Genomic DNA, 72,089 nt, shown 5'->3' with positions numbered 1-72,089 from the left:
TAAAATTTTATTTTAAATAATTTTAATCTTATGTTAGAGTTTAATTAAATATTAGTTAAATTAAATCATATAAAATCAATCATTGTCTCAATTGATCCCAAATTTTCTATGATTGCTCCTTTGGGTTACCCTTGACTCATATTGTCAATCATCTGATCAATTGAGGTCATTTGATCAATCAATTGTATAATATGAAATTCCTTTTATATAAGGGAAATAAAATAATTCACTTAAACTTCCAAATTTCAAAATTTAGAAAGATCATGGGTCATTAGATCATCTTGAGGGAAATCAGACTGTCAGATTGACTGTCCGACATGTTAAAGTGGTGGGTGATAGTGTGTTATGTGTCCCGACATGTGTCAGAAAATAGCGATGATGGCAATGATTGCGCCACTACCAAATTTAAACACAATGAATTAGTAATTTATTTTAATGATCAAAATCTTCAAATATTCACAGAAAATTCAAATTATTTCCAAATTGAGTTATCTTGGCCTCATTGGAAAGGGCTTGAGCTATTCTTTACTTTAAAAATATTTTCAAGGATTTTTTACTAATATTTTTTGAGAAATTAAAGATGAAACTTTTCCTATTTTTATGTTCTCAAGATCCAATGGTACAATTGAGCTCAATTTTTCTGGGTTAATTTTTGAGCATTTTATACCTCCTGTAGTTTTTTCTAAGTCTTAGTATGCTCTAGATTGTTATGAATTGTATTTTCAAAGTGATAGGTCCATTTTGGACCCATAACTTCCATTTTGGCATAATATTCGTACTACAATCAATGAACCAGTAAAATTTTAATTATGCAGGATCCAATCAATCCATTAATCAGCAATCAATATATCAATCATCTGCTTGAACTATCTTATAATCATCATCTCGAGCTTACAATCAGCCTACATAAATCCAATTTATAAATCAATTAATAATCATCATTGGTCAATTCTCACTTCTACAATATACATCCACTAAACTTCAATCACCTATACAACCAATCATTCAACCAAACTATATAAGTGATGTATCAACTCATGACACTTTACAACTCGATCTATATGCATAATCTATAAAATTTAAATTTACATCTCTTTTCATATACATCATCACCTAAGAACATTCTACTTAGCATAAATATAAATAATATAAAGTAAAATGCACATATAAAAGTGCATTGTGAGTAGTCATATATACAGAAAAGTAAATGAAAGTAAATTGCATGATCATGAATTCATTCATTCTGCTCTCTAGTGCACCTACAAAATAAGTAAACGTGACATCAAGATTTGTAGAAAATAAACAGACACATATAGGTTCACTCTAGGCAAATGCATCTACAATCAAACCAAACCAAACCAAACCATCGGTCTAGCCTAGGCTAAAGTTGGTCGTCCAAACAAACCATCTAAGTGTGTGGAAGAGGTTATGTGGCTTTGATATGTCCTATAAGAGTTTAATATTTATATTGCATGTATTTTTAATGTTTATTTATTAAAGGTCAAAAAGGAATTTAATTCAAATTTAAGTGATGTATATTTGTGTCTTGTTATTTGAGCTTTAAATGTTGAAGTTGTTTATTTAATTTTAAAGAATTTATATATTAATAATCCCAAAGTGCAAGGGTTATTAATTTATAAATCCTAAGGTTCAAATAAAAGACACATCCTCTATGTCGGACATATAATCATATGAGAGCCTTTAAATATTTATTAGAAATAGAGAATGGACCTTATAAATTAAATGTACACGTCCTCTAGATGAAAGCAATCATAGTGTATAAGGTTGGTGTATTATTAATTATTTGAAGATCCCCTAATCCAATGCATTAGTGCCTTCTTGAAAGGAGTCATGCACAACACATGAGATCTCTTTTTGTTATTTAAAGTGTATTAAAGCCCTTAAAAATGAGTGACAAAATGTCATCCAAAAGGAATAAAGCAATAAACATAAAGGCCTAAATTCATTTATTCCAAATTAATTATCAAATTTAATTGATAAAAAAATTTTTAAATATATTTTAATGAATTTATTTAATTAATTTTTAATTAATATTAATTAAATTGTTAATTAAATTTAAATAGAATTTAATTCTAGATTTTAATTTTAATGATTGTATGATTGATTTAGAGTTACTTAAAGTTGATTTTATATTTTATAATTTTTATTTTATTTATTTGAATTTATTGAAGTTAACTTTTAATGACGTGTTAATTATGATTAATCGTTGTTACAAGATCAATTAATGTCAAAATGGGGTGAACTCAAGTTGTAGGATATATGACACTAAGTTTTCTATGTTTGATATTTCATCCAAAAATGGATGTGTATGCATAAACATAGAATTACCTAAGTTAGTTAATATACGCCCTAATTATTATCCTTAAGTATCACTAGGTTGTAAAGGTTTGAAATCAATGTTTCTAACCCTTACATATACAAATAAATAATCACATAAAATCAAACAAGTGTACTAAAACCAGAAGAAATAAGAATTATTGAATTTCCAAATATTAAAGTTAATAAATAACCTAAAAATTTAGAAACTTAATCAATGAACAATTATGATGCAATTGCTCATTAAATGTTTGTCACTCTCCATTGAATTCATTTAATGATGATGAAGCATAGCTAAAAAAAAATTTAAATGCATGCAATTGATTAATGAATTATTTGTTATAAAATTTCAAAAGAAAATAAGTAAAAATATACTTTGTTTATTTAAGATTTAAGTGTTATTGAAATTATGCTTAAATAATTTAGGAAAACTACTAGAACTAGTGTGTAACATGAAATTAATGATGGTAAAGTTTAAAATCAAATTAAACAAATATTTAAAGAATTATTTAAATAATTAGGAAATCCATGTATATTATTGAAACAATTCTTTAAATATTTTGAATTTTGATTTAGTTTTATTTTTAAATGAAATATATTTTTATTTTGAAGAAAATGAGGTATTACTTGCAAAATTTGGATAAATACTTAATTTTAGATTATTTTTTGAAGCTTTATACATTTAAAAATATATTTTAAAATAAGTTTTATTAAATTAAACTAGCGATGGTGGCGGCAGGCCATGCAACATCTGCTCATTTGCTAGATTAAAACACGCTGCTGCGGGTAATCATTGGCAAGATTGCATGGTAGCACAATCATGGCCAATGATTGAATGGAGCACGAGATCAAAAATTGAAGCTACTTAACCACATTATCAACTAATCTTAGCCATTGATCCACGTGTGATCGTGACGGATGACCTTGATCTAGTCAAAAAGGAATTATAAATGCAAGATCTGATCCACAGTTTGAACATCAAATAGAGCATCGAGATTTGAACCATTGATATGAAGATCAAGGGCTCATATAACACACAATGCATGCATTAGGGCTCTTCTATTATAGGTGATGAAGAATGATTCAAACTCCAAAATGACTAAACCAAATCAAATAAAATTTTAAATAGATATTGTATGAACTTCATGGAATAATGGGGAGGTGATTTCATAATTTAAAAAGCTCTATTCAAAAAGCTATTTAACCATAAGTAGATTTAACTAGGGTTAGAGATATACCTCATGTTAATGGGTCTCAAAGTTTGTTTGATAGCTTGATTTATTTTTTGAGAGTCCTAGATCAATCCCTCAAAATAACTTGATGTCTAAAAAGGTCTGGTTCACAAGCAATAGACCTTGGATGAAACATATAGCTTGGGTGGCCGGAGACTCGCTGTCGATGGGTTTTGGCTGGTGGATTTGAACTAAAGAAATATAGAGGGATGTCTTGAGAGTTGAAACAATAACTCAAATGGTTTTGGGAGACTGAATGTAGTGAGAGAATGCAATAGCTTTGTATGATTGTTTTTGTTCCATTAAGCTCAATTCAAACCCTTTGGTGGTCATGGATGGTTAGGATTTATTTGGAAGCTTGCTAGGATGCTTGACAGCTATTTAGGGTAGTTAAGAAGTGCAAGGGATAGGACAAAGAAAGGACAGTGATGTGTAAAGTTTGTTTTATCTTTATTTGTACATGGAGTCAATTGAAATGAGCTTAGGAATGATTAGACCTTAAGCTAAGTTTAGAGATTTTTAGGGATGTTCTAGAAGAATCCTAAATAGTTGGAATTAATTTGGATGGAAAGGAATGAGGGATTTGTTGTGATTTGACCATTTGACCCTTTGTTAATTGAGTTGACTACTCAAACAATCAAGTTGACTACTAATGTGGCTTGGAGAAGTGTGATTTGCTATTTAGGAGGATGACCAAGGGTTTGAAGTAATGTGATTGGGTGTTTGAGTAAATGGTGAGTATATGGCTAAGCTTAGCGGGTTGACTTGGTCAAACCCATTGGGATCTGACTCACCCATGGCTGGCTAATTTTCAAGCCATAAAATGAAGTGAGGTTGAAGGTTTGATAAGGTTTATGTAGGTTGATTTGATTGCTTGTAGTGAACTAACCCTAAGTTGACTTGGTTTGACCAAGCATGAGCCAACTTGACCAAATCAACTTTTGATTGGGCCAGGGTGACCAATCATGTCCATTTCACTAGGAGAGATTCAAATGAGTTTGATGAAGATCAAATATCATTTTATAGCTTGATTGGGGGTAGATGGGGTTGATGATCAATTGAGCTAGCTCAACTAGGTCAGATTGGGTCAATCATTGGCTAAGGAGCTAATGATGATTTCTTTGATGTATATAGCTCCTAGTAAAGTGATGTAGACTATGACTGAGGTCATATATGCCAGCACTAAGCTGGGCAGTGTACTAAGTCATCTGGCTGTAGTGTAAGGCTAGAGCTTTAGGTGGCTGAAACTTTGATTATTGTAAGCTAAATTAAGATATTGATTGATGGTAATTTATTAAAAATTTGATAGGCAAGATGATTGATTGCTGGAAATATAGGCTAATTTATGAGGTGTAGATTAAATGCTCGATTGAATGATTGATTATAGACCATTGATTGATGATTGAAGTTTTAATTAAATATATGTAAGATGATTGATTAAAGTTTTAATTGAATTATTTGTAGGATGTATGGTTGGATAATTGTTGATTTGACTAGTTGTGGTTCATGATTGACTGTGATTAAAGTGTATGATTGATAGAGTGCTGAATGAGATTGTGGGTTTGATGTATGATTAACTAGAGACTGGATAATTGATTGAATAAATAATTAATAAAGTGATGGATGATTGATAGTTGGGTGACTGTCAACCATTAGATGGATGATCAAGAGTTTAGATACATCAATAAGTAATAGACCTTTCAACCATAAATCGACTCATCTAACCCAATTTAGCTAGCTCAATTGATTAAATACACTGATTACCTCTAATCAAGCTCCAAACAGACATTGGAATTTACCAGACTGCCCTGAACATTACTCTTAGTGAATTCAGTTTGACTGGTCACTTTAACATAATCAAGAGTTGACTTGGTCAACCTGACCTCTGATTAATCAAACTAGTCAAATTAGACATATTTGGGCCAATTCCTTTCATACTCCCAAATCAAGAATTTCAATCCTTCAAAATCAGTCTATTATATGCCTTAAATGTGCCCAAGTCTATCATGAGTCAACCATTGAATGGTTTGACATGGTCAACCATTTAGTATTGGTCAAATCATAGCCACACACTCATCGCTACTTAAACTCCAAATACATAGCTCCAACCCCTTTGCCATTCACCCAAACAACAAATCATACTTCCCCAAGCCACCACAGCAGTTAACTTGATTGGTGACTGGTCAACTTAGTCAACAAAGTCTAGGAAGGTAAAATGGAGTAATCACTCAATCAAACCTATTTCACTCCATGCTAAACCATTCCAACTATTCAAATCTCTTCTAGAAGCTGCTTATCTCTTAAACATGTCTTAAGCATTGCTTTAACCCTAATCTTGCTAGATGATCCCCTTTTCATATAAAGACAAAATAGCCTTTCACATCATCATCCTTGGCCTGTTTAACTCTCAGTCTTCTAACCACATGTAGGACAGGTGGCAGCCTTCCAAGTAAGCTTCACTCTCTAAACATTTCCATAAAAGTAATCCCTACCCATAAAAGTAACCTAAGGCATTTGAATTGTGCTAAGGTTCCAAAAACCTTCTTTAAACACATTTACACTCTCTCATTTAATGTAAACTTCACAGACCCCATTCTCATTTCATTCAACCCTCTAGACATTTCCTCACACCTCCCAAGCAAGACCCCATCGATTGCAAGTTGCTGATGGTGAGTCTTGACCACCTTCACTCAAAGTTCCATCCAAGGCTAATACTTGGTGATCCAGACCTTCCAAGGCTTTGAGTCCTTCAGGTGAATCCATCTAGATGTTTTCAATCCACAAAATGAACCCTAGAACAGCCTTTTAGACCCTTCCAATTAAGATAAAATTGAAACCCTAGTCCAAAAACTTTAAATTTAATTAGCTCTCCAAATAGAGTGTTTTAAATTATAAATGAAATCACCATTATTTATTTACTATTAGTAAAGCTTTATTTAAATCTCATTGAATTTGGTTTAATAATTTTTGAAAATAATTTGCTCGTCATCATATAGGGTTTAAATAGCTATACACATGAAATGTACTAATTATGGACCATTGATCTCACGATCAACAGTTTAGATCTTATAATATTATTTATTATACGAACTTTGTCGATTAGCTGACTATCTCGATTCCCATATGACCCTGATCATATCAGTTGATCTCGAACTGCACGGGATCAACAACCTTGATTTGCCCTTGTGTGGTTTAATGAAGCCGCGTGAGGTGGTTATCAAGCTAATGAGTGGTTGACCACCGCCATAATGAATGTACGATGTCGTACAATCATACCAATGATTTCCCACTGCCATGCATTTTGATTCAATCTCTTGCCGCTGTGTGTAAAGTAGCTGCTGTTGTTTTAAAGCTTAATTAATATTGGTTAATTAAATGAATTTAACTAACAAAAACTTTGAAAACTCATAAAAAAATATAATACTTGGCCAAATTTTATGTGCAACGACTCATTTTCTTCAGAATTTCATCACCTTTCATTTACAAATGAAATCAACCTAAAATTTTGAATATTTAAATAATTATTTATTTTATATAGAAAATATAACTACTTTAATTATTTCTTAAATATTTATCAGATTATATTCAAACTTTTCTACCATTATTTACGATATTCTACTTCAAGTAATTTTTATAGATTTTCTTGAGCTTAATTTTAATGTTAATTAAATTTCTAAGCTGATAAATCATGAATTGATTTATTTCTTTAAAAAATTATAACAAATCTTACTATAATCTATTACATGCATTCAAATCCTCCATAGAAATTTTAAACAAAGCTTGATTTAATTAAAAAGAAAAAAAACAATTCAATGGGACATGTTAAGTATTTAGTGAATGATTTTATCATATTTGATTCCGAAAATTCCTTCAGTTGCTCACTATATATGTACTTAACTATTAATGTTCATCATTAGCTAGGTTAAATGATATCATCCCATTGATATAACCTAGCAATTGTAGAACTAAATGGAGATATAATTGCTAATTGATTGGATTCCCAAATAATTTGGTTACACTGTAACCTTGATATTTTTAAATTAATCAATTTTCATTTCTCTTATATTTAGAACATTATGTATGATATGCTATGATTGTTTTCATGTATCAAAGGGTTAGAGACATTGATTGCAAACCTATTTAAACATTACTGTAACCAAAGGACAATAATTAAGATCATATCTAATTAACTTAGGCAAATTTAGGAATCATACATACATCCATTATGTATGAGAACTCTATACATAGCAAATTTATTGACATTACACATTAGGATTGAGTCCACAATGATTTGTCATTAGTTGATCCTCAAAACAAAAATTAATCATAATTAACCCTTCATTAAGGGTAAAACTCCAACAATTTTTAATAAATAAAATAAAATTCATAAAAATATAAATCATCTTCAATCTACTTCAAATCAAACCTACAACCTTGAGAAATTAATTAAAAATTCAAATTTTATTTTAATTTAATTAATAAATAATTTCCTTCAATTAAATATAAATTAAATAAATTCATTAAAAATAAAAATTAAATTAAAAATATAACATAAATTAAAAAAATAAAAACTAAATCAAAGAATTATAGTTTCAATTTAAATAATTTTTTCAATTAAAATTTAATTTTAATTCATTAAATCATTAATTTTGTAATATAATTTATTAAATATAATTCAAAAATACATAAAAATTTAAATAAAATTAAATAAAAGTTAGAGATTAATTATTTAAATTTGAATAAAAATTTGAATAAATTTTAATTACAACCTAATCATAGTTCTCCTATTGTTAGGGTTGTTATGCTGCCAAAATTTCTTCAAAATTTTGGTGGTTAACAAAATTAGTTAGGTTAATTAAATAAGATAAAAGTTCCTGTCCTTAATGAGTCTCCTCGATAGCATCACTTCCACGTAAAGTGAATATTCATCTTGAGTCACTAGGAGTTTGATTTACTCTTTTGAAATCTTAGGATAGAGCTCCCTTTATCATGCATTTCATTTAGATGATTGCATGTGAATTAGGTTGTTAAATGACTGCTCATTCCAAGCAGGCATTAGTCCAGAGGTTTTTTCATAACTCCTGTCCTAATAAATAATAAATACTTATCTATTTTAAATATAAATGTATTTTTTAACCAAATTTGATGAAATTTTGGAAGAGATGATTGGTATTTTTTAAACAACTAAGGCATCTTGCTTATATGTATGATTACATTATAAGTTTAGATCTTAATCTTCACTTTAAATAAAAGTTTTCTCTTCTGATATATAGTTGACTATAAAGGCTTGCCTCTATATGAATCCAAGCTCCCAGCTTAAAATAAACTATCTCTTAAGTTTGCTAGGAGAGAGGAAAAATCTTTAGTCATAGATCAAGCTAATTCTGGGTTAATTTTGTATTTAAAATGATAGGTGAATGCAATTATTATCTTTAGGGATAATTCTTACATTACCTACAATGAGTTTAGATGCAAAAATAAAATTTTCTTTGCTCAAATCAAAAAAATAAATTTAGTTGGCTCTTCAGGGTAATTAACACTAATTATTCAGATTTTCCTAATAAAATATTAAATAACAAATCTAGTGGCAACATTCCATTCAACATTTAATTTGTCGATAAGATTTTTCTAGCGATTCCACTGGGGAATGATTTACTTTCCATCTTTAGTGGAACCTATCTAAACTTATAATACAAATATTCATATAAGCAAGTTTCTTATTTTCATGCATTGTATTTAAGATCTCATTTCAATCAATTCTCATTTCGATAAGCAAATTCAACTTCAATCTTCAATCAATCAATTTTCCAAATCTGCACTTCATGATCATATCCTTTATGTGGATTGAGTCCTTAGCTAGGTTCCTTACTTTCCTATTGTCGATCATTTAGAATTCCCCTTAAGGATCAAGCAGATTCAGTTCAGTGTGATTTTCTGATACAACATTCAATTTGGGGTTCAGTAAATTCAGTTATTGATTTGGATTTCTTATTAAATCATAGAAAATGTCTGGAAAACTCATCTTCAACATCAACGTTACTCCTACCTATTCTGTTGAAGGTGCTCATATTAAATTTGGATCTAGTTTTGAGAACATTCAGTTTACATTCATTGCACCATAAGTTGATGTGGTTACAACCACTGAATTTGTTAAATCAGCTCCCCTTTAGGTCAACATCGAGGGTGGGTATGTAGTTGCCCTAACAACTACAAAACCTTAAGCTTTTTCTCTTCTAACTGTCCCCAGTGAGTTGTTATGATGAAGGGGAATTCTGTTATCGTCACGGTAACCTCTATGTTTAGAAACTTTGAAATGGGGTCATCTTCTAAAGTAAAGGAGATGACTAAGTCTAAACGCCACAACATGGACCACTACATGAGGTGAAGAGCTAATAAAGTTGGGCTTATGGGAGAGAATAACTTGATTGCCACTAGAACTCAAGTAGCATGGAAAGAAGATTCTAAAACACCTGAGGCGTACATTAATTCTCCTCCGTTAACATGTAGCTCTATCATATGCTATTGGAGAAGAGAATGTATTAAATATTGTGAATTCTCCTCCTACTCTATTCCATGAAAATATTATCATACTTTCTCTGTCTAAAAGGAAGAGAAAGTTTAAATCCCTTCTAAATGGACTGATTCAGGACTATGATATTGGCTATGAGCAATCAAAGATTAAATTTTTTAGAAGTGTTAAGGATGTCATCTCTATTGAAGTACAATCACACTCAAGTGATAGGCAAGGAGTATCCCCTCCCACTAAGAGAATAGTTCAGTTCTAGGAATAGGGTCCAAGTCGACCAGCTGGTGTGTCAGATTATTGTAGGGAACCAAAGAAGTTCTCATGCCATAATCAGCGTGTAACATCAACCAACAATCAGAATAAAAAACTACTATTAGATCTATGGGGTATGAAGCATTAGCTCGTCAAGGGTATAATTCCATATCTCCCCCTTCTTCTCATCAATCTAGGAATCTTCTAATGAGAACTTCTACTCATCTTTTAGGTCAGCATCCATCCAGGGTTGATCAGTACCATTCACTAGGTAGTGAATCATCTTCTTATTTTAATAGGAGGAGACTAAACTTTACAAATTAGTTAGCCTCTGTATCTAATATGGAGAGGGTGGGGCAGCCTAAGATGGTTCCCACTCTAATCGCATTAATGACTCATAGGAATAATGCATTGGATGAAAGATCAAGAAAAGGAAATTTTGTTATAAAATTATCTCCTGCTTGAGAATATGCATTGGTAGATTTGCACAATGTGGAAGGGAAATAAATCGAAGAGATGGTGTTTTATATGAATGAAAGTATCTACCAAATTAATGAGAAAGAAGCTGTAGAAGATGAGGAGATGAATAAAGATATGTCTAACAGTGTCAACGTTCATCTCTACAAAGCATGAAATAAAAGGATAAATACTAAGCAGGAGCTGTTAATAATGATGATGATGAGGATGATACATATGATTCAACTCACAATCTATTAGAATAACTACATGAGAAAGATAAGAAAAAACTGAGAATATAATAGAAGTTAGAAGAACCAAAGAAACCAGTGAATAATACTTTGAAAGATGAACCACCATAAGTGTAGTTATTAGATATCAAGTAGGTGGTAGAATAATAAGTCAAAGAAGCATTAGCTAAATCTCAGGGTACTTTATCTATTCTAAAGGGTAAACCATATCTGGAAGAATATAACTTGATCATTTATCCTAAATGGTTCATACCATCTTCGCTCAATAATTTGATGGTACAGTAAATCCTAAGCAACGCCTTGCACATTTAAGAGCTAGTTACTACAATGTTGGAGTTAGTGGTGCAATGTTATTCAGGCGTTTATTAGTATTTTATCTGGTATTACATTTAAATGATATGCTGAATTGTCAAATGGGTTGGTTCATACCTTCAATGACTTGGAAACAATATTTATAAAGGGATTTGCTGGTGCCAAGCATCACATCATCATTGGTGATCTTGTAGTAGAAAAGCAGAAGCCATGTGTGTGTGTTTAAAAGGTATTTTAAAAAGTTAATTTTCTTTTAGAAATTTTAATTTATGGAATTTTAGTCTCAAAGTTGAATACATCATTATGAATGATATAATGCCCTGGGAGGTGAAGATATTATTCCTTAATAAGTTCAAATAACAAAACTTTTGAGTTCATCCTGATTATCGTAGTCATATTTAAGGAAGAACCATATATGACCCAGGTATGTTCGATCTAGTATTTGTCTATTATAATCTAGATAAATGATCATTAATTTCATAATTAAAGTTATGATAATAAAATAATATATCTTCCCAAAGAAAGAATATATCATTCACTATTAATCATTTTGAATATAATAATAATGATCATCATTAATTTTGATTGTTCATAAGAAATGTAATTAAATTTTTGAAATTGATATGGGTTTTTTAAATCTTGTATGAGTGCAAGCCCTTGTAGTTAATTACATTATAGGAAACCTGAGTTTCCTTCAAAGACTCTCAATTAAAATAACAGTAGGAATTTTATCTGGAATTTTTAAGGATTGATATTAAAGAAGTGAAGTTTAAATTTTCAATTAGGACTAGATCAAATTTTGAACACTTATTCTAGAGGTCAAAGGATGAATGATAGGAGATGTTTTGGGATTTTGAAATACTTCAGAAACACCCCAGCCTATCCTATATATTGAGCTTTAAGTTTTGGTTTAAAGAGAAATTTTAGTTTAAGTTGATCAATTTATTAGAATGTTGGGATTATATTTCCAGAAATTGGGGACTTAAGATTTTAAATCTATACTAGATCCTAAATCTAAATTTGGGCACTAAATAATAGTAACTTGAACTAGCTAATGTAGTGCGAATCTAGACATACCCCGGCTTGGGCTGGGGAGCCAGCAAACCACCTAGGCACTTTAAAAACTATATACTGGATATTTTATGAAAGATTGGTAGGGACATAATTTAATTAATTTTGAGGAATCAGGGCTGGCATCTAGAGCATATCCTAATCGGCCCCTTAACATGTGTTGGTTGATTTGATGCTTGAAACTAAAATTTAATTAAAACTTTTTCTCTTTTAAATTTATTTCTAATATAATGCATTCTAATTGGCCTGATGAATGCATAAAATTGAATATGAAGTAGTTTTAAAATCATGCTTAAAAAAATTTTATCCTAGAGATTACATAATATCCCCTTGCCAAAATAGCACCATGATAAGTCAGCTGTTCTGCTAGAACACACAGACTAGAAGGTGCCTAAAATGGAAGAGAAGTGTTCAAAATGAATGCATGAAAAACTCTTGGTGATCTCAAGCTTACTTCTTAAAATATTAGAGTTTCTAAGTGAGCTTAACAATTTTAATTTATTTTAGTAAGAGAATTTTTTAACGTATGCCATTTCTACTGGAAAAGTATTAAAGCTAGATCAAAATTGGCATACAATTAAAAAAAACTAGAAAATTATGACATTTCCACTATGCACTCTAAGTAAATAATCAATAAAATTAATTAATTAAATTTAATATCTATATGGTAAGTGGTACTTAATATTACAACCCACGGTCTACAAAAATTAAAAGTGGATGGGTACCACTAACAATAATCCAAATTCTACTCCTAAGAGTGAAAAGGGACTTTTAGAATAAGACTCTTCTTGATCTTTACTTCTTTATCATTCTGTAAACTTCTTTGATTCTTCGGGTCCAAATATTCAAATGAAAAGAAACTCCTCCCTGAAGGGGTGTTTTCTTTTCTCTTTGGATATTTGAAATGATCCTAACTTAGATCTCTAAATGGAAGGAAACTCTAACCTAAGGGATGTTCCCTCCTCTTTGAACTCTAAGTTGGATGTGCCTCCCATCTCAAAGATCAACTTTCACATAGTAACTCAGATTTAAATACATCAAATCTCAAAAAGTTAAAAGGCTCTAGAACACTTACATAGTTATCTTAAGTAATTAAAATTAACATCTCAAATAATTATATATCTTAAATTATTTAAATTTTAATCATAGTCACGCTTGACCATGCTCTTTTAATTTTAAGGGGGATTAGCATGCTTAGCACATGTAGAAATTTATTAATTTAAAGCTTTTAAAATTTCCCCCCTTTGATTTAGCCCTGCATGAGCATGGCTACCTACAGAAGATTATGTGAGCATCTAGATCATTCCTAATATAGGAGTAATCCAACATCCATCAAATTAATTCATATTTTACATTAAAATTTAAATAAACAATCACATCACTTGATTCTAGCAACCGACAAGAAGTGAAAACCATAAAAAATTGGCACACCACAATAAGAAAGTAAACACTGGTCAAGCCTAACTTTTGAGTCAGTTATCATAGCAAATCATCTAAAGTGTATGCTAAGCTGTGTGGCTTGGATATTTTCTATATAGAATAATTGATTGAAGTTGTGTAGTATTTTTATTTGTTGAAAGACTTAAAAGATTTAAGTTTGAGTTTAAGTATTAATGGTTTCACGTTAATTTTAAAGTGTACTTTAATTGTTGGTTAATTACTACCTTTATTTACACATGTGCCGTTGAGTTTATTTCAACTTCCTTTAGGCTAAGTTAATAGCCTCGTAGGCTCAGGTTATCTAATAGAAATCAATATAAATTAATTGATTTGATTGGTTAAAGCTTAAGGGTTGATGATTTTGTTTTAAGTTTAATTGATTACTGGTTTTGAAGGTTAGATTTAATATATTATGGAATTTTAAGTAATTTATTAAATTTTAGGATTTTAAATTATTTTAATGTCTTAATTAATTGATCAAAATTTAAGTTTTTAAATTAAAGTGAATTGTGGGGTTTTTGTATTTTACATAAATACTAGACTTTAAGATTAGTAATTAGACACTAAGTTTGCTTGGATTGGATTTTTTTAGATTAAATTATGAATTTTTTATGTTTGGACTTAAATTTAAACTAATGCTGATTGAAAAGTTGACTTTTTAATTGATGTCTTATGGTTTAACATTTTAAATAAATATTGTACCTTTAATGGAGTCTAATGCCTTTGAGTTTGCTCATTTTGGAATTAATTATGGTTTTTTAAAGTTTAACCGTTTAATTGAATTCTTAAATTATTTAATAAAGTAGGTTATATGAGTTTCGATCCAAATTGATTCCAAACTTTTTGAAATCACTATTAAAGGTCGGTAATGACCTAATGGAGTGTTCTCAAGTGTTTAAGAAATTTTTGGATTTTTTTAAATTATTTTAATTAACTTATTTAATTAAATATTAATTTTCATTTGAAATTAAATAAGCTTAACATTGAAGTCTAGTCAAGGGGCTTTTAATTTTAGGGTTAAATTCTAGTCAATTTGATGTATTATTTGTATTTTTTGGATTTAAATTAAATTTTTTTGTATTTTTTTTTGAATTTTTTGGGTTCATTAAAGTGCAAAATTTTGACTTAGATAATTTTCTTACCTATCAGGTTCCAAATCCAATGAACTTTGAACCTAGTGTGTAAAATGTTACTAAGTTTATTGTTGTCAAGTTTTATCCCTATTGGGTGGATGTAGAATTTTTTAGGAATTTTTTAAGTTATCTCGATCTTGACCTTAGTTGTTTTCATCGGTGTCACTAATATTTAAATGTGCTTCAATATCTGGTTGTTCAAATGGGCTTGAATCTCTGGCTATTCAAATAGGCTTGAATCTCTGGTCACCTAACCCTTGCATATATGCAAGCATACCATTGAAATTTGATAGCCTAATTCTACAAATTTGGAAAGTTATGAATTTTTAAAGTTTTGGGTCTAAAATGGACCCATTACTTTGTAAATTCACATCATATCAATCATTTGAGCATTTGGGCCTAAGAAAAATACAGGGGATGCCTAAGATGCTCAAAAACTTTTCACCAAAATTTGTATTCAGTTTGACCACTAGATTATGAGAAAATTGATAAAAATGTCTTAAAAAAACTATAATATCTTACAATTCACTAATCAAAATAACTTAAATTTAATTTTTATAATTACTAGGTATAATTATTTTTTGAATGACACTAAAAATACTTAATTTGGTGAAAAACTATATTTTTTTGTGAATTTTTAAAGTTTTTTTTCTTTTTAAATTGACTTTTAAATAAAATTTTAATTAATTTGGCCAGCTATGCAATCATTGCCAATGATTGTGCCATGCGGCGCACCACCACCGTTGTCGTAAAACATGTTAGCAAAGATATCGTCTGTCATATTCAAACCACATGAGACATGTAGCTGTGATGCGATTACTTGGCCTAGGTTGATTGAATTGGCTAGCATTCAATTCCTAAGGCCATCACGCAGTTTTGTACATGTGATGTGGCATTTTATGGGCCGTCCAATCATGCAAAAGAAATGATCAAAATATCGATATTGATCCAAATTTTTTTAGTTTAAAATAAATTGAAAATTTCAAATAGAAATAACTTGAAAAATACTCATCCAAATTTGACGAAATAAGCTCATGGAAATGTAATCTTGCAATGTCTGGAGTTTAGTGGCTATGCATTGCAGATTTTGAGAATTTTCAAATTGAAGTCTAAACTAAAAGTGGGAATATATTACCATTCAGTTAGTGGATTTTGGAGTTCTTAGGCTTCTTTTTCTCCTGGTGAAGTCATCTACACTTTGTTGAAGATTCTAGAAGCTAATAATGGCTGGATTTCAAGTTCATTTGAAAACTCTCCTTTCTCTTTCTTTTCCAAAATAAGGTTTGAGGCTAAGTTTTGTTGTGAAAAGCTTGGGAAAGCCTTGGGAAGGGCTGGAGGAGCTTGAAGTGTTTCAATTAATCCAATTAATCTGAATAAACTTCAATTAATCCAATTAATATGAGAATTGTTTTCTAAAGTCTACGCCAATATAATTTAAAAATAAATCATTTGAAGTGTGCTTTCGACATAACTTAAGAAAAAATTTTAGGTTTTGTGGTTTGACACTGTGTAATCAAAATTAATCTGAATAAAATTAAAGCAATGATGGAAACGCATCCACCTAAATGCCTTGCACAGTTGAGATCTTTTTAAGTTTGATTAGCATATGTTAGAAGATTTATATCAAACCTTTCAAACATATGTCAACCATTTGCTGCATTATCCAAGAAGGCTACTCCATTTTGCTGGGATGAGAATTTCCATAAAGCATTTGATAGTATAAAGTAGTATTTAACAAACCCTCATGTATTGGCAGCCCTTACCCTAGGGAAACCATTGATCTTATATATGATAGCCTTAAGTGAATCTTTTGGGACCTTTTTAGCTTAGGCTAATAAGGAATGAAATGATAAAGCTCTTTATTATCTAAGAAGATGTTTATTTCCCATTGAAGTAAATTATCCTCTGATCATGAAGCACTGTTTAACCTTGAAATTCACCGCTTAGAAGTTGAGGCATTACATGTTTTCTCACTAAAAAAACTTGATATCCAGGATAAACTCGTTATAATATTTGATGACTTGACCAATACTATCAAGAAGGTTAGCTTATTGGTCGATGATTCTATCATAGTTTAAAATTACATTCATTTCTATGCAAGCAATGAAAAGATAAGCTGTAGTAGATTTCCTAGCAGCTCACCCAGTGCTGGATGATTGCTAATAAATGATAAATTACCATACTAATAGATTATGGAACTAGATTCAAATGAAAAGTTTACTTGGGAGTTTATTTTGATGGTGCTGCTTCCATTCAACAAGGAGCATAAGATGATATTTCTAGTGTAAGCCGGAATTCGTATAATATTCATTACATCAGATAAAGGCATGATGTATCACTCTTACCATATGTCAGAACCCTGTACGAATAGTGAAGTTGAGTATGAGGCATTGATAATTAGCTAAGAATTGATAATTCTAAATGGGACCGAAGAAATCAAAATCTTTGGAGATTCCTAGCTTGTCATTAATAAAGTGGTTGTAATTTATAAAGTATCGAAAGAAACTTTGATTCCTTACCACCAGCATACGATGCATCTATTGGAACAAATTCCAAGTGTAATATCATATAGGATCCCTCACAAAAATAATTCCATAGTAGATGCTATTGATAAGCTAGCAAATGACTTAGCATGTTCTTAGGAAGATTCAATTTTGATAGAAGTACAAGGCCAACAAGTTTTGTCTCCTATATACTTTAAATATATAAATAGAAAATCCCAAGTTGTGGTGAAAATTGTTTAGCTGTAGACAATGAAGAGGTGGATTGTAGAAAACCCTTCATCGAATACTTGTAAGAAAATAAGCTCCCTCATAATAAATCAATGGCAGATTAGATTAAAAGATGATTGTTATCCTATGCTTTTCTTAACGACACCTTATACATAAGATCTTTCGATCAAATTTGGTTACAATGTTTATATAAATGAAAAGCATGGAAGGTAATAGAAGAAGTGTATGCTGAATTGTGGGGTGCACACCAATCTAGGCCAAAGATGAAAATGAAAATTAGTAGAATGGGATATTACTTGCCATAGATGATAAATGATTGCATGAATGTTGCATTACACTATCTCTAATGTCAGGTGCATGGTGTAGTTCTACATCAATCACCAAATATCTTACATCCAACCATTGCCTCATAGCCTTTGAAAGTTGGGGTACAAATATCATTAGTTTGATAGATCCTCTATTTTCTAGAGGTCATAGATTAATATTAGCAACTACAAATTACTTCTCAAAGTGGAAAGAAGTAGTTCCTTTTAGAGAAGTCAAAGATCACCACATTCTAATTTTTTAAAGAGAATCTCGTGTACCGTTTGGTGTTCCTTTCCAAATTATATCTGATAACGGTCCTTCATTTAGATGTAGTTTTGCTAGGCATCATAATATCACTTGGAGATACTCTACTATCAATTATCCTCATATATTAGATGGCAATAAGCGTCAATGGAGACTCACACCTATCCCTAAATGAAAAACTAAAATGTCTGGTATATATTTCAAAAATATATTTATTTTGATTTTGATACATAACTAGAAAATGATTTCATAAACTAAATCTTAACTTAGACCTCGGGTTGCACCATAAAGGTTTTATGACCTATGCCCTAACTAGTGTTACCCAAAACTTGAACTATAGATAGACATACCAAACGGACATCCTAAACTATTGGATGAAGATATTTTGAAATTGAAGGATAAAGAGTTTCGATCTAGAGATGTTGATTTCCCCTCTCTATCATAAATGACATTAACAACTTCCATATGCTCCATTACAAGTCATATGTCATTTGTATATGCCATTTTGTAGGTAAGAAGGGAAAGATTGAAGAGATCTTAAATACTAATCAATTTGAAAAATTTAGATTGAATGTTTTCTTTTCTCTTTCAATCACAAATGACATCAATAACTTACTAATGCTCCACTAGGGATCAAAAAGCTTTTATGCATGTCAATTCCTAGGAAACGAAAAAGAATCGAAAAGCTTTTGAATCTTAATTTTGATTTTTTTTTTAAATTTTTTAATGATTTGAATTTTTTTTGTAGATTTTGACTCTTCTTCACTTCCCTACAAGCAATGATGGCCATGAACAACTTACAAAATATTTTGTTGGGGTTTTTTTTTTTTTTGTAGGTCATCACTTTTTAAGGGAAGGATAAAGAGAAATAGTAGTTTTTTTTTGTTAAAACCATCAAAGGGGCCTACGCGTTAATAATAAAAAATGATTACAAAGTCCTTAAGGGAGACTAATCGCTCACTATGCTCCAATGAGCTACAAAAAAGAAAAAAGATAAAAAACCTATGAGCAATAAGTCTCCACTAAGCAAAAGTACAAAAGAACTTCTGAATAATCTGCATATTAAAGGGAAGCATCCAAAAAAGAAAGCTCTAGATGGAGAAATTATGCTCGAGATTTCTACAAAAATGTGTGATAATAGCTTTAAACCAAATCACATGCAAAACCAAAATGCTGCAAAGGAGAGGATTATAACAACAAATAATATAGGAAATATAATTGCAAGAGGTAAAGTTAGAGAGGGAAAAAAGCTGAGCTAAGACACTTAAACAGAAATGATCAAAGCACCACTAAAAATCAGACCAAGGATATAGATTATAAGAGCTCAAGATTAAAATAATATAATTAACTTCAACAAGAATGTCCACATGCCATTCGATCCAACCCTCAGGAGCATAAACCATCCAGCTCTCTAAATGACCCGAGCATAAGTAGAAAGCATAATTAACAAAAATCCAAGACAGGTAAAAGGATCCAACCATCCCAAAAAGCACAATAGCACCTTACCAGACCACCTAAGGTCAAACAACACAACTTCAAGCTATGAAGAGCAAAGGCCAAACCATCCACAGAATTACCACAAGGAAAACCAAATGCATTCTAGCAACTAACATGAGGAAATAACTCCTCCAACTTCCCAGAAAAGAGAAAGTTGAATGAAACCAGAACCCCAGCCAATTGGATAGAAACACTCCCAGGGAACCAAAAGAGCAACCTGAGGGAGGGAGAGCACCAAAGGGAAATGCTCTCAGCAAAAATAGCATTGCAATCATTGCTCATATCCATAATCAAACAGACAACAGAAGCAATGAACAAATTCGACTGAGTCATCCAAACATAATCGAAGAAAACCCCATGAAAAGCAGTTAAGAAGGTGAGATCCAAAAGCTGGGCGCAACAACACTCAAAAAAACTAAAAGCACAGAAAGGACTATCACCGAGAGTCCCAGACCAGAAAAACCCGCACGGATCACCCAGGAACAGAAAGAGAAATTGAGACAGAGATAGAAAAAATAACATTCCAGTTAATGACCCCCTCAGCAAGGGGAAAAACAACGGACCCACTAGAATAAAAACCTTCTTTCTGTTTTGAGCATATCGTCCTGGCCGATACACGTATCATCCAGGCCGATATATTAATGACGGCTACCTTAATTAAGAATCCTTATTTAGACTTTTTATTTTAAGCCTGATCGTCTAGGACGATGTAAAATATCGTCCTGGCCGATATGAGCAAAAATAGAAATTCTAAATCTCTCAAGTGTGTGTATAGGGTTACTTAGCATCAGTCTCTTAGACCATTACAAGTAGACTCAAAAAGTGAAAAACAAAAGTACAGACTGACTCAACCCTAAACCTACGCAATCCTGAATTGGCTTCGTCTTGTTCGTCCGATCTTCGATTCCTGAAACGTTAGAAGCAACAAGCAGTCCAAGAGAAGTAGTGTTTGTCAATCATCAAAACATAAGCCATGAAAATAGATTTGCAACAAATGGTAGGGCTAGTGTCCCAAATAAAATTAGCAAAATAAGTCCGACTACAACCCCACATTGCCAACCAAGAGGCACAAGCATTACCATCCTTATTGATATAGTTAAAAGAATAGTTAAGGGACAACATAAGTTTTTTAATTTCTCTAACCATATAGAAGAGTTTCAGGGAACAACACATCTCATCTTCAGCTTGAAAGAGGTGAAAATCTAAGTCAGAATTTACCTCAGTATGCAAATTAGAGACGTGAGATGCACAATTGAATAACATTCAAAATGGCCTTAAAAACAGCAGTATAATAGTTACCCTGAATAGGACTTGCAAAAGCATCAATGAGGCCACCATTACTATCTATAATCACACCACCACAACCACCAATTAAATCAGTACTAGTGCCATCCACATTAAGCTTAAAGAAATTAATGGGAGGTTTATGCTAGTAGATAACATTAGAAATGGCAGGAACACCCTCCAACTTCAAACCTAAAGAATTACCAACAAAGTAACAATTTTAAAGTTCTTAACAGAAATCAAATTAACAGCCAGTAGAGCTAACACCATATCCTTCACTTTCTGAATAACATTCTGATGGTTCATTTCACATTATTGAAAAGGGAATGATTTCTTTCTAGCCACAGAAACCACAAAATGAGAGAAGGAATAAGGTTACATATATGACCTTTGGAGTTAATAAACCATAACTTAAGCATGGATTTAAGAGGCAAATGACAGTTAAAACAATTTAGTTGAAACAAATCATTGAAATAGACCCAAGTTCTAATAGCAATAGGCCCAGATAAAAAAACATGATGCATACTCTCCTTATGAAAACAACATTGGCATTTAGAGGCCAAGATACAACCTTTCTTAATAAGATTATCATCTGTAGGAATAAATCTATGCAGAACTCTCCAAACAAAAATAAAAATAGTAGAAGGAATGCTTTTATGCCAGATATTATAGAAGATGCTATATTTATTTCTTTTATCTCTCAAGGTATGCCAAGCACTTTTTAAATGAAAACCACCATCTTTGGAAAGATCACACAACAAAATATCTCTAGAAGTAATATTGATAGGTAAGTTTAAAATACTATGGAGGATATATTAAGAGACCTCATTAGTAAGCTTATTATAGTCCCATGAATTATTATTAAAAAAGGTATTGACCTTAATAGAAGAAGTAGAAAAAGAGTTCAGTATAGAGTCAATAGAATTTTTACCTAACCAATGATCCTACTAAAAGAAAATATTACCATCACCAAGGCCCCAAGAGATGAAGGGCTCAACCTCCCATTTAATCCTGCAAAGCCTTTTCCAAACTCTAGAATCACCTTGTTTAGAAAAATAATTAGTAGGATGCTTAACACTAAAATACTTAGAAACCATAAAATTAGCCCAAAGACTAATATTAGCTCGTAAATTGTACCAAAGTTTAAAGGAAAAAGCATTAGCAAGGTCCTTAAAGTTCTTACACCTAAGACCACCTTCAGCCAAAACACCACAGCATTTCTCCCAACCAGCCAAATGAATTTTAGCACTAGCACAAGTGCTTCTCCAAAAAAAATTATTAATAATCATGTGAAGTCTATTAGAGACAGTTTGAGTAGGAAAGATAGAATGAAAACTATAAACTGGAAAAGCACAAAGAACACTTTTAATATGAATAACCCTACCACCAAAGCTAAGGAAATTAGATTCCCAAGATAATAGTCTGTTTTGAATAGAAGCAATGAGGTCATCAAACAAAAAAGATTTCCCTCAACCAGTGAAAAGAGGCACTCCAAGATATTTAATAAGCATTTGAGCATGAGAAAAGCCAGTAAGATTACTTATAGATAAAATACGATTATTTGAAATTCTCTTTGATGCAATGAAACAACATTGGTTATTTTTAAAGGGTAAACCACTAACCTTCTCAAAATAATCAAAAAAATCCATAAGCTTTCAAAATTTGTTAATAGTCCCATTAGCAAACACAATAAAATCATCCGCAAAACATAAATGCGATAGAGGGATGCCTCCCAAAGTTTTAAAGTAAAAATGAGGATTGGCATTGAATAAATTAGTAAGACCTCTAGAAAGAAACTCAACAGCAATAATAAATAGAGCAGGGGAAATGGGGTCACATTGCCTTAAACCATGAGAAGCTTTGAAAAAACCATAGTTTGAACCATTAACAATAATAGAAAAATGTACATTTTCAATACAGTTCTTGATAAGCTTGACAAAAATAGAGTTAAAACAAAAAAATTCTAAAATAAGGTAAATGAAATTCCAATCAATATTATCATATGCCTTGACAATATCCAGCTTTATAATTAAATTACCACCTCTAACCTTAACATCCAAGTCTTGATAAAATTCCTGGGCCAATAGGATATTATCAGTAATGAACCTACCTTTCACAAACCCCATCTGATTTGGAGAAATAATTCTGGGTAAAATAGTAGTCAGACGATTCACAATAATTTTAGAAATCAACTTATTGAAGAAAGTGTAGAGACTGATAGGCCTAAAATCATTCCAATTAGTAATAGCATTATTTTTAGGAATAAGCACAATAGAAGTATAAAGAAAAAACTTAGGGATAGGAGTACCAGCAAAAAATCTAAAATAGCATGAAAAATATCATTACTAATAATATGCCAGCATTTTTAAAAAAGAGTGGTAAAACCATCAAGCCCAGCCACAGACTCCTTATTTATATTCAGTAAGGTCTCTTTAACCTTCTCAACAGAAGGAGGTCTAGAAAGTAAAATATTCTCCTCAATAGAAATAAAGGATGGAATGAAAGATTGATCAATAATTTGATCCAAAGTAAAAACTTTGTTAAACTTGTATTGGAAATGATTCACAACTAAATTAGCAATCTCCTCAAAATTTTCAGTAAAAGACCCATCTTCCCTTTGGATTTTATTGATATTATTTTTGGCTCTTTTTCTCTTGACCAAAGCGTGGAAATACTTAGTGTTGTTATCACCTTCAAGCAAATGCTTAGTAGCAGATTTTTTCCTCCAATAAACCTCTTTCTGAGCTTATAAATTAAATAGATTATCTTTAGAATTCTTTAAGAGAGAAAGATTAGTATAAGTAGGATCATTTTTACAAGCTAATTCAACAGAGTTAACTAGTTCCTCAGCTTGCAGAATATTAGAGAAAATATTTTTAAACACATGATGGTTCCACCAATTTAAAACTTATTTCAACCTTTTCAACTTAAACCATAGTCTCTTCATACCAAAAATAGAATTATCAGGATGAAGAGGAGCATACCAATTAAGTTGAACAACATCCAAGAAAGAATCATGATTTAACCACATGTTTTGAAATTTAAATTGAGAAAAAACATTACCATGTTTACACTTAATGCTGATAAGTAAAGGGGAATGATCCGACAAAGTTTTACTCAAATGCTACACATTAGTGGAAAATAGAGAATTAAGCCAAGGGTCGTTGAAAAGAACACGATCCAATCTTTGCCATAAATGACCCCTGTTCCAAGTGAAGTTATTACCAACATACCCAGTATCAGAAAGATTGCAAGTAGTAATCATATTATTAAAATCCTCCATAGAATGATAAGGAGGAGGGGAACCTCCAATCCGTTCAGAAGGGTTAGAGATAGTATTAAAATCACCACAACAAGCCAAGGAAAATTACATATATTATGAAATTCAAAAAGTTGCTCCCAAAGAAATTTTTTAGAATAAATAGACGAAGCATCATAAACAAAAGAAGTGCAACAGTTAAAATTAAGAACCTCTACCTTACAGTACAAAACTTGTGTAAAGTCACCAATGACATCAATTTTTACCGATTCTTTCAAGAAAACCTAAATCTTGTTAGCAACATTGGAAATAGCATGATTAAAGCCCAAAAACTGAGAAGTGCTAATTAACCTATCAGAAGAGATAAGAGTCTCAAGCAAAATAAGAGTAGCAATATTATGAACACGACATAAGTTTTTAACACGAATTCTAGAAGAAGGACAACCAATGCCCCTCACATTCGAAATAATTGTATTAAACATAAAAACCAAATTAATGAGAAGTATGCGATCGAGTGTTTCTAGGAGGTTGAATAGAAATATGCTTAGGTTTCCTACCTCTTTTACTATGAACTTTGATAAAACTCAAATCACTATCATCTTTAGCAAAACATTTAGCAACAATAAGCATTTCCTCAGTATCAGTCAAAGCATCATTGTTATAATAAGAAAGAGAAAGAGCCTTACTACCACTTGGGTGGTCCCTTAAAGAAGATAGTTGAGGACATTCATCCTCCATAAACTTTTCCTCCTCCTCAGTAACATCACATTCTCTCAGAATAATTTCTTTATTACTTTTCAGAAGAGAAGAAACAAATTCTCCTTCCTCTAAAAAAGCATCTTTAGGGACCACTTGAATAGCCAAATCTTCCTGATCATTTAAAATATTAGTAGAGGTAGAAACAATCATCTTTCCATGAAAATCAATATTATTTAAATTAATCGTGCAAGTAGGAGAAACAACAATATTAGTACTAGTAGGAGCTTCATAATTATTCAAGTCTTAATCCTGGATGTTTTCACAAGAAAAATTAGTATCAGCATGAGTTTTAACAATATGACCTTGATCAATAACCAAAGAACCATCATTAGTAGTAGAAATAATAGGGTTCTCCAAATTAACCTCCATTGGCTCATCATTAGGATTGGAGGTATTATCCTTTAGAGTAACTTGAATAGGATTAGAGATCACCTGAGTAGGAACATCCTCATTTTGTTTCAAAGAGCTCTTTTCTTTACGGAGGTGAGGATATTTCCGAAAGCATTCATTCATTCCATGCCCATGCATCTTGCAAAAAGAACAAAAAATAGGTAAATTTTCAAATTCTACTTTTTGGGAATATACCTTAACTTCTGATCCAATCCATATTTTCGTAGGATGTTTCTTGGAGACATCAAGTTCAACTAAAACCATAGCAACCGATGGCCTAGAAACAACAACAGTAGCTTGATCAATTTGTAACAGCCTACCAAATATAGAAGCCAACCCAAAGAGAATTTGATGATTAAAGAAATGAAGTCTCAAATTCAGAAAGGAAATCCATATGGGAGCAACAGGGGATTCCTCCCTAACATCAAAATATAGAAACCATTTAAGAAACCGCATTTGACAAGCTTGAATATAGTAAGATCTCCTAGCAAAAATACGGCTATAATCAATATCATTTGCAAGTTGAATAGCTACATGTCTTTGGTCAAGCAATCCAATGTGAAATGCTCCAGATAGTTTTAGGTTAAGAATTTTTTTTTTCGAATGACATCTAGATTAGGTCGTCTCAAAACAAATTCACCAACAAGCGTCAAAGCAAACGGAGCATTCTAACAAATCAACAACCGAGTCTTCAAACAAAAGAGACGGACATCCCTTAAAAGAGGACTGCACGAATTTCATATTCGAAGAAGTAGAAGTAGAGCTGGCTTAAATATTTTTAAAAGATCGTGACTTCCCCTCACCAAGTGAGGAAGTGTTCGGGTTTGGGAGCGATGACGAAAGAGGCATCATTGCTCAACACCGAACCAAAATGAAACCTCAAAACAAAACAAATCACAGCACAATACACATAAAGAGAAAGCCAAAAATCAAAAAACTGAAGAGAAGAGCCACGAAAAGAGCAAACTAGCGCTCCCGATGATGCCCTAGAGAAATCGCCCTGTAATTGCCTGACAAACCCAGAGCAGAGAGACGTTGCACACTCTTGGTAACTTGCTGAAAGAGAAAGAGAAAGAGTAGTTCAATCAAGATTAATAGATAACATATATGAAAGCATCTGAGCTACTTAGGGGGAAATTAAAGCAAAGATTTCCATGATTAATTCTTTTAATTTAGGAACCTAGTTCAATGTGACAAGTGTTGTAGGATTATGAAGTCTTAATGAAAGGTAGTTTGACTCCATCTAAACCAAATAGTTTGAACTTGGCCAAAATAAATTTAATCAAACAGACAAAACTTAATATCTTTCTATAAAGAAAAGTATAGTTTTGATGAATTTTGAATTTCAATGCTATGGAAGAATTTTTTTTATGGGATTAGAGACATTTCAACTATAATGTTTAACTTTATAAAATCATAAATTGGGCAATGATTTGGGACTTAATTTTATAGAGTTTTGTTCAAATTGTAATTTGATTCTAATTTGAAGTTTGGAAGAGATGCAAATAAAATCATCATAGACCTTACCAAGGATAGAATCCCTCAGACAGCATGGCTTAGTCAATCATGGATTAAATATGGAGATGATACCTACTTATGATGAATGAGAGCATCATATAATCTTCTCAAAATTAACCAAGGAAGAACATCCCTAGACCATGTCTAAAAAATTATGGGTCTAAGAGAATGATTATTATATCTATAAGTATGACTATAAGTTTTTGAGCATCAGGACCTTATCTAGAGTCTCATTCGAATTGGGAAGAAATCACGAGAGAGAGTTAAGCCCCCCATATTTGAGAATTCTTCAATAATAGTTTGTTTATGCACCCCAATTAAGTTATTTATGTAAAGCCCAATAACGCATAACCAACACCATTATAAATTCAGCTATATTGATTATCCTTTTGATTTTCTCTAAGATTGGATTGATGAAATGAAATAACCTACTCAAGTTGCTAACTAAAGTGGTCTTGGGGTTTATATTTTATTGATCCAGATCAAAGCTCCCTATAAGCTAAACTAGGGTTTCCTTTTTTTTTAAAGCAAAATCTAGTCTAAAGAGAATTTAATTAGAGATAGAAATTGAATCTTTTCAAGTCCCTTAGATGGATTATATTTTTATATTAAACAAAGCATCAATGTATGTTGATCAACCAAAAATCAAGATTCTTATTGTAAATTGTTAAAAATATTAAAGGATAAGTGGATCCATTGATATTCAAGTTTGGAAATGAAAATCACCTCCCTATTTTCTTTTTTTATTGCATTTTATTTATGTACATCTTTTTAACAAACCTCATAATAGAGTAAAGATTTATTATACTCATGGCTCATTATTATTCCGTATCTTTTTTACCATTTGGTTTTTAAGGTGGTTTTTTTTCTCAAACCTTGAAATGATTATTCTTAGTTGTAAAATCATCCTCCTAGCATAAGAGAAGAAAATATAGAAGATCCTATATGTTGATCAAATAGATCATCAATCATTGACAAAGGGTACTTATTTTTTATAGTGAACTTGTTTAGCTCCATGTAGGCTATATGAATATGCAGCGTACTATCCTTCTTTTTCATAAATAGAATAGGTTCTTCCCATGGTGACACACTAAGATGGATAAATCCCTTATCAACTATCCCCTGAAGATGTACTTTCATTTCCTAAAGCTCTGTTGGTGCCTTTCTGTATAAACTTTTAGATATTAGAGCTATACTTAAAATCACATCAATACATAATTCAATATCTCTATTTGGAGTAGACTCACTAACTCCTAGATAAAGACTCATAATGATCAAAGTAAAAGATAGTAATATAAATTATAAATGTAGTAAATCAAAATAAATCTAAAAAATAAATGAATGAAAATCTTCAGAATCAAATAAAATATGAGAGGAATTATACAAAATATAAGCGATACATGTGACAAAATATAGAGCATCTTTTGTCTCTTGTTGAGTTATATTGTTTCATGTGCCCGAATAAAAGCTGTATAACAAAACTACTATACTTTCTCTAACATGAGGGTGATCTATCTCCTTACTATATAATCTGCTATTGAACCAAAGCCACTACATCTGTTAAATGACCCTTCAATAAATAGACAAAGTGGGACTATCCTCATTCTTCATGCTAATCCAGCAAAACTCTCAGATATGGGCTCAAAATATCTGCCAGGACCTTTATATGGACACTTGCCTGTCATGTGTCAAACTGCCAAATCATCCTATAACACTACCAGATCATCAAAATATTACAAGATCATTATTTAACACTGACAAAAGTGGCTCCTACCACAACTATGACACATAGGTGCCCCACCAGCTGAACGTCCAAAGTTGGCAATATTGCCTCTAGATACTGAAAAAGATGGTATGCCTCTCCTAGATATCTAGGTCCAAATTTACTCTTCTCATAGAAAGCTACTCAAAGTCTCATCACCAAATCATTTCCTTATAGTATTCCACCACTATTGATTAACTATTAAATCATTATCAATAAGAAGAGCTCGCTTTACTAACTTAGAGAAATAAAAAAATATGAAATGGGACTAATGGTCATCTCAAGATGTCCTGGAGTTCTCTTAGAAATTATAATACTTCTCCTCAAAAGTGCTAACTAACTCATGAGTATAGCTAATTAAGGCAGTAAAATCATCCTCGTACAATATCGCATTCCTGCTCCCCTGAATAAACCTAAAAAACATCTCCTGCATCTACTAATTATACTAAAATTACTAAAGATCATAAAGATTGGTTATATACACACCAATCTTAATATATTTAATATAACCAAATTACTAAAGATTATTCATAAAATTATTTTCATGATTTAATTATACAAAAAATATTATTTTTAGGTCAAAGTTTTTTTTTCAAAAGATTAAAATAGTTCATTTTTTAAATCCTTGTAATAAAATTTTTAGAAAAATATCTAAATACTCAGAATCATTATCTCTTAACATACAAAAAGTTATATGATAAAAGTTTAGCAATAATGAAATTATCCCTATTTTTACAATATTAAATTATAAATAAAACAAAAATAATTCATAAAATTTCAATATTTTTTGAAAACTAAGATAGGCAAAATACAACTAATATTGATCCAAGAAACTTTTAGAACTGAGGCATAACTAAAAATAAATTGAAGTCGCCCAAATATGGCTCTATATCTCTCTCTCTTGTTTGATGCCTTGACGGAATGAAACAAATTGATCTTAATGAAAATAGATATTTATATTTTAAAATCTAGACCCAACACTGCAGTGCTCAATCTTGGTCGCCGCAATGCTCCCTTAAGGAGCACACAACACTATATCATCACACTAGTACATTGAACTAATTTGACAGAATCCAGAGTGCTAAAGGAGAAAATTTTAGAATTTTAGATCATGCAAAGAGACCCCCAGGTCCCACTTTAGAATACATGCATACTTTCACATGCATACAAAATATTCTTGAACACCTGTAGATTGATTTAAATTTAGAAATTCAATGAATTACTTTAAATTATATTATTTTAAAATATGTAGAATGATATACTGATTCTGTAGGTGTTACAAATAATACTTTAGAAGCCATTTTTACTCTAGATTAGATTTATAATTTCATGAAATACTCAATGTTGTTTTTAAATCCTTCATGCTTAATTTAGTTTATATAATGTGATTTATTACCTTGACATTGTAGTAGAATAATAATTAGGGGATTAAAAATTTTAATTTTCCATGCATAAACATATAATGGATAAAGTTTTGGGATCTTAAGGAGATATTAACATTATAGTTGGGAGAAATCTTAACTAAACACGCCAACTAACTTGATATTGAAGAGGAGTAATTATGCTAGCTGACTTCTTCATCTGGATGTATGGGTTTTTGTCTATTCCCAATTTGTTTTGTTATGTTGCTTGGAGGTTGGCCTCTCCCTGAGACCCTTTTTTGACTGTCTCAGCTTCTCTTTGTGTTTTGAGTTTTTGGTTTTTTCTTTCGTTTTGGGATTTTATAGCTTTTTGTCTTACTTGTAATTTTTTTCTCTTTAATATGTGGGCTTAGACTCCAAAATTATATCTATACTACTATTATATAAGGGGCTTGAGTTTCCTTCCTCTGATAAATCTTGTTCATCCATTCTACTTATTTTTTAATTATCTTGGCCGTCCATTCTATTAAAAATATTTAATAAATCAAAAAATTCACACCTATCTATACTACTATATAAAAGTGACTTTGGATTCCACTCTTATAAATTAATCTACAACGTTCATATATTACTCTTTAAATTCTTTCATTTATCGCTACTTATAAAATATTTAAATTTCATTAAATAAACTTGGCGTTTTCACTGCCGATAAGTTACAAAAAAAGTTATTACTCTCCTCCATTCAATTTTTAATAAACAGTTTCCGGTTCAATTTCACTGCCCAGCAGTTTATTTTATATTTATACGAGTGTTTCACCGGCTTGCCGAAAAAAGGTTTGAAAATCTGCCTCACTTACTTTCTTTTCCCGCTGATTATTTGGGGATGAATCTACCATTTTCTTATTCTCTACTGCTTTGATTGAGTAGGTCGGATTTACGGGAGTTCTGAGGCTTACGCTCTTTTTTCTGGCCTCGCACAGATTCGTGAAGAAGAATCATACGTAGATAATAATGACGAAGTCGACCTCCAGTGATGTTCTTTGCATTCGGCTTATGCAGCGACACCTACCAATCTGAAGATTATTGTTCTCTATGTGGTTTCTATACTAACCATAAAATTTCGTTTCCATTCAACTCTTTCCTCTGATCAAGCGTGCTCTCTTGTGTAGGCACTGCAGTGCTTGAAGTTTGCCTCCGCATTCAAGGAGAACAAGGAATTTAAGGACCTCCCACTAGAGCGTTCTTTTGCAGATTTTGTTCTTTGCAACCTTCTCCTCCATTTGGTGATCATGAACTTCCTAGGCTAAAGGCAAAATTGGCTTGGGATGGATCAAAATTACTTCCCAACTGTTTACATCGCCCATTTTGAATCCCAAAAACTTTTGATTGTTGTCCTGATAGCTTATGCTTCACTCAATTATAAGATATCGATTTTTTTTCTTTTTAAACTATTTGATGAAACACACTGTTGCTTCGAGAGCACTTAGTTATTAGGATTGGTTTATTTTTTAATAATAATAAAAAAAAGATTTACTTCACCAACGCTTCCAATTCTTGCTTTCAATGGGGTCACACATTTCTTCTATTCCTCGCTGGCTCGGGCACTGCCTCACCAAATTTTAGGAGAAGCCGAGGGGGCGCTCATTACTAGCTAATGTCAGTGATCTCTCACACACTGATTCACAGAGTCATCTTCCTCTCTACCTATATTATGATGCTTTTTATTTAAAAATTTTGAGATAATTATACTTTAATATTTTTATAATTTATCTTTTTATTTTTTATTTTTATTTTTTATTCACGTGTAATTTTATTATAAAAGTTGTTTTAGTTTTCCCAATATAAAAATTTAACCATTCATTTTTTATATTGAACCCATTTTACTTCATCTTTCATTTTAATCTTTCATATTCATATCAACAAAATTTTATTCATGCCTAAATGTTCAGAATTTCACATATTTTTTATAAATGAAATTTTATTCATTTTCATTAATAAATTCTCATCATAGAATTATTCATAGCATTAATTTTAAGTATGGGCCCAATCTATATTTATATCTATATCTATACTGCTATTATAAAAGGGGCTTAAGTTTCCACCCATAGTAAATCTTGACCATTCATTTTATTTTTTTAACTTATCTTGTCCCTTCATTGTATTATAAATCATTAATAAATTTTAAAAATAATACTTAAGTAATTTAATGCCCCTTAAATACACCTCATCAAAATTGATTTTAATTCTTCTAAATGCTTGAGTTTTCATCCGTTTCATTTAATTAATAACTGCATGATGTTTTAATTGCATTTAAGTAAGAACTAATTGTTGGAATGCCAAAAATTTTAATTGCATTTATTCTTATTTTATTTGTACATTTAATTTATTTTTAAACTTATTTAATTAAATGCATGCCGTTTTAAATTTTAATTGCATTTATATAAGAGCTAATTGTTGAAAAGACAAATATTTTAATTGCATGAAATGCATGAAATTGTTGAAATATTTATTATTTTAAATGTTAATTAATAAATAAGTGTACCCCTTTGGATTCTCAGTTATTATTATATATTTGATAACTCACATTAATTAATTATGAGTAATTAATACTCATGTCAAATATGACCATCCATCTAGCATTATTAGATGAATGCTTGGTCTTCCATTTTAGAAATTAAAATCTCGAGGCAACACTTTGTATTCTCAATCATTATTATACTTTAAATTGTGAAACTTCTCACATTAAATATCTGAAATACGTTGCAGAACTCATTCATAAAGTCCAAACTGAAGAAGGGATTGTCATAACTTGTTTGTAGCAGCGGAAAAAGAAAAAGCTTCCCTAGCGTGATGATCAGAGTTTATCTTTGGCATTAGAGATGAGTTAAGTAGTCAACAACTTTTATTGCTCTTCCATTTTTCAGATATGCATATGAGTTTTAACTCATATGTTATGAGGTAATACAACTTATGTTCATTCTAAACAAGTAATAGTTGTCTTTATTATTATACAAACGCTTCCAATAGAAAATATTTCGTAATCAAATTCAGCATTTTTTATCTTAGAAAATCATTGAAAAGAAGAAAACAAATCTTATTTGAATTAATGCAAAATTATATGCATGATGTTATATTATGTCAGAATTCTTCATCTTCTCTACAATTTTATTATAAAAGTTATTTTAGTTTTCCCAATATAAAAATTTAACCATTCATTTTTTATATTGAACCCATTTTGCTTCATCTTTCATTTTAATCTTTCATATTCATATCAACAAAATTTTATTCATGCCTAAATGTTCAGAATTTCACATATTTTTTATAAATGAAATTTTATTCATTTTCATTAATAAATTCTCATCATAGAATTATTTATAGCATTAATTTTAAGTATGGGCCCAATCTATATTTATATCTATATCTATACTGCTATTATAAAAGGGGCTTAAGTTTCCACCCATAGTAAATCTTGACCATTCATTTTATTTTTTTAACTTATCTTGTCCCTTCATTGTATTATAAATCATTAATAAATTTTAAAAATAATACTTAAGTAATTTAATGCCCCTTAAATACACCTCATCAAAATTGATTTTAATTCTTCTAAATGCTTGAGTTTTCATCCGTTTCATTTAATTAATAACTGCATGACGTTTTAATTGCATTTAAGTAAGAACTAATTGTTGGAATGCCAAAGATTTTAATTGCATTTATTCTCATTTTATTTGTACATTTAATTTATTTTTAAACTTATTTAATTAAATGCATGATGTTTTAAATTTTAATTGTATTAATATAAGAGCTAATTGTTGAAAAGCCAAATATTTTTAATTGCATGAAATGCATGAAATTGTTGAAATATTTATTATTTTAAATGTTAATTAATAAATAAGTGTAACCCTTTGTATTCTCAATTATTATTATACATTTGGTAACTTGCATTAATTAATTATGTGTAATTAATACTCATGTCAAATATGATCATCAATCTAGCATTATTAGATGAATGCTTGGTATTCCATTTTAGAAATTAAAATCTTGAGGCAACACTTTGTATTCTCAATCATTATTATACTTTAAATTGTGAAACTTCTCATTAAATATCTGAAATACGTTGCAGAACTCATTCATAAAGTCCAAACTAAAGAAGGGATCGCCAAAACTTGTTTGTAGCAGCAGAAAAAGAAAAAGCTTCCCTAGCGTGGTGATCAGAGTTTATCTTTGGCATTAGAGATGATTTAAGTAGTCAACAACTTTCATTGCTCTTCCATTTTTTAGGTATGCATATGAGTTTTAACTCATATGTTATGAGGTAATACAACTTATGTTCATTCTAAACAAATAATAGTAGTTGTCTTTATAATTACATAAACGCTTCCAATAGAAAATATTTCGTAACCAAATTCAGCATTTTTTATCTTAGAAAATCATTGAAAGGAATAAAACAAATCTTATTTGAATTAATACAAAATTATATGCATGATGTTATATTATGTCAGAATTCTTCATCTTCTCTAAATCAATTAAAAAAAAAATACTTTAAGAAGAATTGAATTCTAAATAATACATTGAAATCTGTATAATAAAAAAAAGTATTTTCATCAACATTTCTTATTACTTAAAAATATGTCTTATTACTCAAAATTTTATAATTACAAAATATGTATTCATCTTCATTTCAAATTTCTTAAAACAATTCAAATTATTTGGTGAAACAGCACAATTATTTTTGCGGAAAACAAACTAACATTTATTTGTCAAAATTTTTCTTTTCAACATATAACTATTAAATTCTAAGAAAATTTGATACAAAGGGCATTTAATTATAATTATATGCATGCAAAGAAGTTGATTGGATCATATCGGTTCTCTTTTGATAAATTTTTGATTTTCTATAGACATTCTTGTGGAACAATACTTAATTATTTCTTAAAATTCTATAGATATTCTTGAAATTACTTAAATTAAGAAAATTAATTTTTAGTATATTTGATTTGTAATTATATCATGCTATTTTATTTTCTTTCTAACACATAATTTATTTATATGTTTAAATAATTCATATTTGAAAATCATTGTTCATATTTGTTAATGTATTTTTTTCAGTTAATATCAAATAAACTAATTTATTTTCAATATCTATTATTTCAATTGGCCAAAAAACCTATCATTATTTTATGGACAAGTATACATAAAGTTATTTGACTGCATGTATATTTTGTAATTAATTATGTAGATAGAATTTATTGAATTTTGCATGATATTTTTTCATATTGATGTAATTATTTTAAATCGTCAACCTTATGAAATATATGTTATTAATTTAGAATACTGATTTTTTTAATATCATTAATATATATTAAAATTGTAATTTTATTATTTTATTTTAATCACTTTCGAACACATATTATTTATTAATAGTGAATTTTAATATTGTTTATTTGCATTTACTTTTGAATAAAGGTAAGTAATCTGCACTTTTTATTAATTAATTAGTTTGAGGTTATAAAAGTTTATTATGGGCAAAAAAATTTATCATAAAATGTTATATAATATTTATTATTATAATCTCAATTATGATAATTTCTTTCCTCTTTTTCATGTATTGTAGCTAGGATCATTAACTCTTTAGATTTCTTTTGATTTGTAATTGTAGTTTTTTGAGCATTAGCGGACATTTGATCCCTTTAAAGACTAATTTTTTTATGAATTAACGCGTAGGCCCGTTGGTGGATCTATTTTGCTTGCATTCTTCAATTAAATACTAGGCGATAGCCAAAGGCTTATGCTTCTACTAAATCCAACGAAGGTCTACAAATATTTATGGAATTTTTATTATGTTATCTCATTATTCAATTGACATCTCTTTTGTTCATTTGATGAATTCACCAAGCTATAGAATAACAAGCAATTTCTTCTTACAACACAATTTGCATTGTTTTAATTTGTATTTCGGAAAGCATTAGAAGTAATGTCACTGAAGCATTTCGTACAAGAGGTTGGATTATTTTTCTCCTACTCACCTTAGCCTCACTTGAAAGATTGAAAGTTTATTGAACTCTATGTATGGGACCTCATTGCTAAAATATTGTTATATATGACTTATATTTTTATTTGGAAGCATGGTAATATACAATTTACATTTTGAGAAGGCGTTAAACATATTGGAACCTTTATTATAGCTTGCATCACTCTTAAGCAAGGGAATATGAAAATCTTCTCTTAGACTTGGATAAATGATAGTTCCTTGTGAGAAATTTTGGATAAACTGATTTTCCATTGATAATATAATTTAAATATAATTTTTTTTTTTCAGGTGTATTTAATGCACTTGTAATAAAACTAGTATATATATATATATATATATATAAAAGAGCCCAATGCAGAACTACTTTCGAACTCGGCACTGAATTATTTCTCCTGAAACGGGCATCAAAATCGACCCGCCAGGCCGCCCTGGGCCCTAAGCAGCTTCCTTTTCACGCGATCTCACATGTCACGCCCATAACCAACGGTGGATCTCCGACTTTCGATGTGGCCATCGTCACGGTTCTGCGCCACTGCTCCGTCTCCATTTCGCATATCTTTCTCTTTCTTGCTTTAGGTTGATTCCCCCATTAAGAATAAGGTCGGCGCATCGATTTAGCTTCACGGACGGCAACGTAGGAGGAGGAGGAGGAGGAGAAGAAGAAGCAGCTTCGAGTCTAGGGCAAGGAGATCGTCCATGACTCTCGGAGGATCTGGTGGATCCAGCGTCGTCGGTGAGAAGATTATCCACTTTTTGATTTTTGGCTTTTGGCCTGCTTATTTTTTGTCAGGGATTTTCTGTTGATTGGTTTGGAGAATTGGCAAAAGAAGAGGGGTTGCATAATGGATGAATCTGATGAGTTTCGGAGAGAGGATTCACTCGGTGGAGTCTAATTTAACATGTGACTTAGGTAGCCAGGATTATTTCGTTTTTCGTAGGGATGAAGATCAATTTACTGGTTTGGACTTGGTTTATGTAGATTTTTGCCCTTATCACATCTATTTGCACTTTTTCATTTGTTACTTGAGTGCTGTAAAGGTTTTATATTCTTAGCAAATTCTTTTGATCAAGTTATATTCTTGTTAGCTGAGGTCTACCTTCTCCTTTCCGATTTTTTTTGGTTAATTTTATCTGCTGTTCTAGTTGGAGTGGACGTTCTTCATAATATCAACGTGTTGGTCTTTGATTTCAATAACCACGTATTTCTGACTAATTATATCTAATTAGTTTTCTTTGATCTTCATTATACTTTTATGCCATGAGTGCGGGTATTCTGCTTGGAGATAGAAGAAGATTGGTTGATTTAATCCTCTTAAATGGACTTTTGGCCCAGTTAGGCCATCTCCAACCGAACTCCATACTCCTATTTGGCGCCCACGAACTTCTCCAATCAAACGCAATAGGCAAGCCATTCTCTTGTTCATGAATAGTGAGAGGTGTCACACTGTTCACAAACACATTTTTTGCGGAAACAGATAAAGCGGAGGGGAAAAGGCTTGTGTGTGTGTGGTTGAGAAAGAATATACACGGAGTTTTCTTTTTTGTGTTAAGAAATAGAGTTCGGTTGGAGATGAATTAATGCATTTATGATATTACTGTATTTTGGAGGGGAAAATGTGTTTTTCGGTTTGGAGGTGATCTTAGAGTTGAAGTTTGGAGAGAGTCAATATTGCTTGACTCCCTAACTTTGAACTCCCCTATTACACATATAGGGGGACTAGAGAAACTGCTCAAGTAAGTATACCCTTTCTTTTTAACTTCAAACTCATGGAACAGGCCATCATGGAGTCATTTCTACTCCAAACTCAAGCACTCCTCACTATTAATTTACATGGGTCCCAATCTATGCCCACTTAGCTATAGAATTCATAGTGAGGTTTTAATAGAAAGACTATGAGATATATATAGAAGAAAAGAACCTATGAGATATATTTCTCTTAGTAAGGCCTCTTACTGTTGGAATATGAGGGACCCTTTTAGTGAAAAGCAGTAAGACTGGTTTTACCATGGTGAAAACTGGACCGTACAACAAACCGGAGGAAGAGGTTCATGGTTTGACCGATCGAACTAGATGACATAATAAATAATAGTGTTATTAAAAACTAATAAAATTAATATAATAATTATAACAATTTAATCTTAAACCTCATAATTCTAAAAATTTAATTTTTGTACTTTTCAACAAATTATCACATATTTTCTCTCAATATAATTAAATTATTAAATAATTTAATTAAATTGAAATAATGAATATAATTATATACTATAATTAAATTATTAAATATATATTTTAATTATATTATTTTATCTAATAATTTAATTATAATTAACTTTTATATTTAATTATGGTGATAATAAATGAGATTCTTATAATTTACATTATAACAAATTTATAATAAAAATAATATTTAATATAATATTTAAAACCGACCCGACCCGACACGATTTGCGTGTTTGGCTGAAGCGGCGGCGGCGAGAAAATGACTGGCAACAGCAGCGGCGGCGGTGCGGCAGCAACAGCGCGGCAGACCGGCGGTGCTGCAGCAACAGCGCGGCAGACCGGCGGTGTGGCAGCAACAGCGCAGCGACAGCACGTCGACAACCTCGAAGGAGGCGAACTGGCGACTCGACGGAGTCGACGCGACTGGACACGCGGACCGCGGGTCATTTCGCGGGCAGAGTCGACGCGACTAGACGGCGTGGACGCGTACGCAGCACGCGCGGGACATTTCGCAGGCAGGGCGGGCACGTCGGGCAGCAGAAATTGGCAGAAGCATTTCTGGGTCAATTTCGGGTCATTATCGGGTTTTCGGGTCAACCCGAACCCGACCCGGAACTCAAATCGTGTCAGATATTCGAACTCGAACCCGAACCCGACCCGTTTGATAACCGGGTCGACCCGAACCCGGATTTTTCCGGGTCGTGTTTCGGTTCGTGTCAAAAATTGACAGCTCTACGATGACATGCATATATTATGTATGGTGTAATTATTCTCTATACATAATAAAATTATTTAAAAATTTAAAGTATTTTAATAAACTAAAATATATTATTTATGATTTAATTAAAAAAAAATTATAGAATTGGCAGGTTCTCCAACTCGGATCGGTTTAACTGTTCACCATTGGGGGCCAATTTGCCCGAATTTCTTGAGCAGTTGAACCACCGATTTTTGCTAGTTCAGTCCGGTTTGATGCGAATCCAATTTTTAAGCTGAATCGGATTGGTCAGGGTCCGATTTTCAAAACAATGGGTTTTACCATCGAGTATGTTTAAAATAATGGAGGAGGCTCTCAATAGTTCATGTGGGATCCCACTCCCTTCGCTGAATTGCTTTCCTAATTCTACCACAGAAGTCTTTACCCGCCTTGAGCTCCTAATGATTTCTTTGCTATTCACTAGTTTCTGTGCAGGAAACCCAAATATTTTTCATTCTTCAATACACAAATACCGAATAAAATAAATGCATATAATTATAACTTTTCTTTGGAAAGTTTAATGTTATGCAACCTAAAGAAAAGATTGAAATAGAAACCTACTAGCTGAAATTCAAATTGTCTCTGAAATTTATTGGACCAGATATGTGAAACCAACCCATTTAATAAGATTTCTAGGAGATCTCAATGCTTGTGCTTCTTCACAAAGGCAATTGATATTATTTTTTTTAAGTTGCATAACTTGTAAAATCTAAATTCCCTTGCAAAACATGTCATCATTTTGTGATCCATTGAATCCCATTTCACCAACTCTGGTTTCAACCCGAGACATGCATTCCTAATATTGATTAATTATGGTTTCTAAGCCAAATTTCAATAGTTTTTCTCTACTTTCAAAATATTTTAAAGATGGATATAATACCCTCATTATTCTGGTCTCTCTCTTTCATCATAATTTTCTTCCTTCCTGAGATTATTGAAGACAAACTGTTTATGATTGCTTGAAGATGTACTGCAATATCACCCTTACTAGACTATAACAAGGCAACTCTTATCTGAAGGAAGTTAGGGTAGCAAAGAGGCCTTTCTAATTTTACCCTGGCTGTTAGAAGAAAAAGATACCCATCAAAGCTTTCTGGATAACTAATTTATTACCAATGCCCGAAAAGAATAGGGATTGAAGCTTGGAAGACAATGTAGGAACGGAGAGTTTTTGGGTAAGGATATATGCCTGCCAGTGGAGTGGATGCATTCTTGGACTTTAATCTTCTGAGATCCTTAGAAATGGTAATAGATTCATTAATACAATTGGATGTTGAGATGATGGGGGATTTATGATGTACATGCGCCATAATAAAAATATATCATGTTTTTTTACTTGGGTAAATATGTAGGCAAGGATGAAAACTTTTTTCAAATATGTAGGCAATGATGAAAACTTTTTTCACAATTTCATGAATATCTGCAAATGTGAAGATGTTTTCATTCTCACTGAAACTCTTATGTATAAATGCTGTATCTTATTGTAGTGAATGTCTAGTGCCTAATTACATGCTAGAGGCCAAGGTACTACTCATCTTGAAGGCTTATTAGTCATTTTAGGTCCTAAAACAAATCAGTTTGTGATTTAACTCAATTCGCTCATTTGGATCAATTGAGCCAAGCTCTTAGGTTAAGCTAACTTAGGTTAGGTTAGGTTAGGTTTGCCAACTAGGATTCAGTCGGGTCCTTTAGTATAAACCATTTTAGGGTATAAGGTTAGTTGCTCAGTAGAACTATTAATTAGAAATCCAAAGTTAGATTCACATATGAGTTTCTCTTCTGATTTATTTTCACTTGCACCAATTTTTTTTTATTCCATCTTCAAGGTTACAGAAGCCCATCTAGAATTTTGGCTTGTAATGGCAAGAATAAACTTTGTTTTTTTGTTGAGAAAAAAAGTCAATATTGTTATAATAAAAACTTTTATTTGGGTGATCCTTCAAAGTTTCTAAAAATTTGGCTTCCAGCTCATGTTCTCCAATGAGACTTTAGTAAGTTACTAAGTGTGACATTCTTACCTGACATGCCACTCACCATTCCAAAGCATGAAGACTCATCCCAAGGAACAAATGTTATAATTTATTGTAAATTATTATAATATACGTCTTAATTGTAGGCATAGTATTACTATCAAATGCATTATTTATTGCTTTGTACTATAAATAGTATATTATAAATAGATTATATAATAATAAATAAGAAACATACTTCTTTAATACATATAGTATAATAATGTATATAACATATATTATATACAATAGTATAATTATTTTTTTGACATTATAAGGGCATGAGTGTGTTAGCTTGTGCACATTTGCGTGAGTGCAAGAATGTGTTAGATTATCTTTTTGGAATGGTAAAAATTCTTTGTTCCCTCATAACTTGCACCCTATGATGCACAGACACTAATATGGTGACATGAACACAACACACATCAATTATTAAAAATATAGGACATGAATATGGGTTGAAATGACATTATAATATTCATATTATAAACATAGTGTATGATAATTAAATAAGCAGAATATTAAGAATAATTGAAAAATAATTGTTAAATCCTAACTATACATTGGCATTTTGATCCCACGGCTAGCATGGGGATCCATGGGAGGCTCACCTAGATTGGGATTATATTAGAGCAATTATGCATGATTCTATAATTATTTGTTTCTTCATTAAGATATCTTGTATAGATCTATAAACTGGGATAGATTTGAATAATAAAATCTTGTCTTTTCCCTCTCCAAATCTTTGAATTTCACATGGGATCAAAGCCTACGAAAATTTGAAGTTCATTTCTAATGTCGTTCATTCATTGCCAGCTTCTCTTGAGAAACAAGAGGGAAACGAGAGGGAGATTGAACTGAAGAACCCATGTATTGGGCTCAACCAGAAGAAGCGATCAATCCACTTGTTCGTGCATCTAGACCGAGCCAAACAAAAGCACCACTAACCCAAACAAAAACTGCTATAGCTCTTGATTTACTCAACAAGCATCAACCTTCATTGTCGTTGCCAGGATCTTACATATAGCCTTCATTGCTATCCTTTGACATCGCAATATTTGAAATTAATTCCTCCAGAGCGTTGACCAAGCTGAAGATTTTAAGGTGCACCAAGGAAGAGATCTCCAAAACATGCAACAATCTTATCACTTAAATGATAAGAACTATTTGAAATTGTCCCAATTTGTGAAGACTTACTTGAAAAGGGAAAGGAAAGTTGAATCACCTCCCTTGGATGGAACTGAAAGGAGATCTTAATTTTTGGGCATATGATGAAGCGAACTTCATGATTATATCATGGTTGTGGAATTTCATGACTTCAGAAATTAGTGATATTCTTATGTTCCTATCTATTTCTAAGGATATATGAGATGCCACCAGAAAAATATTCATGTAGTCGACCCCACGTAATGGGACAAAGGCTTGACGTTGTTGTTGTTGTTGTTGCTCGGGATGCTGTCTAGATCTTTGAAATTAAGGTAAAGGTGGGAAGCACAAAACAAGGAAGTAAAATTGTAATGGAATATGCCACTCTCCTTCAAAACTTGTGGCAATAACTTGATCAATATATATCCATAGAGACTGAGTGTCTAGAAGATGTTACTATTGTGAAAAACTTTATTGAGATAGATATAGTGTATGACTTTCCTGCAGGATTAAATGCAGAGTTTGATCAGATTAGAGTTCAGATCTTTGGCAAAGAGGAGCACCTTCATTAAACGAGATCATTCTCTGATTCATGCTGAGGAAAGCCGACAAGGGGTAATGCTAGAGCTAAAGGTTATTGAAGGTTCAACAATGGTGTCAACCAAAGTGGCGTCATGGAAGAAAAATATAAGCATTCCTCAAAATCTAAAGACATACTCCTTTTGGTGCAACTATTGTAAGGAATCAAGACATACAAAGGAGACATGTTGGAAGATATATCAAAAACCCCCAAGTAAGGAGTGGAATCAAAGAAGCGGACAAAAATGCACATCATAAGCCAGTACTACAAGTCAGCACAACCCAAAAATGCAGTCTAGCCCCAGGGAGCTCAAGAAAAAAGATATTGATAAATTAAAACAACTCCTAATAAACCTTGAAAAATCACATGCATCTTTTTCTCTTGCACTTTTAGATATGTTATCTATATCCATTGGATTAAGTGTCTTAAGAAATTATTTGAAAGGATTATGGATCATTGATTTAGGAGCCATATATCACATGACACACTCCACTATCTACTTCATCAACTATACTCCTTTCCCAAATGATAAAAAATCATCACTATTAATGGTTCTTTTACCACAATAGCAGGCCAAGGAGACAACATATCTCCCTCCCTCTAAAACAATATGCTACATATATCTTAATTATCCACTAACCTAATCCCCATATAACATTAAGCTTCATGTTGATGTTGTTAATTGCAATCTTGCAATGTATTGGGATCTGTGGGTCAATGGTTTGGCGGTTTTTGATCTTCTGCAGCCGCCCCATTTTGGCTTTGTTGTTGTGTAGGACTTTATGTCTCTTGGCATTTGAAGCTGCCGGACTCTTTTCCTCCTCTTGCTATTCAAAACATTTCTTCTATTTTGATCCAGGACAATCCGTCTACTATTATTACCTGGAATGGAAGTGTTGAACCTTGCCTTAAATCCTTTAAATCTCACTTCTTCTTTGATTTCCCTTGTGTTTCTTGGCACTAGTACATTTGGCATAAACGATCAGCCCTTGGGTTTTCTTCTTTTGCTTGACTGGCTATTTTTTATGGGCTTAAAATAGCTGATGTGTTAGCCAAAAGAAATATTCAGATTCATAACTACTGCCCTCTTTGCCTTAAGGAAGATGAAACCATCATGCATTTACTGTTTCAATGTGATTTCTCTTTTGCGGTTTTATCTTCTCTATTGTCTTACTTGGTTGGATTTCTCTTCAGACCCTCTATGTGGTAGATTTTTGAATTTTTTGATGAAGTTTAGCAGCTTAACTTTTATGAGAAGAGTTTTTACTTTTTTATTATCCGTTGCTCGGTTTATTTCCTCTGGAGGGAAATGAACAATATAAGATTTGCTGGGATTCATTGGACCCCTAACTCTATTTGTAGTAAGATCTCTAAGGTTGTTTCAGCTAGGGCCTCTAAATGAAAAAAAATTGATAAGCTGCTGTCATCATTCCCTTCGTGCTTCATCCTGCAGCATTGACAATTGGTTGAATTTTATGTGATTTTTGGGCGATGATGAGTGGAACCGATATATTGTGCTTTGCCCCTAGATGGCCTGATCATTTTGCCAGTGTTTTGGTTTTGCATCCGACCTGGCATCCTTTTGCACCCTACTGAATGTTCTTTTGATCTGGTCTGATGGCAACTAGGGATGAAACTTCTTCCTGTCGCTGCTTCTCTCGGGCTTTAGAGCTATTGCTTCCATGATTTTCTAGCCCGAACGTGTCAGTTATAGCAACACCTGAGCACTATTGTGACCATTTTTGGCTTTTTTTTTGGGAATTTTTGATGCCCTTATAGTTGGTTTTTGTTACAAGTCTCATTTTACTTGCAATTTTTATTTAGAGTTGCTTTTGTGGTTCTTTGTAATCTCATTTTATAATATACGGGCTTAGTCCTAATCCCCCCCCCCCCCCCCCCCCAAAAAAAAAAAAAAAAAAAAAAATTGAAAAAAAAAAAAAAAAAAAATGTTGTTGTCAAGTCTTATAAATCATACTTGTTGCTTATTTTAGGACTAGAGATTTGGGGAAGAAGATTGGACTTGCTAAGGAGAGAGATGTTTTGTATTACCTGGAAGAGCTGAACAAATCTAATATTACCAATAATTACTATTTTATTCCTATTTGATAAAAAATATACTATTTGGCTTCACCATTTTAGATTAGGATATCAATCTTTTGATGTCTTAAGAAATATGTATCCAAAACTTTTTTATAAGATGGAAAATGAATTTTTTCATTATGAAACTTGTGAGTTAACCAAGCATAAATGAGTTTATTTTCCAAACAAACATGAGAGATGTAATACACCATTTTATCTTATTCATAGTGGTATATGGGGACCCTAAAAAATCCTTAACATCTCAGGGGCACGATGGTTTGTATTCTTCCTTGGTGACTGCACTTGAGTCTTTTGGGCCGTTCTCCTCAAAAACAAATATGATGTTAGCATTATCCTTCCCATTTTTCATACCATGATCCCACCAATTTGGGATAAAAATTGGATAAAAATAAAAGAATTTCGTTCAGACAATCCTAAAGATTATTTTAATCAAATCCTTTCCTCCTATTTTCAAAATAAATATCATTCATGAGTCTTCCTCATTCAAACCCTACAATAAAATGGGGTTGTAGAAAAGAAAAATGGTCACCTTCTAGCCTCCACTTGTGCACTTCTATATTCCACCATAATGTATGTAAATCCTACTGGGGGAAGCCCTTATGTCTTCCACATATCTTATAAATCAACTACCTTCAAAAACCTTGAGACGTAAAACACCAATGGATATTCTATCATCTTTTTACCTCAAATTTTAAACCCATAATCTTTCGTGCACTGTCTATGTTCACATTCATAGCCAAAATAAAGGAAAATTAGATCCAAGAGCACTCAAATGTATATTTGTTGGATACTCATCCACCTAGAAAGGTTATAAGTGTTATCATCACTCCACCAAGAAAACTCTTATATCTGTTGACGTTACCTTTGATGAACAAAAATCCTATTTCACTAAACCTCATATTCTGGGGGAGATTGAAACTGATGAATATGAGGAAAATGAGCTTGCCCCTCTTGACCTTCTAGCTCTACATCAAACAAATTGACCTAAACCTAAAATCAAAGCCAGAGAAACTGAGGACAATGCTATTATGGATAACAGGAAGTTTGAGCAAGTGGGTATTCCAGGTGTATAAAAACAAACTATGTTCCAGAGCAGATCCAAGAATGTGAACCGTCTCCTGAAATTGAGGTTAACACAAGTTCACAGAAAAAAAACCTCCCTTGTACCCCATGATCAACTTTGTATACTTTATTAACTTCTCACTTTCACACAAAAATGTTCTGGTTACACTAATGATATTCATATTTCTAATGATATTTTGAGGTCTTATTTGATAAAAATTGAAAAAGTGACATGGAAAATGAAATGCTGGCCTTGGAGAACAACAGTACATGGGAAATCACCAACCTACTAGTAGAAAAAAAAATCAGTCAACTATAGGTGTTCTCTATGAAATACAAAGTTGATGGTACATTAGAAAGGTATAAGACAAGACTGGAGGTGAAAGGGTACAATCAAACATACAACATTGACTACTAGGAAATTTTTGCACCTATGACCAAGATGAACACTAAGAATTCTACTCTCACTAGCAGTTAATTACAACTAGCATATGTAATAGTTGGATGTTAAAAATGCCTTCCTACATGAGAACTTGGAGAAAGAAATATTTATAAAGATTCCACTATGATTCAAGGAGAAATTTGGGGGCGATAAAGTGTGTAGGTTAACAAATGCTCTATATGGGTTTTAAAACAATCACATAGAGCTTAGTTTGGAAGATTCTTAAAAGTCATGCTATTGAATGGTTATCGACAGAGACAAGGGGGGATACATTGTTCTTCAAGCACTCAAACTCAGGGGAAATCACAATTTTATTAGTTTATGTGGATGATATTATCTTCACTGGGAATGATGAAACAGGAGAAAGTTATCATGAGGAAATGCCTTGCTGAGGAATTTGAGATCAAAGATTTTGATAGATTAAAATATTTCCTTTGAATTAAAGTGAACCACTCCAGTAGAGGAATCTTCATTTCACAAAAAAAAAAATATAGTAATGATCTTCTTAAAAAAACAAGTAAGCTAGCTTGTAAACCAGCACCAACACCAGTAGAATCAAATCTGAAATTGAGGGAAGTTAAAAAATATCTAAACATAGATAAGGGAGCTTACTAGAGACTTATGTGAAAATTGATCTACCTTTCTCACACCAGACCATATATTATGTTTGTTGTAAGCATGGTCAACCAGTTCATGCAAAATTAAAAGTAGACTCACATGCAAGCTGTAGGCAGAATAATGCACTACCTTAAGGGAAACCCATGTTAAGAGATTCTCTTAAGAAGAAACAGTGGAATAATCCCAGAAGCATATACTGATGTAGATCATGCAGGATTGCTAGTAGATAAACGATCTACCTCAGGATACTGTACATTTCTTGGAAGAAACCTTGTTACACGAAGAAGTAAGAAACATAATATGGTGGCAAAGTCCAGTGCAGAAGCATAATATAAGGCCATGATCTTGGGAATATGTGAGCTACTATAGATCAAATGATCCTAGAAGACATAAGGGTTAAGTGGGAAGGACCTATGAAGCTACACTGTGACAACAAATCAACAATTAACATATCTCATAATGTGGTTAAGCATGATAGGATCAAGCACGTAGAAGTGAACAGACATTTTATAAAGGAGAAACTAGATAGTTGTCTTATATGTATCTACATTGTCTCATCAAAAGACCAGCTTGCAGACATTCTTACAAAGGAACTTGATAACTCTACCTTTCTGAGATTGATTATCAAGCTGGAAATGACATATCTATATTCCCCAACTTGAGGGGGAGTGTTAAAATCTTATATGTCACTGGGCATTTTGATCCCACGGCTATGATGAGGATCCATGGGAGGCTCACATGGATCACCCTGATCTCCTTCCATATTTGGGTGACTGATTTGGGAAGAATTATATTTGAGAAATTATGCATGATTCTGGAGTTATTTATTTATTTATTAAGATATCATGTATAGATCTATAAATAGGGATAATTTTGTGAAATAATATTAAGTCTTTTTCTTCTCCAAATTTCTAAATTCAAAACTAACATTTATGCTTAAAATGATAAATATTAGGATGTCAAGAGTCGAGAATCGGTGTCATATGTCAGGCATCGAGAGAGGAGACAATAATGCTGTCGAGAGTCTGCATCAATGCTGTGCAATGGGCATCGAACGTAGTTTTTGAGATGTCAAGATGACATTGGTTGTTAATGTTGAGACAATGTGGGGCATAGATGAAATATTGAGATAGTGCGGGGGCATAATTGTGAGTGTAAAAATTGATTGCGTTGAGTGTCAATGTCAGACTTTGATGTTGAGATGATTTTGAAATGTTGATGTTGTGATGACATTAAATGGCAATTTTGAAATGTCATTGGGCATTGATGTTAAACCATGACTGTGACCTACGATTGAAATGAAATGGGATGTTCATGGAATGTGAGAATGAGGGTAGGAATTTGATTTTGGGTAAATGTAAGGAGATAATAAATTTAGTTTTCATTTTTATAATAAATAAAATTTGAAATACAAAAAAAAAATTAAAAAGTTTTTTCATAAAACATTTAAGACGTGTGCCAGACATGCGTGCCCAATTTATTTTTAGTATTTTTTAATCAGACACATCTTCGACGTGTGTTATGTTCGATGCATGTTGGAGACTGTATACCTTTTTGAGGGGAATTGTCGGCGCATCATAACTAACACCATTCATCCACATATTTGAATGATTAAGATTTAAAGTTGTTCATTCATATTTTTTAATTCTCAATGACTTAGGCTCATCATACTCATCTATATTAGAAAAGATGAGTTCTGGCAGGGATTTGAAGATGGAAGGGTCTAAGGTGGGCTTGGCCCATAGAGATTGGCGCTCATTTATGAAAATAAGACAGTTGCATCTCTGTTGTGTGTGCCGCATGGTGTGGTTATGTGCATGCTAGTGAATATAGAAGTGCAGGAAGAGGAGAGGAAGAGGATCCCTGCCGCCACTGGTCTTGTACACCCTTGCGGGCATTAACATCAGGGTCCATTTCCGCCATGTCTGGTCTTTGTTTCTCAGGCAGTAAGTCCTGTGTCCATTATGCAGCCCCCACATGGCTATGATGAGCCAATGGATTGACATTGGCAAGCAGGGAAGGAGGGTTTTCGTATCTTCACGGCTGGTGCCATTTCATTTTGTGTCGCAGTAACATTCTCAATACTTTTAACCATCTAAATTCTTTAATCAAAAGTTGGAAAAAATATTGGGAGGATGGGTATTGGGAGGATGGGCTTCTCTGGTTAGGAGTGATCAAAGTGTCTTTGATCTATCCTTTGTTTTTTTTCCTTATCTATCTACTTTATTGATTTTATCTTCCCCCTTAGTGGTGACTATTTTGCTCTTCGTTTTGACATTTCAAACTACCAAAGCCTATTATTTATGATCTTGTCCTATGCTACGGCCATTCTTGCAGTTTGTTCTGTTTCTTTTATCATAAAGTCATCTAAAAAACTTTTGCATTTATGTCTATCTTCTCGGATATATCTGATTATACGAAGGAAAATTTTTGATTGCCATATTCTTTGATGAGCTACTGAAATTCTGAAATTTTAGCATCCTGCTGTCTACTTCTACATAATTCACAGTTCCACGGAACTTCAGATTGCTAGAAGAACTTGAAAGAGGTGAGAAAGGAATTGGCGATGGCACGGTGAGCTATGGGATGGATGATGGAGATGACATTTACATGCGCTCATGGACAGGCACCATAATTGGTCCACTTAATGTTAGCACTTAATTCGAAATCTCAAGCTGCTCAAATATGATTTGCTTGCTTTTCCTTTTCCTCTAAAATCATATTACTTTTGCAGTGTGTTCATGAGGGCCGCATCTATCAGTTGAAGCTATTCTGTGACAAGGATTACCCTGAGAAACCACCCAGCGTTCGCTTCCATTCACGGATAAATATCTCTTGTGTCAATTCAGAGACTGGAGTGGTAATAATATCTCCCTTAATAATTTTAGAATTTGCTTTCATTACTTACTCTTTATTATATCTGATGCCTCAAATGTGTCTTAGCCTTGTTTGAATTCAGTTTGTTTTGACATATGTATTTAGGAATTGTTGGATTTCAGGTTTGTGTTTGGTTATCTGCTTGGTTGAAAGTAAATGAAAGTGAGCCTCTATTTATTTTACTCAGAATTCATAAGTTGAAGTGGGTTCCGTTTATTAGGAGCTTTGAAGCTGTAGAATGCACACCTAGTTTTACTTCTACATGTAAAGCATTACCAACATCAAGCTTTTATCCTACTATGTGATGTCGGCTACATGAATTCTTTCTTTTTCTTCATTGTGCCTTATTAAAAGTCAGATTCTCATTTAAATCTAATAAACAAGGGTCATTTCTAATACTTTTTAACCAAGAAATTTTAGATATACCTCTACCTTTCTTAACATAGGTTGGATTTAATAAATCTACTCATAGCTAGGTCATCGGGAAGCCAACACTTTATGTGACCAGACCATCTAAGAGAGGCTCTTTCTAATCATATCTGTCACTAGAGCTACTCCAACATTTTCACGCATATACTCATTTCACATTTTGTCTCTAAGTTTAAAGCCACTCATCCACCTGTGCATCCTCATTTCTGTAACACTTCACTTAATTTTATGCTTTTCTTTAATGACCAACATTTTGCACCATAAAGCAGTAATGAAATAATTATAGTGATTACATCTGTACATTATGATTAGAAGATTAATCATCTTATTATTTAGGCTAATTCAATAAATTTCATGGTCTAGAATTAAAGAATATGATTAATAATTAATTAACCACTAATGTAAGGATTATATATTAGTTAGCAATTAGTCTAAATAATCAGATTATTGTTATGAGTATAATAATTAGGTTAATAAAATATTAATCACTCATAATCTATTACTTTAGCATTATTTTATGAAGCTCATTATACTTTAAACACTGCAACTGAGTTCACAAAAACAAACAAACAAACACCACTTAATCTTATGTAAACAAGGCTTACTTTTTAAAGTCAACTCCAACCACTTGCGAACACTTCCTCAAAGCAAACTAGCCTTTGTTACACTTTTTGGTGCCTTTGCTTTTCACAAACCTTGCATCTCAATGTTTATTCGTGTGAAAAATGTTGAACAAAAAGCATGGTATAAATATAATGTAAGTGAACTCTTTAATGGCTTCATGATCATTAACAACACATTTGCAGAAGCACGTAACAATTTGAAAGCCTTACCAAACGAGGTAAAAATATTAACTTTTTGAGGTAGGGCTATATGAACTTGAGATGCGATTATCTTTAAAATTACACTCTTACAAGTGAGAAATATCAATTGGTAACTTCTTGCAACTTAAAAGAGATTGAAAACAATAAAGCAATGATTAGGTTCAGGCAGTCGATTACGAGCTAATGATAGGAACATAAAAACAATCAAATCAAATCTAACTTAGCTTTTTGTGCGGCTTTCAAAGGAAATCCCTTGATTAACAGTTAGATTAGTCGCTATTAAGATCCCTCACACAAACTCATGATAAGGGCTAAGCGGAGAAGCTTTCATAACTCTAATGATGTCACGATCGAGGAGTTAGAAGAAGAATAAATGATTTATAAGAGAGTTCACCTTTGTCAAGCTTCTGAACTTGATGTAGAACTTCGTCGAACTTCTAAACTTTGATATGATGTAGAACATCCCCAAGCTTCTGAACTTGATGTAAAACTTCGTCGAACTTCTGAACTTTGCTCCAATGTCTTTCAGGATCCGGGCGATGATTGTTTGTGAGTTCTCCTTGAAGCGAACAGTCCTTGTTGTTGTCAAAGGATTAAGGTGCTCGAGGGTTTTCCATATGGATGGTTAAGGGAGGAGGTTTTATTTCTTCTTCCTTTGGTGAAATATCAAGCATAGGAGAAGAAGTTGAGAGAGGGGGTGGGGCTAAGTGGCCGACGCAAAGGATGGAATAATTCTGGATTTAGAGGTCAAATTAATGTAGGGGCAGCAATTAAAGGAAATTTGAATTAATTCTCTTTCGTAGGTAGCATGCAATTTAAATCAAGAATCATTTCGGATGAATTGAGATTTAATGGCCGCATTAATTTGGGAGATTAATTGGAGAAATTTGAATTTGAATCTCCAAAATAAAGGGGGAAAGGAGGGGCGGCACCTTGATGGTTGGTTTGATTGGGAACCCAAGTTGGAAAGGAAATAATGGTGGAGAGAAAAGGTGGGGGCCGACAACTAGGCTTAGGGGAAAGGATTTAATGGGAGACTTTATGGATTGCTAGATTTGGAACTTTAAAATAGGAAATGATATTTAAATCAAATCCTATTTAAAATTCAAATAAAGCATGAGTTGAGGGCAGGAATAACTTTCAAATTCAAATTCATTTGAATCTGAATTTAATAAACTTCCAAATTTAAAAGGTGGTTAATTTAGGAAAGTTCTTGAATGCTAAGTTTGAATCCAAAGGGAGGGGGAAAAGATGGCCGGCGGCTAGGATAGGTGGTGGGGCCGGTGGTTGGGTGGGGGAAGGGGTCGGCCAAGGGTTGGGAAAGTGGTGGCTGGCAGCTAGGGGGAGGTGGTTGGCTGAGTGATGGAAAAGGCTGGGGTGGTTTTCAGCCAAGAGTGAAAGAGGAAGATAGAGGTGGCGGCTAGGAGAAAGGAGGGGAAATTGGCAGAGGAGATGGACCACGAGTTCGGACGCTTCCTATAGCTGATGGGTAATACGTTGCCCTCACCTAGGGACTTCAACTCTCACAAGAACTATCAAGCTCTCAAACACAAAGTGCAAAATTTTCTTTTTATAATAATCATCTTCCCTCGAAAAGAAGAGGAGGGGGCTATAAATAGCTGAAATACAATAACAAATCAAATGACAGAAGTGCCCCCTGGGGTCACATAAGCCTATTCCCTCAAGTGAGGGTAAAAATGGAAAAAATGCATAAATAAATCAAATACAAATAATAATTCAACAACAAAGTGGTCCAATCATGGCCGTAGATCTTCGGCTCCTTCTCTGATAAACTTTCCACGGTCGATGCCCTCATCACTTTTATTTGTCTATTTTATTTTGATTATATTTTGGTCATGTTTTGCAGGTGGAACCAAAGAAGTTTGGTATGCTGGCTCATTGGCAAAGGGATAATACCATGGAGGACATATTGACTCAGTTGAAAAAGGAAATGCTTGCTCCTCAGAATCGGAAGCTTGTCCAGCCCCCAGAAGGCACCTTCTTCTAGATTTTATGGTAGCTAAGTGCTGCATAATTCCTTGAAAGGTTGTATTTGTGGCAGAACGAAGCTGAGAAAAAATTAAATATTTTCTTATTGATTCAAGCTTATATATATATATATATATATATATATATATATTAAAAAACATTAAAAAATATATTACACCTCTTGCCTAAAACTATCTGAAAATATATATATTAGTCTATATGTTTGTTTGCTTATGCTTCATTATGAGTTATGCTCATTTATAGATTTATTAACGCAATAAAGTTTCATGTCGCTATCCCATTGAATCTTCACATACTCCAAAGTAATATTCAACCATAGTAGTTCAAAAACACCTAGAGTTGTTGCTTGAAATTCTGCTTTAGCAGTTGATCTTGCCACCATTTTGGTTCTTATTTTGCCATATTATATGATTTTCATCTAGATAAGTGTAATATTCGGAAGCTGATCATCTATGGATATTATCTGACATAATCAACATCTATATACGCATCAAGTATTAAACATGTGTTTTTTTATTATGGTTCCCTTCTCTGGAGCTATTTCTATGTACTACAATATTTGGTTTGCAAACTACATGTGAACTTTCTTTAGATTGTGCATAAACTGCCTGATCACTAACAACATAAGCTATATTTGGTCTTTGATAGGAGTGACAAATGTATCTTCACATCAAACGTTAATATATATCCTTGCCACTTCATTCTTAGCTTCACCAAGTTTATAATTGGGATCTATTGATCTACTTGCTAGCTTACATTCCAATTTTCTTATTTCTTTCAATAGGCGAGTGCCGTGCTCTTATTGAGATACTAAGTTTCTTGCATGGACTTTGCTACTTTAATTCCTAAGGCATACTTCAACTTTTTTAGCTTTTTGATCTCAAATTCTTTGATAAAAAATTACTTTAAATATTATTTTTTTCTTCATAGGTTCCACATATAATTATATCGTCAACATACATTAGAATGATTGTGACTACCATGAGTTTAAGTATGAATAATGTATGATCTCTTTGACTTTGCTTATATCCATAGCTAGCAGCACCTTTGCAAGCCTTTGAAATCAATACCCTTAGAGACTGTTTCAATACATACAAGACCCTTTTTGGCTTGCATATTTTATTTGTAGAAAATACTTCTTTCAAATCCAATTTAGTTTTTTATATAAATCTCATCTTCAAGGTCTCCATATATGAACACATTTTAGCATCAAATTGTTGCAATTCACAACCATATTAAGTACCAAAGATAGTAGAAATTTTCTAGTGTTCATCTTGGCAACCATATTTATGTGTCTACTGTTTAGCTACTACCTTGTTTTGTACTATGCTAGTGATCCATTTATTTTGGTATTCGTAATTTAAGGCATTTGTATCATATGGGTATTTTTCCTATAGGCGAACTCACCAGTTCTCATATTTTTTTCTATTTTAAGGCTTTTATCTTTGTCTTCATAGCTTTAGATAAAGCCTCAGATAAAATGGCAGGAATGAGAATGCTATTTAGGTTTACAAGGAAACTCGTATGAGATACTGAAAATCTTTTCAATGTTTGCACATTCCTTGGTTTTCTTCCTGGATGACAGACATTAGGATGACTATGATTAAGATTGCGACCAAAGAACTTATGTGACTCATTTTGTAAAGTTGAATTAGAAGCTTTTACCTCAATTTTAGGAATCCAATCAGATCTTCGGACTAGTGCAAGTTCAATAACATTTTTTATCTTGGGTACACTTTGTTAAATAGAGGAAACCACGTGAGATTCTTAGGTTATGATGGCATTTGGACAAGATTTTTATGCGACTCTTGTAATCGAAGTCTCCAAAAGATAACTTATTGATCAGGCATGGCTGTCAGATTTGATTCCCTAAGCATTATTACTTGGATACATTATTTTTAAATGGAATAATTCCAGTGTTTATACACATGATCACTCATGAGCAAGGCCTTCTCTTTGGAAGTATGAGGTGAAGATCAAGTTCCTTGTATTATCAGATTTAATCTATTTGATTTTGATATCAAAATAATTTTGCACCATGTTATATAAATTGGGAAGAATAGAATTCAGTTTCCTTTTTGGTGTACAGAAATTGAAGGGATTGCTGCAATCATCAATGAATGATGTAAATTATTTTGCTCTTGAAATATTGGGAATGATAGGACCCTAGACATCAACTCTGGATTAGAGAAAAGAGAACTAAACATTTAATATTGATGGGAACAATTTTCTTACTGCTTCTAAAGTAATTTTTTAATATAAAAATTAAAATATTTGTACTAAAAAGTTGATTTAAGAAGTAATAAGAAACAGTCTAGTTGTGCTGGATTTGGTTAAACTTGCTCAAAATGTATGATTTAAATGTATTCATTCATATATATTCGGTCACACTCGCATATCGAAAATCAATTGAAATTAATTTGGTTTTTGCTGGGATCAGATTTGATTATGGCAAACATTGTGTCAGTGTTCTATGAATGGCCAAACCTATTTAGCTTGCTGGTGCAATGTATTTTTTCTAATTTGTAGCTAGTTCTATATGCTGCTGGCATTTAATGTTTTGATTTTTGTCAAATTCTGTCACATTATATTCTGGCTTTATATTCTTTTTATTTTTATTTTCTGCAAGAAGTAGAATTTCTGACCTGTCTTATGGTTCGTGTATATATCATTCAGCAAAGTAGGTGGTGCTGTTTTGGCATTCTGTTTTCTTATTCTTATGTATTGTGATGTTGCCATTGCATTCAACTAGTTTTAGTGCATGTGCATTTAATGCAAGTAAATAAAATTTAAAAGTAAAAATATATATTATAAATATTTTAATTATATTATTATTATTTAAAATAAAAAATTAGTAAATTTATCATTTTAAGTAATTATAATTATTAATAATTTTAGCTATTAATTTTCTTGAATATATCTATATAGATGTAGTTAGTTTTATTGTAGGAAGGATATACTAATTTACAGGTTCAATTATTTATTAAATAAATTATTACATATATAATTGTTTGGATGCAATAATTATTTTATAAAAATAATTAATTATTCAAATATCAATTTGATATCCTTTCGATAGCTAAAGGTCCCAATAATTATTTATTAAAATTTTATGATGAACAATTGTCATTATAATGTACGTTATGCAATAACTCATCTATAGAAAAATCTATGGAAGTTTAGTCTATTGGGCTGAGTTATGCTATAAGTCATCTATAGGAAAATCTATGGAAGTTTAGTCTATTGGGCTGAGTTATGCAATAAGTCATCTATAGGAAAATCTATGGAAGTTTAGTCTATTGGGCTGAATTTTGATTAGAGAAAAAAAAAAAAAAACGCAATATATGTAGCTTCACAAGCTATTTGCAAATCGAGTAAAAACGTATTCTTGATGTCATCTTCCCTTTGACAAAGTCTAGAAGTATCCATTATAAGAGATATGGCTTTAAAGCTAAGCCCTCTCAAGTCTTTTACCAAATTCTAATATATTCATATATTTGTAAATCTAAGATGAAGCAAGTTGAAAAGTTAGAAAACAAAAGAATAACATTAAAAAAGAAGAATAATATGATTATATAACTACGCAACTCAATTACAAGAGGAGTGATATGCACTAAGATAATAGAGATGTACTTACATATGGCTAGAAGAAGTGAATTCTTGGTCCAATTTAGGAGTAATTATTGTGTCCGGACACCGAACGTGTTCAGAGACCAATAACAAAGTGCCACGTCACTTGGGTGCTCAGTACTGAGCACTTGGTATTGCTCGGTATTTGCCCATATTTTTAATTTTTTGTCGGATGTAATAACTTTTCATAATTTAGGCAACGACCACAATGCTTGAAGTCATCCATTTAGATAATGTCTAAAGAAAAATAGGACTATGGAAATTATAAAATTAACACAAAATATAATATTAATCTGCAAATTATAAAATATTGGAAGCATATCCAAGAGAAAGTGATTATATTAGTAGCTTTACGCCTTCCTGTTAGTGAACATGGTGCACGTCAATTAAAAAAAAATTAAAAAAAAATGATATAATTAATAAAGTTTAAAATTAAGTTATGACATAATGTGTCAATGATATTAAATGCTACATGAATATTACATGCAATGTTTGTATACTTATAAATGATTTATACATAATTAATATGGATATAAACTTCTATTATTCTACAAAAACATTCAATAAAGTTAGATGAAAGTAAGAAGCATGTTTATGTATAATGTAAAAAAAAAAGAAAAGAAAAAGTTTATGTATAATGTAAAAATTCTCAATTCATTAATCATTTGACATCAGTATAACGCATGCCAGCAAACCAAATTAGTTATTTAAAATAGGAAAAATAGAGCTCTGAAAAATACTATCTAAAATGTATACATGCTTAGAGATGTTAGCAAATCATATATATATAAATTAACACAAGGTTCATATGCATTAATTAACAGAAAAATTATAGGTCCTTAGAGGATCAAATTCTATGTAAAAAATATAGTATTCGAAATAAAACATAGTGAGCCAATGATCCTAACTAATACAATTGACCAAACAGAAAAGAAAAACACAAAGGCAGAGCCCAAAAACACAAAAACTTATGAGAAGGCTTAAGGGAAGGAAGGCAGCAAACCAACAGCACAAACAAAAGAAGAACACCTGCAATAGAGGGGCCCAAAGCAAAGCAAACTGACAGAAATCACCAAAACAACCTTCAAACAACCAACATGCAGAAAATCTTGGAGAGAAATGAGAAACTAGCTAGCACAGCAAAATAAATGACCAAGGCTGCGACCTATAATTTTTTCATCCGCATTTTCAGCTGCTACATTAGATGCATATTTTTTCACAGGCTAAGTCAATCTCATTTTGAATTACTTACACGTAAAAGCTAGTAAAGATGCAAACGGTAACATCCGTAATTTGTAATCTCATTTTGAAGGCTTTCTTATTGATTCCTGAAGCATCGAGGAGAGACGAAGCCCTGTGCTCTTGCGATCTTTTCATTCGCAGTAGGATCAAAACTTCGAGAGGAGACACGACGAGGTCTTTGAACGAAACCCTCGCATTCGTCTCCTGTATTGGGGAGCTTCGCAAAATAAACCGCACAATTGCATAAGCCTGTTATCTTTCTAAAAATTACTTTTTGAGTCTCCAGCTCGAGGATAAGGCTGTCGATCGCCGACGAAGACAGAAGGAAGGAGCGAGGGCAAGCGACAGATGATGTGCCAGCTTCTGAGGTGGCTTCGGGAGGTGGAGAAGCCAAGCGAAGGAGGGAGGCGGAAAGGTCCTCTTAACTGCTCTACTTCTCGTTGGTACCTGTCGCGGATGGTAATAAGGCACCGCTTCTTGAGCGCGCGGTGATTTCTTCGTAGCTCTTCTGCGGGTCGGTAGGAAGATGCCCCACCAGCAAGGAGAGGTGGCGCCGCCGCCGCTTGTAGACGAAGCCGTTGGAGGACCACCAGCGCGGAGAAGAGCTACTATACAATCAAGATCGTAATGTATGATTAACTATTTTAAAAATTAAATTAACTATTTAATTAAATTAATTAAAGTAATTTTTAGCATAACTAATCATATTGTATTACTTATAATCACATGATGATTAGGTATTTTAATAAAAAACATCCATCGAATATTGATTATCAGAAAGTTTTAAAAAAAGAATTTTTAGCTAATCGTACTGAATAGTTATTAATAAAAGTTGCCTAATTTTGTTCGTTGATCAAGGAATTGAATCAGGATTAAATCTTGATTAGATATCATATTGTACGATCCTAGTCATACAGTCCAATTAAACAAAGAGTACATTGAACAAACTTTGGTTCATCTTTGATGATCCTTAATTTGATGTAACTGGTTGTATTATATCAACAAATTTTGTATAGTTTGATTTGAAATAGGAGTTGAACTAATTGGATAGCATAAACCTAATATCATATTGTACAATTAGAGTATTAAATTTAAAATTTAGAATTTTATTTAAATAGCCCAATTTAATTCATTTTAATAAGAGTCTTAGAGAAAATCTCAATGTGAGTTTCTAGGAGAGAGCTCTTGGGGAGAGAAAGGGTTTCTCTCTTTTGAGAAAAATCTTGAGTGAACTTTTGAGAATGAAGGTGAGTTTGAGAGAGTCCATGAGGGTGCTCAAGGATTATGAAGGGATTTAGACGAGAGTCTTTTCAACCTGCACCTATCTTTAGAGTCGCGTGTAAAGTATTTTTTAAAGGGTATCTATAGGAGTCTCGAGTGAAGACCTAGTACTAGCTAGGGAAGGCTAGGGGGAGTGACATCTCCACCGTTGCAAAGAGCAAAAAGAGGGAGCGATATCTACACCATTCTGAGGAGCATAAGGAGGGAGCATTATCTCCATCGTTCCAGAAGGCTGATGGAGGGAGACTTTTTAGGGATAGAGAAGTCTAAAAAGGTCATTCTGCACCTAGTAAATAAGAAGGGCTTCTCTACTCGACTGAGTGCAGAAAGAGTTTTCTATATTAAAATTCCCAAGAACGAGGACATTGGGGAGTGGATGTAGTTCTGGTAATCAAACCATTATAAAAATTATCAATTTTCATTATTTACCTTTCTTGCACTTTTACTTTCCTTCTTTGGGTTTACTTTGCATATTTATTGACAACATCATTTATGGAATTGATTTGGTTAATCTTTTTCATAAAGTTAAAAAAAACTTTAAAATATAAGAAAATAATTTTCTTCTAAATGTGTTAAATATCATATTTTAAAATATTTATTCAATTTTGCACAATACACTATTTTTAGGAAAATGTTTTAAAATACCAATTCATCCTCCTCTTGGTGTACTAGAACACTTTCAGTTTTTTTTTTGTAATAATATGTAAGTGAAGGATTGTTTCACACTAAGAGTAAGAAGGTGAAGTGTTAAATGTGTGAATAGAAATGAAGAATGTCTCCCTATATAAAGCCTCTGTAGGTTTATATAGTATGATTATTGACCTTCCAGTATTATTTTATGCATCTAATTTATCCACTTGAGATAAAATATTTATCGAATTATATATTATGATCAACATTATACAATATAATCAATATCTTATAGTACGATCAATGACTTTTTATCATCCCAATGTGCATTTGGATGACTTTTTTGACTTAGTTAAATCATTCAATATTTATAGTCATTCATACAATATGATATGCAATAATATTATAATTAATGCAAGTGGGCATCATGCTTTTTTTAGTTTTCTTGTATTGTACAAATGAGGTTCATATTTGAAAGATAATGTCCTCTTCATTTATGATTTTCTACCAATATGGACAACATTAGAGATTTTAAATAATTTCATTTTTGTAGTTTGAACTATGCCAACTCTATTTGCCTACTAATAAACAAGCAGGTTAAACTACTAGTTTTAGGGATTATCGTATATCTGCTAAAATTGGGCAATTTGTATATCTACTTATGAATTCAAATCTTGTCAACTCTGATCCTCTTAGGGAGAAGGATTACATCTAAAATTAAAATTTTCATTTTTTTAATTTTAACCTGCACAATATTCTTAGATCGGGATTTGAGAGTTTTGGTTTGATGGTTAAAACACATGTAGGTGTGCCATTTTTAGGACTTATCTTTTAGTGCAACTTTCAACATAATACATTTGCATTGACTTTTAGTACATCTTTATAAGATTTGTATATGGCATACAATTAGCTAATTACATTTGTATGCTTATTGAGATGAATTTGGTGGGATTTGGAGACTACCACAAAATGTCTGCATGTCTTAAAAATATATGGGTTTGATCACTTTGTACATCTTTGACTATATTGTAAGAATTTCTATGCATTGTGTATTAGAATTATAACTTTGCCTTGAGAAATTCATGTAAGTAGAGATCATGTAAATTCTAGGTTTCACCTTCATATTTTTCAAAATTTTGAATTTTAGGAATTTTGGGTATCACCTTATGTCTGCTTGTATGAAGGTTGTGGATCTGATGACAAAAGAAAAACAATTTTAGGGTGAATATAGAGATAATAAGATTTAAATGTCATCTTGCAAAATTCTTTTAAGTAGCAGTTGCACTTATTTGGCTTTTGCATTTTAATATTTTACACTTTTTGTGGATTTTTGACTTTGCCTTCTATCCACTTGTCCAAATTAGGATTGCGGATTTGGTGGCTAAAAAAAATACAGTATTTTGAAAGAACATGTGAAGAGCATATCCACATGTACAACATCTTTTTCATATGTCATGCTCTTAGGATTTGGTGAACCACCTCACAAGTCCCATAGGAGTATCCAGCCTTAGATTTTTCCTCCAAATTTCTCAGGCTTCTTAGAATTTTAATGAAATTATAGTGCCCATAGTGAATTTATATATTAAGTCTCACATTCACACAAGCCATAATAGCACTGGCTATATGACCTTTTACTAGCTATATCTCTCACATTTATACACTGTATATAAAGTACCATAATCAGTTTGAGGGTTTTCTTTAATTCTCATGGATTCTTTAAATGTATAGATGGCCACATCCACACGAAGAGCTAAAAGCTTTGGAAGGCCTTATCCAATTTTATAACGGATTTGTAGTAGGCTTAGTGTTGATTGAACATGCAGATTTCATATACATTGACTAGGTTAAAAGTATGGGTGTCAATTTCGGGTCACGGGTCGGATTCGGGTTGAATAAAAAATTGATTTGACATTATTCGGGTTCGGACCGGGTCAACCTGACCCGTTTTTGCAAACGGGTTGATTTTTCTAACCCAAACCCGACCCGCTTTGAGTTCGGGTCAACCCAACCCAACCCGAATAGTGCCTTTCATCTTCTCTTTTCGCTGTTGCTGTTGGGCTTCGTTGCTTCGCAGGAGGTGTAGAGATTGCATGCATCACTTCTTCGACTCCTTCGTGGCTGATCAACATCGCTCCTTTGACGATTTTCCCTTCCCATTAGATCATAAGTTAAAACATTTTGATTGGAAGCAACGGCGGAAGTTCGCTCGTTGCTATTCGACTTCGTTGTTGTTCGACTTCGCTCTTTGCTGTTCGGCTCCTTCGTGGTTGTTCGACATCGCTCCTTTGATGATTTTCCCTCCCATCGGATCATAAGTTACAACATTTTGATCGAAAGCAATGACGGGAGTTCGCTCGTTGTTGTTCAGCTTCGTTGATGTTCAGGTTCGGGTCATTCCGAGCCAGTCCTGAGATTTCGGGTCAACCCGAACCCGACCAGGTTTTGCAAACGGGTCGATTTTCTTGACCCGAATTCGACCCGCTTCGGGTTCGGGTCAACACAAACCTGAAATTTTTTGGGTCAGGTTCGGGTCGGATTTTCGGGTCGATCGTGTTCAATATTGACACATCTAGTTAAAAGTAGTGTACAAATTAATATTTTAAGGCATCAAACTCTGTAAATCATAATTTTATTTTTTTTCTAATGTTACTCATTTTGCACTCTATATATTTAATTTTGCACCTTTGATTCTTTGCAATAATCATTAAAAATTTAATTATTATTAGGTTCTCTGTATTGCAATTTTTAATTTCCATATAGCATCTTTTTTTAAGTCACAAAATTTACTTAAAATTCTGGCAACCTCCCACCCCCATGTGGGGGAAATTTTGGTAAGTGTTGGAGCCTACACAACACACTTGAAAGGGCGTGTTAGGATAGTGTTGAGTGACAACATAACTAAATGTTAAAATCCTACCACGCTTGAGGATTTTAGTTCAAAAGTAGGAAGTTTTATTTGGTTCGGTCGACCGAATGAGAGAAACATTCGGTCGCAGGCAAAAATCCCGCGGTACCGAGGTGTACCGAGTTTTTCAAAAAACTCGGTACACCTCGGTACCGCTGGATTTTTGCCTGCGACCGAGAATGGAAAATAGAGAGGGACACTTTTGCGCTCGCTCATTTGGTTCCTTCGGTTTATGTTCGACTTCGTTACTTTGCTCGAGAGGGAGATCTCTCCTTCGGTTCCTTCATTGTTGTCCGACTTTGCTTTAAGGGAGGCAGAGATTGCATGGTCACTCCTTCGGCTCCAATCACTGTCCATCTTCGACACTTTGCAGGAGGCAGAGATTGCACGTGAGGTTTGTTCGGCTCCTTCATTGCCGTTCGACTCTGCTCCTGTCGACCTTCACCCGCTTCCTGCCATCGTGTCCGACCACGACCTCCTACCTCCGGCCGACCTAGCCACCGACGAAGCCTGCTCCAACCTCCCGCTCGCAAGCCTCCGCCGTGCGTGACCTAGCCCGATCGGGCTTCTTCCGATCTGCCTCTTTCCCTCTCTATATTTTGCTATATAATTATATAATATATATATATATGAAATTATGTATATAATATTACATTATATAATATAATAATAAATTATTATTATTTTATATAATAATGTAATATTATATGTAAAAAAAAAAGAAGAGAGAGAGAAAAAGAGAGATGGAGAGAAATAATTAAAAAAAAAAAAAAACAGGTGTCGAAGACCCGCGCTATCGATCTTAGACTTAGGCGGATGGTTTTACAATTCGAAGACCTCACGCTGGTGATCTTAGATCCTGGTGAGATGGTTTGAAATCGAAGACCCTACGCCGTCGACCTTAGGTCCGGGTAGGAAGAATTACATCAGTGCCGTCCCGATTTCTCCCTTGGTGGGGAGGTGACGCCGAGAGACTGCCGAAATTTCAAGGAAATTATTGAACTTTTTTGGAGCAATAAAAGTTGAATTTTTTATCAATCAATTAAAAAAAAATTAATTAATCAAAATTAAATGAAATTAATTGATTGATTATTATTATTTTTTAAGAGAAATTCGAAAGTTATTTAAAATTTTTTAGAGCAATGGAACTTAGAATTGATCTATTGGTTAATTATTTAATTAATCAAATGAGAAATTTTAATATAAAAATACAACAAAAAAAAAGATGACTGTTTTCACTAATAAAAAATATACAAATCTCAAAAGAATCCTCTCCAAACAACTCTCATAAATAATAAATTGCTCTCTAAAACTCTCAATTTGAACTCTACAAACTGTTCTATAAAGCCCTCATGTACAAACTTCTATGGCTACTAGTGGACTCTATCTCCTGAACTGCTGCAAGCACCACTTGCCTCTAAATAAGCAATCAAAAATAAATGCAGCATAAATAAATTAAATCAATACGAGAAAGTGGTAAATCTAAGTTACTGCATGCAGAACAGAGTATTAAAAAAAACAAGAAAAAGCCAAGTACAAAAAAAAAAAGCTTGTAGAGCAAAAGTGCTAGAAAACAAGAAGAGTAGTGGACTGCTGTAGTAAAAACAAGCTACTAGCACAAAATAGAACAACCAAAGCACTAACCCAGTGTCAAAGCTTTGAAGTGTCGAAATTACAAACTCAACCAACTCAAACAAATTCAGAAACAAATCTCCAAACAATCAAGTTTAAATTTTATTGGGCATCCTAGTCTAAAGGACTAGGTTGTAAGACCCACGACACGGGCCACTTTGCTTAAAGTGCTAGGTCGTAAGACCCAACATTAGGCAACTTCTAAAGAAGCCATAAGACCTACCCAACAAAAAATTCTTCGGGCTATCTCTAAAAGAGGAAATAAGTCCCACTATTAGGGCAACTCCTAATTGGAGCCATAAGCCCCTAACCGTCGGGAACTCCTAATTGGAGCCGTAAGCCCCAAACTAAATAAGTTAACGGGCTACTTCTTACTGAAGTCGTAAGCCCCACATTTTAGAAAATTTACTAAATAAATAGTAATGATCCTAAACCCTAAACAATCAAACTTAAACCTATGGGCAGCCTGATTTATGAGAATTAGGTTGTAAGACCCACTAACCGGCGACTTTTGTAGGAAAGCAGTAAGCCCGATCTTAGGGGAAAGTTTTAGGTAAAATTGATCTAACTCTTAAACCCCAATTAAAACCTCCGGCCACTTCTAATAGAAGTCTTAAGTCCGATATCTGAGGGAAGTGTTTAGGTGATAATACAAATCTAGACCCCTCATTTGGGCATCCTAGTCTATAGGATTAGGTTGTAAGACCCACTTTCGGGCAACTTCTTACTGAAGTCGTAAGCCCAACGTTTTAGGAAAATTGCTAAATAAATAGCAATGACCCTAAACTCCAAACAATTTAATTTAAACCTACGGGCATCCTAGTCTAAAAGGACTAGGTTGTAAGACCCGTAACTCGGGCCGCTTAGCTTATAGGACTAGGTCGTAAGACCCACCGTTAGACAACTTCTAAGGAAGCCATAAGACCTATCTAACTGAAATTCTTCGGGCAACTCCTGATTGGAGCCGTAAGCCCCAAACTAAATAAACTATCCGGGCAAATCCTAATTGGAGCCGTAAGCCCCAAACTAAACAAACTATCCGGGCAACTCCTAATTGGAGCTATAAGCCCCAAACTAAATAAATTATTGGGCAACTTCTAATTGAAGTCGTAAGCCCCAACGTTTTAGGAAAATTACTAAATAAATTGTAATGAACCTAAAACCCAAATAATCTAATTCAAACATACGGGCATCCTAGCCTATTGGGTTAGGTTATAAGGCCCACCTTTGGGCTACTTTCTACGAAAGCCATAAGTCCCAATTTAATTAAAAATCTTGGGCTACTTTCTACGAAAGTCGTAAGTCCCCCAAATCAAATTTAAATCCATCCCTGGACAACTCCTAATTAGAGCCGTAAGCCCCAAACTAAATAAATTAACGGGCAACTTCTAAGGAAGTAGTAAGCCCCAACTCAAATTAAATTAAAGCTAAAATTAACATCTAACCACTTTAGTCTACTCGGGATCCCTGAGAGGAGGCAACCCATGGCTGCTAATCAAATTCCCTGGATACTACGGTAAATGATTATTAGTGTTGGTAGACTAAAAACTATGGTATACCCGGGACGAATGAACCATGGGATCTTGATCGGGTTTACCTCTATCTTCCTACCATTTGAGACTAAAAAAATATCTAAAATTTATTCATCCTTAATTGAGAGTTCTCTCTTACATAGTAAGAGGGGTAATTAACTATGAGTGCTTGCGCTCATAGGAAGTAAGAACCTCAGATCTATAAACCCTGACACTACCCTCAGGGTAAATCTGGTTAATTTCAATCTGACTTAAGGGAAATGGAATCCTACAGCTGCAAAGTGGGATTCGTGCATTCGTGCCATTTTTCTTGAGCCAATAGATTTCTTGCGACTCCGTTGGGGAGTACCTTTCTCTCCATCTTTGGATGAAAAGGCCATTCATATTTAGTCTCAATTAATAAAATATCTAAAACTAACTATAGATGTTTATTCAACAGTCTTGTGTTTTCTTTTATAATATAATTCATGTTGATTCTAATCACCCCGGGAGCTGGCTGGCGAGCTAGCACAGGCGCGGGAGCGGGCTGGTCGTGGGAGCTGGTGGGCTGGCGTGGGAGCGGGCATGCCCGGGCTCGTGAGTGCGGGCTGGCGCTGAAGAAGGCTGGCTCGGGCGTGGGAGCGGGTTGGCGCTGGCGGGACAAGAGAGTGCAGGCTACCAAGCAGGAACTTGAAATTTTTTTTTATTATTATTTTTTAATGTTCCGGATGCTTCATTCTGTCGGTAAGCCGCCGGAATAATTTGTTGTAGGAAAAAACCGCCGGAATATATTTTCCTTCGCCTGTTTTACCGGTTAATTTTTTTCCGTCGAAAAACCGCCAAAATTGATTAATTTATAATTTTCCTGTAGTGTATGATGTTTGGACAAATGCTAGATCTTATAAATCATCTTTATGCTTTTGAATGTAACACTCTATTTGGTTATCAATCTACACAGTCAACCACTGTTTTGATTGAAAATATTCATAAATATAATTTTGAAAATATATTAATTTTCTTTGGGAGAGATTAATTTTTGAAATTTTTGCTTTGAAATCTAATACAATATTAGGAACAATATATCATCTCAAACGGAGAGAATATCATTCACTAATTGGTTCAAATTCCAAAGCTTTAAAAATTATCCAAATTATCGTACTTGAACTCAAGAAAGACAACATATGATCTCGGAAGATCAAAATTATGTTAAATCAATTGTTTAACTACAATAATTTGAATAAGAGATCGTTATCTACATAATCAAACTTACAATAGAAATTGATATATCTCTCCGAGGAGAGAAGTTATCAATCGCTATTGATCGTTCGAAAATGGAGGTAACGATCGCTGAAATTTGGATTTTTCTCAAAGAGAATTAATTAGAGTTTTGAAAAATTGATTTTGAAAATAAGTTCTGGGTTTCTAAATCTCCTACGAGCGCAAGCCCTTGTAGTTAATTACATCGTAGAAAATCAGAATTTCCTACGAAAACTCTCGATTAAAATAGCGGTGTAAATTTTATTTTTAAGATTTTCAAAGTTTGATATCAAAGGACGAAAATGGTAGGAATTTCAAGTGGGATTGGATCAAAATTGAAGACTTATTTTTGGAGTCCGAGGAAGAAAAGTAAGAGGTGTTTTGAGATTCTGAATTACTTCAGAAACACCTCAGTCTATCCTAAGTGTTAGGCTTAAATTTGATTGAAAGAATTTTTTTAGTTTAATGGTCGATTTTATTAGAAGGCCTAAAATCCCTTAATTGATCCCATAGACTACAATGTCCAACAAATGAATTAGAAGCATAAATGATAGACATTTAAAATTTTGAATGGTGACCAGAGTTTACCATCTCATTAAAATTTTGATTGGAATCAAAAGGAACAACAAAATTGACTTTAGCACGGTTCCACTTAACCTAAATCCAACTAGATTTTTCTTGACCAAAATTGTGAAAACTAACTTCATGTTCAAAAACATAGTGCAAGGCATGGAACCAAGGTTTAGAAAGGGGTGAATCTTGAATCCTATACTTCCAAATACATAAAATATCTAAACCATAGCTATGGACAAGCTCTTTACTACTCAAAACTTTGTCAGGGTTATTAAACCCCCTAACATTCCAAATGACTATTTGGGGAAGGGTCATTCCTTTCATCTGGAAGATTTAGAATTTTTTGCTGAAGTGGATGCATAATTTTTTTTAAATTGCTTAGAAACAAGTTGGTCTGATGCTTTAGAGGCTTGAGAAGTAACATTTATTTGGTTGAAGTAAAGCAATTTTATTTGATGATATAACATAGATAGTTTTTTGGGGGGCTTCTTTAGAGGAATAATGTTGTTATTGGATTCTTTAGTTGGTGAACTGAGATTAAAGATAATGATAGACAGAGGTTTATCGTTGGTAGGATTAGGGGGTGAGAGAGGGACCTGAATAAACAAAGCGTTATAGGGGTTTGAAGAGAAAATGCAAGTGGAGGGGTTATTGGTGGTGTTTGGATGATTGGAAGTATGAGAATTCAAATGATTCTTAAGAATGGTTGATGAGGCTAGAGAGCTAGCCATCACAGGAAAGTCGATGGCCTATTGGTTTTGCAAGATATGCTTCTTCCATGGTTATGTGGTTCAATGGATGGAGGAGATTGAGGTTTGGAAGGGCAAACAGTTGTTGGGTGAATCATAGAACTACAAAAGTCAGGAGAGATGGTCTTACATTTCATTATAATAATGTTTATGCTATTAGTTGTTCTTCCTAATTCTTCTCATGGTTTTTTTTTCTTTACACATACATTTAAAATTTTCTTTGAAATCAACTTTAAAAGGAGTTAAGGGTTTGGTGGTCCTCATGTCATGTCCAAAGATAAATGAATTAATTTTAATCACCATCATCTAAATATAGTAAGTAATAATCTTATTATTTACAATCTAAGAAAAAAATGAAAGATTATGATATTTATTGTCATCATCAAATTTGAAAGATTCAATGAAAATTTCAAAGACATCAATATGAGGTGATTCACTATCCAAAGGGGTTTAGATGAAATCTAAATAGAGGAGCATGAAAATTCCTTCCTCCCCTATCTCACTTTTTTTTTTTCCTTTAGGCTATAGTATAAGGATATAATGTAGGGATATGTCATTCAATCAAGCAATCAACCAATCAAATAATGAATTTGAGAACCCATGGATCAATGAGATGGCCTTCCCTTACATGAATTATATATACTTTTTTATTTCGCAATATTATAATAGAGATACTATAAATATATAATAATTTATAGTATAAAATAGACTTAGTTAATATATGTTGGAGCATTGCTAATATGAAATGTAATGGTAGAACTTGGTGATTTTCTCCTTAATGAAAATTTTGATTAATCTTCCATCCAAATTATCATTATAATCTTTTGAGTTGTTATTATGAATAATATCCATCATCTTCTCTATTCATGTTTCCTTTATATTATTATGCGTAGTCCACACCTATTCAAATCACATAACACAAAAGTCGAGAGGAATTTATCTTATTTAACATATATTATAATATTTCATTACTTTAAATTTTATTAATTAAAAATAATTATATCATTATATTATAATAAAATTCAAATATTTCTATTTATATATTTATCAATTTTAACTGAACACATTAGTGTTCAAACTTGTTTATTTAAGGACCGAGTATTTAAAATGTTGTTCAAGTTTGTTTGTTTAGTTAGTTTTTTTTTTAAACCCACGGCGGGGCCTACGTGTTAATTTCCAAAAAAGCGGTTACAAGGTCATTAGAAGGAACCTCCAGCTCACTAATGCTCGAAATAGCTACAAGATAAAAAGAAATAAAACCTACGAGCCAGTGGTTCCTTTTTCTAAAATTACAAAATATATTTAAATTAGATTAAACGATCATGAACGAGCTTTAATTGAACCGAGCTTTAATTCTTTATATAATATTATTAATACTTACACAGCCAAGTATCAAGATCCAAGTCGTCAAGAGGCCTCCACGTGGAGTTTTTATTTGGTCCGGTGCAAGGACCTAGAGGAAGGTTCGGTTTTGCCTAAAAAAGTGCAAATACCGAGTTTTTTGAAAAAATACCGAGTTTTTCAAAAAACTCGGTATTTGCACTTTTTACCTATTTTTGGCTAAAACTGAACCTTCCTCTACATCCAGTGAAAGGACCTAATAATTGCTCGTGCTCTAGATGGTTTCTTGTTGCCTAATTAAAATACTTAGATGCAACCGAGCATATACATGATTTAGAATCCTCTGTGCAGGTGCTTTGAGTCTGATTCTAGAGCATCATTACGAGGCCCTTTTGGATGGCTCATATACTTTTAGCTATCATGTATTTTTCTTTTGTATAGGATTCTTTATTTTTAGGACCTGCAAAATATTGAACTTTTTTGCTTTTTTAATTTAGGTGGTTTGTTTTAGACAAATTTTCTGTTGTGCTGATCTTTTAGTCTATGTAACAGATTTATCTCATCATAGTTATTCATCTTAGACTTCTTTTTCTTTTGTACAATTTTCTTATTATTTATTAAAATATTTTTCTTAGAAAAATTAATAAAAAAATTATTCCAAACAAAAAATTAAGCTTCATTTATAATGACGTTCTTAATATTTCTTAAAACACCTTTTTCAAACAAATTTTTTTATTTTTTATACAAAAAAAAATTATTTTAAAAAGTATCTTACTACCTAAAATAACTTTTTGGTGCAAAAATTTTCTAATTTTATACTAAAATTTAAAAAAAAAAAAATCATAAAAAACTGTCTCAAACCAAATCTTTGATAATTTGATATGAGTAACATATCTTCTCAACCTTGTATTTCATTACGAATATGTTGGAATTAAATGAATCTAAATTTTCATTTGGTGGTAGTTCCAATTCTTTAACCATAATCGCTTAGGATCAACTGGAACATCTGATTCTTCAGAAGCTCATATTATCTCGCAACTAAACAAGGGGGCATCATTAACGTTATACGGCAGACAAGCCAACAACCATTTCTTAGAATGAAGGATGTTATGCCCATCATTATTCGCAAGAGTCAATCCGATTTCATTAAAAAGATGATTTCTACTGATAATATTATTCTTGCTGTGGAATTATTAAGAGGGTTTAATAGTCATAATAAGAAGTTCTTCTACTCCAAGTTGGATATCCATAAAGCATTTGACTCTGTTTCTAGAGATTTTCTTTTTAATAGGATGACTCAAAAAGACTTTCCTCATGTACTTATTTCTTGGGTCAAAGGGTGTGTTGATAATATCTTTTTCTCGGTCATTCTCATTGTCTCTCTTAATGGTTTTTTTAATTCTTCTTCTGGTCTTTGTCAAGGTTGTCATCTTTCTCCGTATCTTTTTTATATTATTATGGATGCTTTTTCTAATCTTCTGGAGGATCAGTCTTAAGAGGTTAATTTTGAGGGTATTAATGCAGGTGAGAATTTAATTTCTCATCTTTTATATGTGAATAATGTTATTGTTTTTGGGAAAGCATCTATTTTAAATGCTGAAAAATTAAATGAGATTTTGGAGTATTTCTATAAAATTTATGGACTTCAGGTTAATCAAGAAAAAAGCTCCATTGTTTTTTCTAAAGGGTGTAATTTGGCTCATGACATTAGTCAAATTTTGGGTATTTCGATTTTCCATAATACTTTGAAATACTTAGGTCTTCCAATTTCTTGCAAAAGGCTTCTAATTTCTGATTTTTAGTCATTGATGAACAAAATTATGGATCTTTTAGCTGGTTGGAAAGCAAGAATCTTTTTTTTTTTTTTCTGGTAGAATTCAATATATTAACTTTACTATTTATAATATAATTTCTTATTGGATTAGAGGATTTTCTTTACCAAAAGCTTGTTTCAAATTTCTCAAAAAAGCTTGTTTTAATTTTTTATTTCAGGATTCAAATGATTGCTTGGAAGGAAGTCTGCAAGCCTAAAATATTTGGTGGGTTAGTTATTCATAATCCGAATGCCTTAAGATTTTCTTTTAGGTGTTCTC

At 32.4% G+C, this 72,089-nt stretch overlaps 1 protein-coding gene across 1 annotated transcript; it reads left to right on the top strand.

Moving 5' to 3' along the window:
* The first annotated feature begins 36,581 nt into the window (after positions 1–36,581).
* Positions 36,582–53,394, top strand: LOC110100895 (ubiquitin-conjugating enzyme E2 variant 1C). Its single transcript, XM_020828613.2, has 4 exons — positions 36,582–36,903; positions 49,615–49,754; positions 49,840–49,965; positions 53,103–53,394. The coding sequence occupies exons 1-4, from the start codon at positions 36,867–36,869 to the stop codon at positions 53,241–53,243; spliced, it is 444 nt and encodes a 147-aa protein (XP_020684272.1). The 5' UTR covers positions 36,582–36,866; the 3' UTR covers positions 53,244–53,394.
* Positions 53,395–72,089: the final 18,695 nt, after the last annotated feature.

The sequence above is a fragment of the Dendrobium catenatum genome, unplaced genomic scaffold, assembly GCF_001605985.2.
Source record: "Dendrobium catenatum unplaced genomic scaffold, ASM160598v2 fragScaff_scaffold_325, whole genome shotgun sequence".
NCBI classification, from domain to species: domain Eukaryota; kingdom Viridiplantae; phylum Streptophyta; class Magnoliopsida; order Asparagales; family Orchidaceae; genus Dendrobium; species Dendrobium catenatum.
Note: the sequence above shows the minus strand (reverse complement) of the source record. Positions and strands in the feature narration are given on the sequence as shown.

Coding starts and splice junctions, on each gene's coding strand:
- LOC110100895 (XM_020828613.2), top strand. CDS start 36,867: ATGACTCTCGGAGGATCTGGTGGATCCAGCGTCGTCG. Junction 49,755..49,839: donor CCATAATTGGTCCACTTAAT/GTTAGCACTTAA, acceptor TTACTTTTGCAG/TGTGTTCATGAGGGCCGCAT. Junction 49,966..53,102: donor TCAATTCAGAGACTGGAGTG/GTAATAATATCT, acceptor CATGTTTTGCAG/GTGGAACCAAAGAAGTTTGG.